This window comes from Thermobia domestica, chromosome 18 (genome assembly GCF_964235325.1).
Source record: "Thermobia domestica chromosome 18, izTheDome1.hap1.1, whole genome shotgun sequence".
Taxonomy (NCBI): Eukaryota; Metazoa; Arthropoda; class Insecta; order Zygentoma; family Lepismatidae; genus Thermobia; species Thermobia domestica.
This window is the reverse complement of record NC_137471.1, coordinates 178,797,360-178,869,070: the sequence shown is the minus strand read 5'-3', so window position 1 is coordinate 178,869,070 and position 71,711 is coordinate 178,797,360. Positions and strand designations below refer to the sequence as shown.

The following is a 71,711-nucleotide window of genomic DNA, read 5'->3' as shown; positions in this document are numbered from 1 at the left end:
ATCAGGCGTAAGAATATAGACGCTTGATGCAGAGCGCGCGAAAGTGTGCATCGTGACTTTGGTGGAATAGACAAACCAAGATATGAATTGCGTGTTAACAAAATCTAAAAAATTGTGGATCATCGTTCAGAATGTTATTAAATTGGTTATGTAAATGTGAATTATGATTGGTGCAAGGGTTTTGGCGTGAAACTTTAATGGAGTGGTTAAACGTGTGCAAGGGTAAGGAAAATTACTCAAATTAAAAGAAGTGCACGCCGCGGAAACTAGGAATCCAAGTGATATAGCAAATATATTTAATATTTGCTATCAACATCATTGACAATTATGGTGAGACAATACGAATGGTTAACAAATACAATCCCATTTGTTGTGTTATCAGTTTATGCAATACTTAGTGATTCAGTCACAAGTCTGATAATGTTCGAAGCTAAGCCGCAGTGACCAGGACGGAGCCAGAAAACGATTATGAGACAGAGAAGAGAAGATTGCAAGCCACTACTTCATTTTAATCTCATGTTGGTATTGTGATGTGAAGTGATATTAAGTAAATCAACGTGTGCTAGATGGTCATGTGCTAGCAAGCCTAAGGAGGCAAAAATCTATTATTTCCTTCTAAATTTAATCCTCGTGCTTTTTTTAATTTTTTTTTATTGAAATCTGAAATTGGCTTAAAGGTATTGAAAACGTACAAAGGTATTTATTAACAGAAATTTATTGAAAAAGGGTGTACGTAAGTAATATCATGTGTAAATTATTTTTATCAAATAAATTCTATTTCATGTATTTGTTTTGTTTTCTGTTGTTGTTTCAGCATGAATCACTACCGTATGAATTACTACCAAGATTGTGTGTATTACATCCAGATATTTGTGTTCACTCTGTAAATGTTAACGGGCGTACGAAGACGCTGGGTACGCGCAAGTGTAACCTCAATCTGAGTTCGTGTTGGTTCGTGATCCAATTGGAGGTTTACATGCCTTTTATTCTAGCCATTGCTAATAGCGGAGTGAATTGCTCGTTCGTTTTAACCACTAAACCTACTATAAGAAAGGCGTACCGGACAAGATACGAACCCAGACGGGTTACAAAGTTAGCTGGGTGAAAGGGAAGCTCGGGTGTTACCTGACACACCAGAAAAAGGGGCAAACTTATTTTAATGAAAGAAGTTGAACGAAAATTTTAAAAAATAATCTTTAAATCACTTTGGATCTGTATACTACGAGGGCAAACTTATTTTAATGAAAGAAGTTGAATGCAAATTTTGAAAAATAATCGTTAAATCACTTTGGATCTGTATAGTGCAAGGGCAAACTTATTTTACTGAAAGAAGTTGAATGGAAATTTTAAAAAAATAATCGTTAAATCACTTTGGATCTGTATAGTACAAGGGCAAGCTTATGCTAATGAAACAAGTTTAATGACTTTTTTTAAAAAAAAAAATCGTTAAATCACTCTCTGAATATTATTTTAACAAAAGAATTGTTATAAAAAATTTAAAAATAATAAAAAACTTTCCTTAGGCAGGAGATAGGGTTTGAACCCAAGACAAAAACGATTTTCTTCACTAGGATGTTGATCTAGCTCACTCAGCCACGAGGGCCAACAACAGCTAGCGTTTACTTTGTGCTATATGTATGTCATGACTCGTGATGTCGTATCTGTATCGGCCAATCAGATCAAAGGATATCTGAAACTCTTGGGATCCGCGAAAATACCTCCCGTGTATTCTCATTTTGGAGTGTGACATTCACGGTGGTGGGTTTGAAGTAAATTGTCTCTTTTCAGAAAAGAATATATTCAAGGGGAGTTGTTTTCCAGCACCCCACCTGTGTATTTACGTAAGTGAAATTTATTTTTGACGAAGTTCGTTTTGGATTCATTGCGTGCATACTTGTTTAATTGCACGATGGCGAAAGTGAGTCCAGAGTCAAGCAAGTTTGCAGACTTTGTAATAAGCACATTGGAAGAAGGTAATTTCAGTGAGTCCCATGACAATATTGAAGTTCAATCGGAAATCGATGATGAAATTAGTGCAAGTGACATGAATGACCTGGAGAGTAACATCGAAATTGACCTAGGCATAAGGAAAGCATCTATATTAAGCTTAGGAAAAAAAAAAGTCGTAGATGGAGTTATCAAACACCCGCTATTAGTTTTTAAAATGACTGGATTTGTATCAAGATGGCCCCACCACTTTCGAATGGAGAAAAATAAATAATGCTATTCGTTTGTGATACGTTAATGCTGGATAGTACCCAAATTTGAGCGTTAGTGCAGTTCAAATAACGCCGTTATAACGAAATTAATTAGAGTCATGTTGGCCCCGCTTTTCTCCCTAATTGAGATAGAATGGATTCTCTAATGCCGTACGTTAGTGCTGGTTAGTTCCCAAATTTGAGCGTTAGAGCTCTTCATATGATGCCGTTATAACGAAATTAATTAGCGTCAAGTTGGCACCGCTTTTTTCAATAATTGAGAGAGAATGGATTCTCTAATGCCACACATTTGTGCTATGTTAGTGCTGGTTAGTGCAAAAATTTCAGCGTTAGAGCTCTTCATATGACGACGTTTTAACGAAATTAATAAGCGTCAAGTTGGTCACGCTTTTTTCAATAATTGAGATAGAATGGATTTTCTAAGGCTAAACGTTTGTGCTATGTTAGTGCTGGTTAGTGCCCCAATTTTGCCGTTAGTGCTCTTTTTTCAAATAACGTCGTTATAGGCCTAATGAAATTAATTAGCGCCAAGTTGACCCCGCATTTTTCACTAATTGAAATAGAATGGATTTTCTAAAGCGAAACGTTTGTGCTACATTAGTGCTGGTTAGTGCCCAAATTTGAGCTGTTCAAATAACGCCGTTATAATAAAATTAATTAGTGTCATGTTGGCCTCATCTTTTTCCTAATTGTGGTAGAATTTTATATTTAATGCAAACAGTTTGTGCTTGATCGTTGGTGCTTGGTCGTGCTTCAATTTGCCCGTTAGTGGAGTTGAAATTGCACGTCCATGAACTTTGCGTCTCCACTTAACGCATTAACTATAAAATTAGTGTCAATCATTATTGCATCCTTGTGCTTCTTAGTGCAGCAACCTCTACCGTTAGTGCTTCGTTAGTGTACATGCTACAAGTAAAAAACCTTTAGGGTTTAAAATTGGCGCTGGGCCTCACTTTAAGGACTAACGAAATAATTAGTTCCATTCGTTAGTGCATCCTCAGTTCTACTTACTGCACTAACCACTAACGTTAGTGTTTCATTAGTGTAGGTTTTAGAGCCAAAGCAATGGTCCTCGCTCATCTCTCCATACTTTTTATTTTATTTAATATACAACACAACAGCCTTAGTGTCCAATTATAGTGTTGTGTACATACAGTAAATGTTACATACATAAAATTCTTAATTATTTCTATAGAAAGTTACTTGTTTTAAATATGAACGGAACCTGTTTTCTGATAAACTAAATACATCCACTTTATCAAACTTATTTACAATGTCATTATATAACGTACACAGCCTCCACATAGGGGATTTAAATAATATATTGCTTCTGGCTTTCGCACAATAAAATGTACCTGTATTCTCTACTATGGTTTTGCAAGTGGGAATCCGCAGTGATATTTTCGAGACCAACTCCGTACAATCAATCTTATTATTTAATAACTTGTATAAGAATAACAAGTCTAACATCCATCTTCTTTTTTCTAAAGTTTGAAAATTAAAATTGTTTACTTGATCATTGTAGGAAAAATATTTGGGATAAAACTAGTTTTTTTTTTTTTTTTTGTATGTAAGCATTTTCAAGAATTTCGCTTGAATGCTTTCTATTTCTTCAGAGTATTTTTTATTATTGGGAGTCCATATAGTAGAACAATATTCTAATTTTGATCTAGCATATGTAAAATAAAGTGTTGCTAGCGTTGTCTCACTGAAAAAGTCTTGCCCTATTCTGTACATTAAACCTAAGTTTCTATTTGCGCTGTTTGTTATCATATTTATGTGTTGATTCAAATTTAATTCAAGATCAAAAATAACACCCAAATCTTTAACAGTACTTGGCCTAGACAGTATAGTTTCTTTCAGTGTATAGTCAAAGATGATGGGATTTCATTTTCTCGTGAAAGAAAGGGATTTACACTTAGATACATTTATTAATTTGTTGTCATCGCACCATTTGTGAACTCGCTGTAGGTCTTGTTGTAGTTGTATGCAGTCTTCAGTTGAATTAATTCTAGAATATAATTTGAGATCATCAGCGAATAGGAGAATCTCAGAGTTTTCAATAAAAAGTGGAATATCATTAATAGGTAGGAGAAATAACAGAGGACCCAGATGAGATCTTTGAGGAACCCCAGACAGAGTAGCAAACTTTTCAGTGATATGGCACTTGTATAGAACAGATTGTTTCCGATTGCATAAATATGACACAATATATTCAATTGCCGACTTTGTAAAGTTCAGGCTTATTAATTTCGCCACTAAAACATCATGATCCACGACATCAAATGCCTTACTGAAGTCGGTATAAATAACGTCTACCTGGCCGCCTTTGTTTAACTCCGTTGCTATAAAATTTGTTACAACTGCTAGGTTTGTTGCAGTGCACCTATTGTGTAAAAAACCATGTTGATGTATAGATATAATTGGCTTTACGTGATTCAGAATTCGTGTATATAAAATACTCTCAAGAATTTTGGCAAAAGGAGATAATATAGCTATAGGTCTGAAGTTTTGTATTTCGCTTTTATTTCCAGACTTTGGCACTGGACACACTGAACTTTCTTTCCATAAGTCCAGAAAAGTGCTTGTTCTTATGGACATATTGAATATAGTATGGAGCGGATGCTTGAATATATCAATACAGCCTTTGACAACATACGGAGGAATACCATCCGGTCCACATGACGCTTTTGGTTTAAGTGACTTTATAGCCAATTCAATTTCTTGAAATTGTATTTCTCCAAGAAGAAAATTGTTTAACAGGCTACTGCATTCCGTCTTGCTAGAAATTAAATTATCTACGTCGTATTTTGCTGAAACATTGCTATAAACAGATTGAAAGTAATGTGCAAAGGCCTGAGTAATCTCACTGTCATGGCTTATTTCTTTTCCATTGTAAGTCAAGGATACTGATGACATATGTTTAGTTTTGCTTTTGACAAAACTCCAAAGTTGGCCCGGATCATTACGAATAGAAAGTTCAGATTCTAAAATGAATGTCTTATACACAAGTGATATGTCGGTCTTTATCTGTTTAGGTAACTCATGAAATTTTTCATGATGATATAGGCTTGCAGTTATTCCACTTTTCCATTTTTTATGATGATATGATTTGGATTTTATTTTTTTTTTTAAATTATACTATAAGTAAACCAGCTCGGATAATTTGCATTAACATATTTCTTACGGGGAATACACATGCTAATTACATCATTAATCATGTTGTAAAAGTTGGATAGAATACTATTGATATCATTTGTTTGCGAAAGACATGCGCAGTTTATTTTGTTTAGTTCAACGTATAATTTTCTGAAATCTTCTTTCCTAAAATTGAAACCAAATACTTTAGGTTCTATGCTTTCTTTCTTGGGAAAGTTTAATGGGAGAGAGATACTTATTGCTGGATGGTGTGTGTCTTACTTAGCAATAAGAAGACATTCTCTTTCAACGAGAACCCTATCAATATTTGATAATACTAAATCTAGAGTTCGATCATTGCTGTTATGAATATTATTAAATGACGCTAAATTATATAAGGAAATAAAGTTATATAATATTTTATAATTTGTTGTTGATGATAAGAAAATCACAACAAGTTATTTCAGGAATATTGAAATACCCTATGCAGAGAATGTTGCTACCTTTAGGGCAATTAGTCTCAATAAATAGATAAAATTGTTCATATATTACTACATTTGATTCGGGAGGAATGTACACTGCACAAATTTATAATTTAAAACAGTGAATTACAAGCTTAACTAGAACACATTCAAAATATAAGTCATACGAATTCACAAAATATATGTTATGGTTATAGTGTGTTGCTATTATTACACCCCCTCCCTTGCATTGATTAAACAATTCAAGATTTCTATCCTGGCGGAAGACTTTGTATCTATTATCAAAGAATTCTGTATCCAAATCATTTTCACTTAAAAACAACTTTCAGTGATTATTATAACATCATAGTTATTTGAAGGTACATTTGTATAAAAGTCTTGAGCTTTGGAACGCAAAACAAAAGTATTTTCATAAATCACCGAAAACATACGTATTTGCTGCTGAGACTCAACTTTCTGAGAAGAGGGATCACACACTTTATTTTCACATAAACCAGGCCTCGAATTACACTCACTATTTCTTGGAATTTCACCTGGTAGAGGAATGTTACTTAGGTTGCTACAGGAGTTCAATTGTTTTGTTCTACTTACGTGTTGCAGTTCCTGTAAACACAATACTCACTGATTTCTGGTCGGCTTCCGCTTCAATGAGGCAAAGAAGAATTGGGTCCTGGAATTCTGTTGTTTTTCATGTCGAATGGCAGATGCCTCGGGCGATTTATCAGTACGATCGGGTGTTTCTTCCAGAGTTGAGTTGAGTTGATTTTGAGTTTAACGTCCCTTTCAGCAGCGAGGGTATATGAGACTTGGACCTACTGATTAACGTGGACTCCTAACCACTTGAGCTCCCGCCGGGAATCGAACCCGGGTCTCCCGCGCCAGTTCTTCCAGAGCAGTAGGGGGTACGACCTCATCTGGTATTTCACGTTCCACACGTTGCCTTTCTTCTTTTTCTAACATTTCTGAAAGTATTTTCTCCCGTCAATGTATAAATAGCGATAACTTATATAGGAAAGTTTTCCTTGATTGCGAGCTTGTGACATAAAATATCGAAGACTTTTTCTTTCATCTCGCACTGCATTTGAATAATCTTGTTCTATATAGATATTTGTTCCACGCAGCTTTTTCTTATTTTGTAGAACTATTTCCTTTATATATCACTTAAGAAATTGCATACGATTGGCGACATTTGCCTGGAAGTTTAATGTTGGCACGGTGACTCTTTGAATGTCCTCATCTGATAAGTCCAGTTGGAAACGATCCCGTAATAAATTACGCACTTTGTTTTCGGTGTTGCTTCAATTTTCACTTTCTTTTTCTTCAAAGCCATAAAACACTAAATTCTGTCTTCGACTACGATTCTCCAAATCATCCGTTTTGTTTTGTAGAAATGCATTGTGCTGTCAAAGATTGTTCAGTTCACTTTTCACCTGTTCCAGTTCATTTTCCACTACACATACACGATTCACTAAAGTCGTCATGGTTTCACGTAACTGTTGCACTTCGGATACTAACAGTTCATTGGAGCCTCGTAGAGAGTTAATCATTTCTTTGATTTCTGCTACATCGTTCTTTTGAGAATTAGTTGGTCCCGGATTTTGTTCCCATTCGTTTGTGCATCGTTAGTGCTTTTAAAAGATACTAATAATTTCGTAAATGCTTTACTATTCGTGTAGATATAGCCAGTAATATGTCACGAAACTCCCCTAAGAAGTACATGGGGAATATTTCATTGCGTGAAATTCCCGGCAAATTCAAAGGCACTAATGACTTCTTCTATTGCAATCGTTAGTGCTTCTTAGTGCACCAACCCCTAACGTTTTTTCTTCATCAGTGTCGATGCAACAAGTGGAAAACATTTGTGGTCAGCGTGATCTTGATCCGTACTTTAAGCACTAACGAAGAAATTGGTGCTTTTCATCAATGCATCGTTAGTGCTTCTGGAAAACGCTGATTGTTTCGTGAATGCTTCACTATTAGTGTAGATATAGCAAGTTATAAGTTCCTAAACTCCCATATAAAATGCATGGAGAATTTTCTCATTGCGTCAAATTTCCGCCAAATTCAAAGGCACTAATGATATATTTTATTGTAATCGTTAGTGCACCGTTAGTGGTTGCTAGTGCACCAACTCCGAACATTAGAGCTTCTCATCTTGAATGTTTTGTAGGGAAGAGCTAGCGTGTAATTAGCATCCCCTAAGTTTTATTTTATAGCGTCCATACTGTTGAAGCACTAATATTGGGAGTTCTGCAAAAAGACCTATTAACGAAGTAGTAACCATTACAATACACGTGGTCGTTAGTGCCTTTAAATTTGGCCTTAGTTTTACAAAGTGAAAATTGCTTCGTCCGTAAAGTTAGCCCTGCACTGTTCTCAAATGTTACTAAAATCTTTTACATATTTAGAGCTTCTTTAGTGTACATTAGTGCACTAAACACCTACCTTAGTATCATGGTACTTTAAAAGTTATTAATGAATAACTCCGGCAGTTCTAAGTTTAGATTTTTCAACTTTCGCACAATTTTATACTAATTGTGCCACAAAAGTCGAACTAACAACAGCGGTTAGTGCATTGTTAGAGCTTTATGAAACAGTAAGCCCTAAACTCCCCAATGTATTTGTTATGGGAGTTTCGTGACATGTAATTTGCCATATCTATACTAATAGTGAGGTAGTAGCGAAACTATTAGTGTTTCCTAGAAGCACTAACGATGCAATAATGAATGGCGCTAATTTTTTCGTTACTGTTTGAAGTGGCGACCAGAGTGTAATTGCATACTATAATGTATTGGCTTTAGGGCCTCCACTAATGAATCACTAACGTTAGGAGTTTGTGCACTAAAAAGCAGAAACAACCCACTAAAGAATGAAGCTACCTTTTTGTCAGTGCTAGAAGTGGGGGCAAAAGGTTTTGGTCCCACTAATCTCTACTATTGTTTTGGCTCTAGAGTTTACACTCATAAGCACTTACGTTAGTGGTTGGTACATTAATAACCACTAACGAAGTACTACAAAACGGCAGTATTTTTTCGTTAGTGCTTGAAGTGGGCGCAGTGTCAACTTAATCCCCAAAGGGTTTTTACTTGTAGCACCTACATACACTAATGAGCACTAACGTTAGAAGTTGCTGTACAAAAAAGCACTAACGACTGCACAAAGAGATCATTAGCGCTCCTAAATTTGGCGGGAATTTGTCGCAAACAGAAATTATCCATAACTACACTACACTTACGGCAGTTATCCAATCTAATTTGTTTATAACATTTAAAAATTTAGTATGTTTATAATATCAGTAGTAGAGTCTAGTATAGAAAATCCACTTACTTATAAATTTAAACTGTTTAGCGGTGTAAAAATATGTGGGCTTACTATAACATTTTTTCCACATATTTACTTTCATAGAGCATATTGTAAGTAAATATAGATTTATGCGTATTATCTAAACATAATAAAATATTAATAAAGCAACATACTACCGTTCAGAATATACATTTTAAAGAATCCCCTGGAGACAAGTATAATAATATACTGTGATAGAAAACGAATTTAACTTCGAGATCTTAATATAGTAATAGAATGCGCGTTTCTTTGTGATTGTACATAAATTCTCGGAAAAATTCCCTTTTTGGGAACCTTCCCGGGAATATTCCCAAAAAAATATCTTCCCAGGAATTTACCCATCACTAGGGTTAAGGGAAATATAAAAAAAAACGTTTAAACACGTCTTTAATTAACATATCTCTACTTGTAAGAAATTTCGAAATATGATCATATAATTTAGCAATTACAACAACCATTCTACTTTTCCTTTTGCGCCTTTCTCTTCCCTTGTAAGGTAATCGTAGTAAAGAAACGCTTAAACGTGTCGTTAATTAATTTAAATGCAAGCGTACAAACCTGTTTTCATGTCTCTAACCTTAAAACATTTCGAGATATTGCCATGTAAATATCACAATTGTTCCCACTACAGTTTTACCCTTCCCTTTTTCCTTCCCTTCTGAAGAAAATATCAAAAATATGTTAAGCACGTTTGTAAATATTGAAAATAAGAATTCCCTATACCAAATTTAATTTGTCTATCCTTAGAGATTCCAAAATATTACATTTATCATGGTGCATTGTTATTACATAATAACAATTGAACATGATAAATGTAATATACGCGGGTATCAAAATGACCTTCTCGATTACAATGTTTAATATTCACATTGGGATATTAAACATTGTATGGAGCGGAGCTAATTATGTGAAGTTTCTATTTGAGGTAGTTCTTGACTTTAACTCATGCGGACTGCTACGAATAGTTTCTCTACTTTTTCTTTTTCTTTTTTGTCTTTTGATAAGTATTTAAATGCCACGAGAAAGTGTAACCCCTTCCAATCAAATTTGTATCCGTATTAATTTACTCCTGTTATACATTTTTAAATTTTTGTTAAAATCTTTCTTCACGTAATGAATAACTAATTACTTAAATGAAACGAATATTGGAAATTTCCTATCTTTTTTAAAAAATATCATATATATATATATATATATATATATATATATATATATATATATATATATATTGTATATATCGAGTTCCCTCCCGCCGATCATAACCATCTTGGTATCATTGAATCTCTTAGCACACGCCTTCATATCTATACTATAGCTATGTTAAAGTGGCTTTCATATTATGAGTAACTAATTATTGAATGAAAAAGAAAAGTCTACACTTACTATTTTTTCAGATTATTTTATCATATACGATTTGATTGAGATAACTTAAGAAACACACACACACACACACACACATATATATATATATATATATATATATATATATATATATATATATATATATATATATATATATATATATGGTTATCCCAATCAAATCATAATCATCTTGGTATCATTGAATATCTTTGTATCTACTCTGCAGTCAGGTTCAAGCAATTGAATCAACAAGAATAAATAAATTACGAATAAATAAAGCATAATATTGCTTGTTTTTTATTATTAATATAATAGTACATGTAATATCAGTTTATTATCATTCGCTTGTAGCATATGATCAATTGATTAGACTATTATAAAAATTCACTTTTAGTACTGGAGGATAATACAATAACTCGAAAAATACAGTTTGTATTAGCTTGAGAGTGACTAGGTATCCTGTGTGTAAAGGTTCATCTATTTTAATGTCCGCTAACCAGATTACGTCACAAGAAGACTACAAGTCAGATTGTGGGAACGAAATAATTGTTCTGAATCTGCCTGCTCACCACCACCACGTCATACTATCGATTTAATTTGTTCATTTGAAAGACTTTTGTTTATATCGGATTGTATCGTAATTTGTTACGATCATACCACCCTAGATTATGAGAAATTAATAGAACAAACTGGGGCCCCAGTTGAAGCAGGTCCTCAAATTAGGACTTCATATATCTTGTGCAAAAACAAGGATCTACAGGCGCCTATAAACTAGAGTCTGTATTTTCGCTAGTATTGAGTGCCAGATTTGCCAAAAATCAGACTTTGGTTTGTGAGTGCCTGCATATTTTTATCCATGGAGACAAAAAAACATTAAAATATGCACTATTGTACAGAATTCTCACATGAAAAGGAAAATTGCATAAAATCAGCAGTATTTTTATTCCAGGTGGGATGGACAAATTCCCCCTTGTTCCTCTTAGGAATTCATTCTTCGGCTGCACATGGAAGTTGATTGTGTAGTTAAAACATTTTGGGATGGAGGTTGTTTGTTTTGACTGGAACGCCATTGTTTTTGGGGGTTTATTTCTTTGGTATTGTTTGCAGGTAAAAGTTTGTTTGTGGAGTGATGAGAAGGATGGTAAGGGGTTGAAGAACTGTGTTGGCACCATTGATGTTGCTGTGGGTTACAGATAGTGAAGGAGAGTTTACTGAGATTAGTGGGATGGGAATGTGGGAGGGAAGTGGAGTGCATAGCAAAGGTGCACATGACGTAGAGGTGGAAGCAGTGGAATGAAAATGGGGAGGAGTTGGCGAAGAACAGTGTTGATCGGTGGTTGTGAGAGAATTGGTGGGATGGGAATGTGGGACGTAAGCGGAGTGCATAGTACAAGGTGTACATGAGATAGAGGTAGATGGGTGCGTACTTGGATTATACATGTCGGGAATGATGGAAACTGTACCAGAAGTATTATTGGTATTGTTGTTTGTAGTGGAATTCATGGTGAGGGGTAAAAAGGATGCTTGTTTACGAGTTATAGGCATATCATAACAAAAAAAAATTTGGAAACAAAAGACTTGCCTGACAAGTATATGAAATATACACAAGACAGTTTTAACAACGAGGATTCAAATTCATCGGTAGTATGGTGGTTAGTATCCCCGCCTGTCACGCGGGAGACCGGGGTTCAATTCCCCGCCGGGAAGCCATAGGAAATAATAAATAAGCATGATTGTGTGCCATAGGGCAGGTAGTATAGTGCTTGAAAAGAGACAAATAGATTCTTAAAAAAATAATACAAAACGTGGGTTTATTGCATATGCGTACATAATATATGACCGTCACCAAAATGATAAGAGAGAAATGAATAACATTTAAAGTAATTGATGGTATGGTGAAGATAGTAAATAATATTTTGATTTACACGGGGTTACATATTCTCGTTCTTATGCTAAGACTGCCATATGCATATTTCATTACGAAAGCAAACAGAGTTCATGTTTGCGTACTTACACTTGGTTGAAGTCCATGATCATGCAACAGTAGTATTTGCGTTACCTGAGGACACTCTTGATTATCCAATTTGGGGCCACCATGGATCATAGTGAATGAATCAGGGATGCTTTGGCCCGGGATTGCGTCACCTACTGAAATTTTGTTTATGCTTATTCAGGGGCCATGCACGCTGGTGCGAATGAGTCAGAGGTACCTTGGCCCTGCTATGACGTTATTGAATTGGGAGTTTTGGATCAGATGTTATGATGATTCTTTAAAATTACTAAAAATTTGGTCTTGATTATTCATTACGTTATGAAATAGTACAAGTTTACGAATGCTTTTTATTTTTCGTTCCCTTTTATGGCATAAAATTTGGAGATTGTTATAACTTTGATGAGATGGACTAACACTGGTGCAAATAAAATCTTTAGTTTTACGTCTCACGATTAGGCTAAAGGAGACGGTGACGATGAGAAATGAATGAAAGTGTGGGAGAAAATTGGAGTATTCCGAGCATAATGTTGCCCACCACAAAACTACTTTAGCGGGGGTTTGATCCAGGGACCCCATACAGCAGAGGTGAACGCTCTACCACTGAGCCACCGCACCCTTACTGGTATGAATGAATTAGAGGTATTTGGTTCGAGCTAATATGTTCGTTTGACGTCACTGAACTGGGATTTTTAGCTTGGAGCTTATGATGGCCTTTTTCGTTCCCTTTTATGGGTATAAAATTAACAAAACAAGGTCTTAGATCTCTGTCTTGATGACCTATTACATTATGAATTACTAGACTCCAGTAATAGTATAAATTAGTATTAGTATTAATATGAAACTCGAAAACTTTGGAGTTGCTTCGTGGCTAACCGGTTAGCGTATGCGTCTTTAACGTGGGAGACCAGGGTTTGATTCCCGGAAGGAGCTCATGCGGTTCGGATTTCACGTTAATCAGTAGGTTCTATTTTTGCTGCTCAAAGGGACGTTAAACTCAAAATCAACTTAACTCGAAAACTTTGGGAGGAATACTTGATTTTTGGTTGTTATCCTTTTGATGAGATGGACTAACACTGGTGCAAATGAAACCTTTAGTTTTACGTCCCACGATTATGCCGGTTAGGCTAAAGGAGACGGTGACCATGAGAAATGAATGAAAGTGTGGGAGAAAATTGGAGTATCCCGAGCATAATGTTGCTCAACACAAAACTACTTTTGCGGAGTTTGAACCAGGGACCCCATACGGCAGAGGTGAACATTCTACAACTGAGCCACAGAACTCTCTACTGGTGCGAATGAATTAGAGGTATTTGGTTCGGGCTAATGTGTTTGTATGACGTCACTGAACTGGGATTTTTAGCTTGTAGGTTATAATGGCTTGTTTCGTTCCCTTTTATGGGTATAAAATTACCAAAACAAGGTCTTAGATCTCTTTCTTGATGACCTATTACATTATGAATTACTAGACTCCAGTAATAGTATAAATTAGTATTAGTATTAATATGAAACTCGAAAACTTTGGAGTTCCTTCGTGGCTAACCGGTTAGCGTATGCGCCTTTAACGTGGGAGACCAGGATTCGATTCCCGGAAGGACCTCATGATTTCGGATTGTACGTTAATTACTAGGTTCTATTTTCGCTGCTGAACGGGACGTTAAACTCAACTCGAAAACTTTGGAATGAATACTTAATGTTTGGTTAAGGTTTAGTTTTCATTTACGGGACTTATGGTACTCGAACAACGATATTCAATAATAGACAAATTTTGACCAAAGCATATATTAACTAATAAATAATAGCGTTAAAGTTTCGGCAAATTAACTTTGCCTTCGTCGGACACATTATGAAATACAATTTCTAGGATTACAGCTTATATACTTCTTAAAGTGAGAGGAGGTATTCTATGAACATCGTGTTCATCTTTGGTCTGAGTTTTAGTTGGATTCATAGCATTTTAGCAACTTTTATTTTATTTAGATGAGTTATTATAGGCCTGAGTTTATTAGCACGATCATACGATGACGTTTTCTGTTTTCTAGCCGAGTTATTAAAAAATGTTAATGTTTCCGAATTTCTTTAAACCGATGTAGTGGCATTACCTACGCAACGTACGGAATAAGCAAATCAATAAGCAATACGGAATAAGCAACTTACTTGACCAATAGTTTCTCAATTTTGGCAGTACACGATAACTCATTAGAACGTTCATTCCAAGATAGGGTTTAAACTCAGGACTGTTTATGATAAATGCCACATCGTGTTGCTGAGCGTATGCCACATATTCTTCCGCGATAAATTTAATCAAAATATCAGTCTGGGAACACAGTTACTCTCTTCTACAACGAGAATTAGATTTTTTTTTCCAAAATCGAAATTATTATCGGAGAAATGACTAGGTTTATGGTGACGTTTCCACTTGAAATCAAGTAGAACGTAACTTTTAGCATCTGAGGTATTTGACCATTTCTGTTTCCTGCTCCGCTGGGGTAGGTAGACTTGCTGCTTTCACATCCGAGCTTCAATTTGAGTGAGCGATATCAGGATTTTCTATAATGTGTCACTCCTTCAATATATTGTGCCAGAAACAATCTATCCACTTCGAGCAGGTGAAAAATTTATTCATTGTCACTATTCTTAGCATGTAAAACTTGAATGATTTCCCATCCTTGACAACAAACTCACGTAAAGTTGAAATCCCTGAAAGCAGATAACAATGTGAGCTTGGGGCATATTTCGAACTGCAGTTCCTGGAGAAATCCCTGTTTAAAGTTGTGTTTAGGACAAGAAAAATATTGTGGAAAAAGCGATGGTTTCTTTTTCAATAAATGGTTTCAAAAGTAAAGGACCTAAAAAGCCTATAATATCACAGCGAGGTACCCTTGAAGTACATAGGGACAAGGATGTCACAACACACTTTTTGCTGTATAGTTTGTACATTTTTTCATGAATTTGATGAAATGCCATACAAATATATTAAACAATTCTTAACAACCCTAAATCCACTTACCGTAGCTAGAAGAAAATACTGGAAACCAGAAATAGATTAGAGATAAGAGGCCAGAACAACACCATGGGAAGTTACTACTTTCCATTGTATGGAAAACGTTGTAAAATTCAATGTTGGCTACACAATTCTTGCTGTTTATTAGTTTCGTCCTTGATCATTACAAAAATGTTCTTAGGAATGATCATTTAAGTATTATAAGAGACCTATAGTAAAAGTTATAAATGGGACAAATATGTCCCAATTAAATACATGGAAATTTAAATACCTTCCAGTTAAAAATTTTACCCAAAGGTCTCACACTGGTGTATTCAATCAATTAGTTTTATAGTTATCCCCGCGAGAAAATCGGTAGAGAAAGGCCTCGTAAGAAAAATGTTGCCCATTCTGTGCATCATTTAAAAATTCACTATTAACATACCACTAAAGTTTCTTCTACTCTTCTGGCAAGACAAAAGTTTGCAAAATGCATATATTAACATATACCAGTCTCACTTGTTCATATTTATTTTCGTGTATTCAAGCTATTTTCATAAGTGAACATTTTCCCACATTTCTGCGAAACATTTATACTCAATGTATTAGCATATGCCTCTTCAAATGATGCTTATGGTTGAACTGTTTTTCACATTTCTGGCAAGAAAATTTAATTCCACCTGTATGTATTAGTGTATGCTTTTTCAAGTTACTCTTATCACTGAACATTTTACCACACTCCTGGCAAGACAAAGTTTTTTCACCTGAATGTATTAACTTGTGTCTTTTTAAATGATGATTTTGATTGAACATTTTTCCGCATTCCTCACATGAGTAACGTTTCTCACCTGTATGTATTAACGTGTGCCTTTTTAAGCCAGTCTTGTCAATGAACATCTTTCCACACTCCAGGCAAGCAAACGGCTTCTCACCTGAATGTGTCAACAAGTGGGTTGTCAAGCTATTCTTGTAACTGAACATTTTGCCACACTCCTGGCAAGCGAATCGCATCTCACGTGTATGTACTAACGAATGCGTTTTCAAGTTACTTCTGTCGTTGAATTTTCTACCACATTCCAGGCAAGGGAAAGCTTTTTCACCTGTATGTGTTACCTTGTGTCTTTGCCATTGATGTTTTTCTTTGAACATTTTCCCACATTCCTCACAAGAAAAAAGTTTCTTACCTGTATATATTAGGTTATGTTTTCCCAAAGCACTCTTACTAATGAACATCTTTTCACCCTCCCGCGAAGAGAAAGATTTCTCACTGAAAGAATTTGAAAATTACGTTTAAGGAACAATTAAGGTAAACTTATTACTATAATTGTCTTCCCATTAAAAAATTAAGAATGAACTTTTATCTAAATCATGAGAGTAATATATTGTCTCGAAATAATTCGTTTAACTAATTTTCTCAGTTTCCAAATTTTAGTGCACACCGATACCAACGTCTATTCAGCTGTAGCGCTACCTTACATCTTCAGACAATAGCGTCTATTTGTAAGTATAAGAACGACGATCATTTCAGATGCTAAAAGGCCTGAGATAATATCTTTAATTTGGCTATTTATTTTTAATGAAAAAAAAATGTTTGTGGGTTTTATTATGGAAACAAGTTTCGAAATATTTGGATATAGTGCATTTTTCTCCCTGCAAATACACTCGTTGATTTGTGTATTAGTATTGATATCCGATAGTTATGATAGACTAGATTGTAGTATGCCTGTTATCACATATATAGTTGTTAGTTTACAGGGTGACGTATAGTGACACTATTTGATGACTCATAGTTATTCTTTGAATTCAATCAATTTCTTGCTATTGACATTGGTTCAGCAAAATTTTCTATATTATGTTTATACCTATTATCCACTTCAAACGCATATCATACCCATGAAGTTAACAATATCGAATTCAGGTCTATTCTTTCAGCTATTTCTGTTGGCGCGTACCTAGTATGACGTGCTATAAATATATTCTCAGATATTTAGCGTAAATTGTATCAACTCTTGTTCACTCGGATTGAACTATAGTAATTAATGCTTGAATCCATAAATTTGGTAAGGAAACGATTTATCAATCCCCTATAAGCTTGTCTTTCGCTGGCAAGGCGTTCTTGTAACGTTAAACCCGTATATTAGAAAATGGATTGCAAGCTGTAGTCTCAGTTAGTAAATGGGAACGCAAGAGCGATTTATTGCAACGTTATGAATTATACATGGTGTGTTCAGTGAACAAGGTAATAACGCCAATTTTTGGTACTTTTCGACATATTTCAGCTTCAAGATTTGTACCCGAAGTTCCCTTTAGAAAGACCTATATATCTGTGAAAGACCTATATATATATATATATATATATATATATATATATATATATATATATATACAGATCGTGATCAGAAAAATGGAAACACCTGTAGTTGGCAAAACGTCAGGTGTATGGGTTGGCAGTGGTGTCTTGGCGCCCGCAGCGCCGGACCGCTGGTGGTGGTGTGTTAGGTCGGTCTCCATACTACGTCAGGCGCAGTGGAACAGCAGTGTCCAGTGGCTGCAGCAGACGGAGGTAGTGTAAAATGGGAGACCTCTCAGATTTTCAAAGAGGACAAATTGTTGGTGCGCGGTTATGTGAAGTGAGTGCGACGGCAATGGCTACTGTGATAGGTGTGTCGCGTGGGACAGTGTCGAAGGTGATGACGGCCTACACAACACAAGGGAAAACCACATCGGGGAAGCGGAACAGTGGTCAGAAAAAAATCATGAATGACAGGTCACGCCGGGTATTAAAGCGCATTGTCACGCAGAACTGTCGTGCCACTGCGGAGCAAGTGACGGAGGAGCTCAATCAGCACCCCGCACCCTGTTTCGACAATCACAGTCCGCCGCGAATTACATGACAAACTTACGGGGTCGTGTTGCAGGGGCCAAACCGCTCATCAGGAACCATAACGTTTTTGCACGCCGCAAATGGTGTCGCGACCATGCAACTTAAACCGTTGAGGACTGGAAACGTGTGATATGGTCGGACGAGTCATCCTTCACCCTGTGATATGGTCGGATGAGTCATCCTTCACCCTATTCCCAACCACGGGCCGTGTTTATGTGTGAAGAGCGCCCAAAGAAGCTTATGATCTGCAGTGTCACCGCCCAACTGTGAAACATTAACACATGGCGGCTGCTCGGTGATGCTGTGGGCCGCCAAATCATGGTTTTCTTTGGGTCCTGTAGTCACACTTAGCGGACGAATCACTGCCAACGATTATGTAGCATTTTTAGGGAACCACTTGCATCCTATGTTCCGGATGTTGTTTCCGGACAATGACGACATCTTCCAGGATGATAATGCACCCATTCACACAGCTGGCGTTGTTGCAGCGTTGTTTGAGGAACATCGGGATGAAGTTCAACACCTCCCCTGGCCCGCTCAATCCCCAGATCTCAACATAATTGAACATCTGTGGTCCGTCTTGGAAACACGACTTCGGCGACTTTTTCCACCTCCATCCTCTCTCACAGAACTGGCCGATGCCCTGCACGAGGAAGGGTGTAAAATTTTACTTGCTACCACTCACGACCTCTATACCTCCATCCCACGTCGCATCAAGGGTGTTCTGAAGGCGAAAGGTGGTTCGACACCATATTAATCTGGTAAGTTGCAATTTCGTTCAGGTGTTTCCATTTTTCTGATCACCATATATATATATATATATATATATATATATATAATATTCTCTTAATAGTCCTTTCAATGTAAACAAACACTTAATGTTTGCATGGAATTAAAAAAAATAAAACGAAAATCTTCTTTCAAATACAAAGAGAAACATGTCTTAATTAAATATTACTATAAGCAAAGTCTATCATTGGAAGAAGTGAAATAGAATTTTTAGTTCAATGTCCCACAGATATGCCCTTTAGGCTAAAGCAGATGGTTAATTCATGAAAGTGAGTTAATTACGAAAATATCTGTTTTCCCATCCGGAATCAAATCCAGGACAAAGAGGTGTATCAAAGCACAAGGAAATGTTACTAAATCAAAGGGGAAGACTCTAAATACAGAAGCCTTCCATATAAATATATTACCTCTTTTTGTGGCTACTTAGATAATCAGCTTTTGTTCTTTTCTGATATGAACGCCCCAGACATTGTAGGCAAATTGCCTTAGAATTGGTAGAACAAATAATTAGTACTAATACACAATAACACACTGATCAAGGCTATGTGATATTATGTAAAAAAAAGAAAAAAAAGCAGTATCACGTAACAGTTTCAACACAATAACTGTGTCTTCATCAGACTTCCACTCCTTCTGGCTGTTGGGAGTTGGTCATCACTTATATATACTGTCCGGACAGTATATATAAGTGATGACCAACTCCCAACAGCCAGAAGGAGTGGAAGTCTGATGAAGACACAGTTATTGTGTTGAAACTGTTACGTGATACTGTTTTTTTTTTTTTTTTTTTTTTTTACATATTATCACATAGCCTTGATCAGTGTGTTACTGTGTATTAGTACAAAATGGAAACAAGGCCTGATAGAATAGTTATAAAATAATTAGTCTCTGTATACAACGGAAAGTAATGAAGGATCTGAGAGTTGCTAGTAAGATTCATTGGGCATGTTAATTCCAGACAAGGCTTTTAATTAAATTATTTTGAAAATGATAACACAGGTCTCCTGTTAACGAGTAGGAACAATAGTTGTTGGTGAAAACTATTTTAATAATGAAGCATAAATTCTAGTTCAGCCTGTAAGTAGAAATAACTGAGAAAATGCCAACTTGATTATGGCAAATGGAGATTTAGAAAACCAGAGCTGTATGCTACACATTAACTTCACCTACTTGCATAGGGTTTGAAGAGAGCTACCAAAACTGATGTTAGGTATAAAATACCGTTAATCTGTGACACTTGATGCTAGCTTACCAGCACAAATGGAAGCAGCGAATACATTGATAAAGACGTACGCTCATGTCCAGCATTATTGTCGCATGTCTATAAATGTGTTGTTGAACGAATATAATTGGATAACGAATTTGCCCAGTATTTCTTAAAATGCAATTAGGTGTATAATCGGCAAAGACATGTATGTGGCGAATTTCATGTCAAAAGAGCAGTAAATAAGAACAATAAAACGAAAAGAAAACTTACCTGTCCATTTAGTAATATTTTGTTTTACTCAGTCTAATTTTCGTATTTATAATCCGTTTCCTATGAAATTTACCTCAAATATACATTTCCTGCTTACACACATAGTATTAGTATTAAAAGTACCCTGCATATTCATTATTAAATTATATTCTTACAAGATAGGTTATAGATATGCGACAATCATCTTGGACATGATTGCACATATTTTCTCGCCAGTTTGTCATGAATATATTTGCTTTAGAATATAAACAGTATTTATGTATTGAGGGCAAACTTAAGAAAACGAATAACTGAAACGGCCTGGAAAATATTAAATGATTTAATTCGTAATATTGCCTTTTGCTACGGAAATAAGGTGCCGATCTTTTAGAATTCTTCCTTTCTGTCTATAAGATACAAAATTGTCACGTTAATAGCTTCAGAGTGCATTCTAATGAGTGTATTTCAAAGAAAGAAAAAAGAAGAAAGAGAGAAGAAAGTAGATCGTTGTATTTAAAACCGCTCAGACTACTAGAAATGGAAAACGATTGGTTATACTTATGGTCTGACTTACAAACTGCTCTCTGAAAACCGATAGGGTAACAAATAAATAAATAAGCAGTGCTTTTTGAGAGTTCAAGAGCATAAATGATATTTTGAAGATTATAGTAACATTTATGATATTTAAACGCTTTTTCATGGTACTGAGAATGAAGAAACGAAAGTTGTATTTTGATTGATATGAAGAGAGATATAATATTCCATCTAGTAGCCAAGACCTTTATGCGGAAGTAGAGAGGACACCTATGAAACGTATAAAATTGTACATGAAATAATGTGTAGAATAAGTTTTCATATTGTGTGAAACTTTTTCTTTCTACGGAAGAGAATATAAGGTCATAGATTGTATAAACTGAAGGTCGAGAAAGATGGTTAGATTGGTGCATTTCTCTTCGTATTACAGTGGTGGTCAAAAAAATAAACTCAAATGTTTCCTTGTCATAATAATAGTTCATGTAATTTTTGACAAAAGAAACACAGATACGTATAAAAACAGTTCTCTACAAGTGACAGAAAAGTTAATATTCTTATACGGTTAAACAATATTCCTACGCGTATGAACAATAATTCTGCACATCATTTGGAGCATTTTATGCAACCAAAGAAAAAAGCATTTTATGTGTCTTGCTTCAACATTAGATCCTCCAAGTAAATAAAATAAAATAAATAAATCGCTTTTATCATCTTTCGGTGTATCCGTTATCATAGCTGGACATCATAAATGATACACACTGAATAGAGTATTTTACGGATTATGAGAAACAACTTAATTTTTAAGCAATTGAAAAAAATATACCGTAAGATTTTTGTTATTCTTGTTATTAGATTGCAAAGCAAGACTAAATAAAATTGCTAGTTTATAAAGCCGAACTGAACTTTAAAATCCCTCAAAATCGTCAACTGTTGCTGCTAATTGAATCCAATGTTGCAATATAAAGATAGGATTCTCGCGGCATTAAATATATATCCATTTTTAACACTGGCGGGAATGTTAAACACTGGACATTTTATATTAAATTTGATTATAAAATGTACCTGAATTTTCGAAGAAATAATGCGTCTTATAGTCCATAAAATACGACAAATATGTTAAATATAACCACACAAAACAACAATTTAATACAGTACGAATATATAATGATAAAATGTTATCCCCTAAAACACTGAACCAAGTAAGGAGGAAAAAGAAATGAGGAAAAAAACACAGAAAGCTCTTGATAATTTAAGAGGATGCCACGATTATCTTTTCATTTGTACGCCTTTTTATTTTGGGTACGAAAGTTATATGGGTGGGTGAAACGAGTTTTCAGGACGGAACAGGCAGTTGTCATGAAAGCGAACTTTATATATACTCAGGAGTTACAAATTAACAAAAGTGACTTAAAATTACCTTTGTTGTTCACCACTATTTGGGCTATCAATTTCCCCTGGCATATCACTGAAGAAAGTGTCAGTTGATTGGGTAAATATTGTCTGATTCTCAAACTTTATCTCTTCATCACATACCTTTATTCGTGATTCGTCGTCCTCAAAATCGGGTTCTAACTTAATTAAATAATCACAGTTCGAAGTCGATGCATACGTTGGAGTTTCCAGCATGGTCCTATTTTCTTCTGTGAATACTGGCAATTTCGATTCTTTTTCTGTGAAATCCAGATTTTCTTCAATGCAATGATGGTTAGTTTCACTTTTGACGAAAACAGACTCCATAGGACATACTCTACTTTCTGTTAAACGTTCCTCTTCCATGATAAAACTAATTTCGAAAACCAGTAAATACTTCCAAGAAACTAGTTTCACTAATATGTCTTAATTTTTTCTTTCGTATATAGTTATTGACATTTAAGTTCGGGATCAATATATCAATGTCCCATGCTGTTTCATTGTTAATGCGAAAACATTCATCTCGAGAGAACCTAAAAAAGATGAAATATAGTAAAACGTAACTTTACCTTTAAAAAAATGTGATTTCAAGACAATATAAATATAACTGTAAATGCCTTTTGCCAATATTGCAATTACTAAATTAGAATATAACATATTAAAGATTAATAATAATTAGCTATACTTGATCCTCTATAAGTATCCAATTCATCATCTTTGTATGTAAATATGAACTCCTTGACATAAATTAATTTAAAAGGAAAAAATACGTTGTTCCTTATATTACTAAAGCTTATACCATTAAAAAATTCAGGGAATGTATTTTTCTAATAATAGTACATTTATATATTTTTCCAATTACTGACAAACACAATATTGAACGAAGTAGCAGTGTTTCCGTATCGAGGAAAGTCCCAAGGACGATACTGAAAGGAGTGCATTCACAGCGAGAAGGATCTCCGAGAGAAAAGCGGAGGGGATGTCGCCTCGACGAAGAGTATGACAAAACTTTTTTTTCTACAGAAATAATGATGAAAGAACAAAAAGACTTAAAATAGTAGAGGTGCTAAGAGGTAGAAGCTTGCAAAATAGTTGGTAATAGACTTATGCTAGTTGTGCTTATCGATGGATGAGTTGTCACGGACTCACTGTAAACTAGATAGCTAGCTTTTAGTTATAAACTAAACGATATTTGCATTTCTACGTACGGTTTACAGGTTTAGTGTTTACGTAAGTGTCTTGCTGCATTACATGTCTTCCTTTTGTAATTAACTCAGTGTATTTGCTAATTTGAACGTAAAAATACCACATAATAAGAGGACATAAAGCATTGCATAATTTCTTTTTTCATTTTATAATTCCATCATGATAACTTATCTTACAGGAATATCGCCTTAATAAATGAACTGCTTGCAAAACGGTATTTAGTTTTCATAGAACCTATATGATCATTAAACTTTGAGGTAATTACTCTCCTTGGTCTTTCTAGTTGAGACAAACGCTTACGAGAAATAGTATGCAACAATATAAAATGGATTCCTTCTGGAAAAGATTATGATTTGTGAATGTTTGTGTGCGAATTTCTATCAACTGCTTTAGAAGTATATCGCTGTTATAAATTAACTTTTCGGCAGTCGCGCTGTTGTAAAAAGTACAATAGTGTTGTTGTTTTTGTTGTAAGTCACTAACTGACTGAATTGCAACTGACTGAATTTATTGCATGTGTCGTTTGTATTTTTATTTATTTTTACTATTTTGAATGTGACAATGGGATCACAATGTGAATATAAGTCAATAACATCTTTACTGTTAAGTGTTGTAAAAAGTACAACGCGCGACTGCCTGTGTTACATAGACAGACGCGACTACCGAAAGGTTAACAACGAATGGAATATTTTTTTCTGATATAAATTGATTAGTATACAATAATGAAAGTTTTTCTATCCGAATTCCTTTATGATTACATTCTCTACAAGTAATTCAACATATTTGAAAATATTGATATGCCCAGATCACTAATCAACCCTTGTTGCAAATAGCATATCATTGGGTTATGTCATATTATTGCTATTTCTTATATTTGTTATTTCGTCGTGTCACTTTCGAGACCTGAACAAGGTGTTGTATGTAGTTGACTACTAACACTTATAATTCGACAAATATTTTAAAACACATGCTCCTGTCGGGAACCATCAAATATTTCCTTTTAAAAATCTTATGACACTAGCTTCATACTGTAGTTGTCTCAAAATATTACTACTTCAAAACTGGTCGCATGGTTTCTAGTTTTAGAAAAGTAAGTTGTCTCTCCTTTTCGTTTCAGTGTAGAAAATGAAATGAAATCTGAGTTTTAGGTAGCACGGTTATGACGCTTAGGCTAAAGCAGATGGTTATGATGAGTAATGAATGAAATGGTGGAATGAAGAAAGTGGGAGGAAACGGGAGAACCCCGACGAATATCACGCACACGGTGTTTGTCCACCACAAACTTCACTTGGCGGGAGCTGAAATCGAACCCGGGACCCCAAGAACCAGATGTGATTGTTTCTGTGTAGTACATCGGTAAACGTTGGTGCATTTGGTGATATATCACGTACACATATAAAAGAATAACAGAATGTTTCATACAATAAACGGAGCACGGCAATACGGGGATGAAAAGAATGGAATATACATTTAAATGCTGAGTCGTATGGAGAACCGAAAACATTTAGTGCACAAGCAGAGGGTGGAATATTTAACTTGAAATAATAATATATTATTTAAATCAACGATAAAAATCGATCAAATCTTATAAAATACAAAAACCAACAAGGGGCATAACAACTGTAATTTAAAGAGCTGACGATAGAATTGATCACACAATGAAATACAAACGAGAAAATGAATGGAAAAATAGCACAACGAGAGAGAGATCAAGGAATATAATTCCATTCAAAAAAAGAAACAAAGAAAAGGGAAAATGGCGTGGACGAATATTAGTTCAATCATGAAAATGACAGAGCAAGAACTAAATTTTAGCAAAAACAATTGAATATATTTCGGTACATGATCCAATCAAGTCATTGGTAAAGCTGAAGATAATCAAAGACAACAAACAGAACTGCAGACACACAAGCAATGACACATGTAGTCTGGAGCATACATCATGTTAGCCTTGCCTCACGATCCAATTAGTATCCACTCATTATTTATCTTTACGTCTTCAACCATATCACCTCTGTATAAAAACAACGATTCCTTAGAAACTGACGATTTCGATTTCATGTAGGAGGAAACAAGATCGCTAATACGACAAACACGAATGTGTTGTCTTATCAAGGTTACACATGACGAGTGAAGATCAAAGGGCGCTAAATTTAAAGCTCAGCTGAGAAAAACGGCAGATATGATTTGAACGTACTAGTCAACCAACGGGTGTTCTACCTTCTTACACACAATAAACATTTTATTCCTGAAAAGTCAGATGTTTAGGTTTGTATGAGTCCTCAAGGCATTTGTGATGGTAACGAGCTAAAACCAAGTAGCAATTTACTTTCCTGTTGCGACTTATTCTTCTCATTCAATTTGAAATTTCATTAATTAGTAACCAATGGATAATAAAATTCATTTCTTTTTCGAGATAAATAACATGATGGTGTTTTATGTTTTCGATAAATGTAAATGTAACATTTATCTAAAGATAAAAGTAGTGAATGCAGTTTGAGCGAACGAAAACAGGCATTAACTCTTGTTATGAAGTCATGTAAGATCTCCACTGTAACTGCATAATAATATTAAAATGTAGTTAAGAAAGCAGCAATAATCAATACACTCATAATTAATCAGAAAAATCTTTGATTTTAAATTCCCGTTCAGCAGCGAGGCTATATGAGACATGAACCTACTGATTAATGTGGAATACGAAACATTACCTTCCGCCGGGAATCGCACCCGGGTCTCCCACATCAAATGCGAGTACGCTAACCGCTTAGCCAACAAGGAGCTCAGGAATGTCTTTAAATCTTCCGAGAAACGCGTAATGTAAAAGACTGAACAACTATGTAAAGACTCGACCAAAATATACAAAATTATCTACTGTGAGGTGACTGCAATGAAAACCATAGATATTCTTCGGTGAAGTCTTATATAAGCAGCTTTCATCGTACAATTTGGTGGTAGAAAACTTCAATTTCTAAATATACGTGGCGATTGGAACTAGCTAAAGGAACTTATCTCCTTGATCTACAGTATCTCTTAAGTTGTTCCATATTATTTTCATGAATATTGCAATGTCTGTTACAGCAACAGCGATTGACAAAAGTTTACAGCAACAGATTCCATTTTATAGCATGATTCACTATTATTACAGTGTTGTGTTTGGAATAGTTAGTTTAATTTTGAGCGATTTTTTGTGATCACTTGGCGTTATCGCCGACACGCAACCCCGAAATAATATTACCTATTAGCGAATTTAGACTGACTGCAATGTCAATGTCAGTAATAACTGACCAAGGGATATCTTTAGTGTAATAGTCTGAATGTGAATGAAGTTCGAAGAAAATATTGACCTTTGAACATTTTTGAAAAGTGAGAAGTATTGTTGATTGTGGATGAAACGTGCGAATTGTTTCCACGAAACCGAATAGTTAACCAATAAAAGCTTTAAGGAAAGATTTTTCTCTGGGAAGTGTTCAGTGAAATTATAATTATTTACCTATTGGTTTAAAGTAAGACATAATATTTTATTTCTGTGAATGGTGAACCGTAAAGTAGCAAGAATTTAAATTCAAATAGATTTCCGAGTGGAAGAATTCCAATCGAGCGAAACTCACTAGTTTGAATTGCTTGAAGGTCGTGTTTGACCTAATGCGAATTTTGTTAGGGGCATGCTGTTGTAAATAACATAGTTCTAACTCTTTTTAATAATATGTTCATTTGATTAAGCGAAGATATTGCTCATTAATTTTACTTAGTTGGCATGATTAGTTGTAGAAGATGAAATAGAGTTACTACACTTATACATCTCAATTTTTCCGGTAGTACTTTAAATTGCCAATACATAAGATTACTTTCTTGGTGCTGCAAAAGTATCTTCCAGTCAAAAAACGAAGTAGGCCATCTATTGTAGACTAAAAAAAATTGTAAGGAAACAAATCAACTGATGATTTATACGCTAATTAGAATAACACTGAAGATACTGTATTGAAACACAAATAATTTTCTCAACCCTACTTTCAAACTCCGTTTAATGAAATTTAGCAGATTGTCCTATGTGTTATTTTGAAATTCTCCAATTATTGAAAATTTTGTACTTGAAACATTTGGATTCAAAGTTGTTATATTTCTAAATTGAATTGAAAATAAAAGAAAATTCATTAATCTGAAAAAATGATATAACTTGACTATGTGCATTGATTTTCTTTCCTGAAAGTAGAAGAATGAAGATTTTAAACTTCGAAGAGTAACATACAATTCAGGTAGATTACATAAAAAGTAAACCAAGTGATATCATTTATAATTTAAACAAAAAATTATTCTGACTTTTCTGTACGTGTATGGTAGAGACTAAAGGAAGCAGAAGCGTGACATTTCTTTCTTTCTCAAGGTAATCGTTTTCTTAAAAAAAAAAAAAATCTTTGAGTTTTATGTCCCACGGTTATGCCGGTTAGGCTAAAGGAGACGGCGATGATGAGTAATGAATGAAATGGTAGAATGAAGAAAGTGGTAGGAAACGGGAGAACCCCGAGAAAACCCACGCACATGGTGTTTGTCCACCACAAGGTTCACTTGGCGGGAGCTGGGATCGAACCCGTGACCCCAATCACCAGAGGTGAACGCTCTACCACTGAGCCACTGCGGCCCCCGCTTTCTAAAGACTCTGCTCTTGAAGCAGCTATATTCACCTGGAATACAAGATGTACTCAGAGCGAAAGTTACGCTCACCGCAGTGAATAGTGGAACGGTCGCAAGGTTTCTTTGAAGTAAGTTGTAATGGATGCAGTAGTTGTCAAGTGGTTCTGGCCACATTGACAGTGTGAATCACGATATAGTCTCTGACAGTACAGCAGATGTCATGTGATGTAATGTGTGTTCGCTGTAAAGTGAATTAGAAACTAATAATAAATACGTTCTAGTGTAATACACTTAAGTGTATTAATTAATTAATTATCATAACAAACGATACATGGCGCAGTCGGTTATCTTTTAACAGTGAGACTGTCATCTAGCAAAACAAAAATGCAGTCAGCTAAAGTCCCGAAGAAACTGTGCCTTACCGGTAATTTGTGTGAGAATTGGCGAAAATTCAAACAAAATTTTGATATTTATATGACTGCAAGCGGTCAAGATTTAAAGCCCAGTGCCACCAAAGTTGCCATATTACTGAATGTAGTTGGTGAAGAAGCTGTAGAAATTTACAACATTTTTGAGATAAGTGATGAAGACAAAAAGAAGTACGAGGTAGTTGTTCAAACTTTTAAAACTTACTTCAATCCCCAGAAAAACGTGGTCGTAGAACGTTATGTTTTTAACTCCCGTGTGCAAGATGAAGGAGAATCGTTTGACTCATTCGTTACCGATTTAAAGAAACTGGTTAAGACGTGTGAATTTGGTGACCAAACAGACAGTGTAATAAGAGATCGTATTGTGTTAGGAATACGTGATAAGGTATTACAGGAAAGAATGTTACGTGCTGGAGAACTGTCACTAGATAAGGCTATTGAAATGGGACGTGCAGCGGAATTGAGCAGACAACAAGCAGATACTATACAGAACAAACAAGTTAGTGAAGTGCGAAGAAAAAGTGCAAGTGAGAAAAAGTTATCAGCTCCGCCAGGTAAAGCATGGACAACAGGAGAGGACAAAAATAAATGTAAAGAACAAAGTGCAAGGAACCAGCGTTTTCACAATAATGAGTACAAGTGTAAGAAATGCAACACAGTACATAAGAAAGCGCAGTGCCCAGCGTTCGGTAAACAGTGCAGAAAGTGTCAACAGTTTAATCATTTTGCAGTGGGGTGCAAGGCTAAACAAGTCCAGTGCATACAGGAAGAAGTAGCGGAAACGACGGACACAAGTGATGTACTGTATTTATCAGAAGTGTCAATATCACACATTAATGCTGTAATGTCAGCAAGGCAAGAATGGGAAGAAACCATTCAGGTGGAAGATAAAAAGATCACATTTAAGTTGGACACAGGTGCAGAAGTCAACGTGCTTCCAATAAGAGAATTTAAACGTGTAAATCAACAATTTAAGGTTAGGCCTACCAAAATGTTGTTAGAAGTCTATGGTGGTCATAAAATTAAACCTGTAGGTATTGTAAACTTACATTGTGTGTCAAAAAACGCGGATGAATACTTAGATTTTGTAATAGTTGAAGGTTAAGTAACGCAGCTAAGCCGTTATTAGGCCTAAGTGCATGCACAAAGTTACATTTAATACAAAGAGTACCTGTTGATATTGTAACAACAATGGCCAAGAGTAGTTTTATATCTCAAAATAAGGATGTATTTGAAGGTATTGGTAAGTACAAGGGGAAACTACACGTAGAAGTTGACAAAAACGCAAAACCTGTTGCAAAGCCACCAAGAAGGGTGCCGCTAAGTATACAGCCTAAACTTAAGCAAGCAATTGAAAAACTAGAAAAAGATGGAATTATTTGTAAAGAAGAAAATCCAACGGGTTGGGTAAGCAATCTAGTTATAGTTGAAAAACCTAATGGGTCCCTGAGATTGTGTTTGGATCCTAAAGATTTGAATAAAGCTCTTAAACGAAATTATGCAATAATCCCTACTGTGGAAGAGGTTAGTGCAAGGTTAAATAAAAAATCTGTGTACAGTGTTTTAGATTGGAAAGATGGCTTCTATCACATTGAGCTTGATGAAGAGTCAAGTAGATTGTGTACGTTTAGCTCACCGTATGGGTGTTGGAGGTTTTTAAGGCTACCTTTTGGTCTAAGAATAGCTCCAGAAGTGTTTCAGAAATTAAATGAAAAGTGTTTTGGAGATATTCCTGGTGTAGTCGTCTATTTTGATGATCTTTTAATAGGGGCAGAATCTGAAAAAGAACACAATCAAATCATGAATGTAGTGCTAGAGAGAGCAAGAAATTTGAACATTAAGTTCAATCCTGAAAAACTACAATATAAGGTACACGAAGTTAAATACCTAGGGCATGTGTACAGTAGAGAGGGAATTAGACCTAATAGGGACATGGTAAAAGCTGTACTTGAGTTAAAAGAACCCAAAAATAAAAAGGAATTACAAAGAGTAATTGGCATGGTACATTACGTAAATAGGTTCATTCCAAATTACTCTACAATCACTGCACCGTTAAGGGAATTGTTAAAATCAAATATTGAATGGCAGTGGTTACCGAAACATAGGGAGGCTTTTGAAACGTTAAAACAAAAACTTTCTAGTGCTCCTGTGTTAGCTAATTTTGATGTAAATAAGAAAATTACATTACAATGTGATTCTTCAAGTGAAGGGCTGGGTTGCTGTCTCAAACAAGATGGGCATCCTGTAGCTTACAGTTCTCGTAGCCTTACAGAAACTGAGAAATCATATGCACAGGTCGAAAAGGAGTTACTTAGTATTGTATATGCGGTGAAAAAATTTCATTTGTACATCTATGGTAGGGAAGTAGAGGTAGAAACAGATCACAAGCCTCTAGTTTCTATAATGAATAAATATGTAGCAGATGTGCCTTCTAGTAGATTACAAAGAATGAAGCTCAAATTACTGAATTATAATCTTAAACTTGTTTATGTGCAAGGCAAAAATATGCACATTGCAGATCTGTTGTCAAGGTCATATCTTAATGAGGTTGAGGAAGACGATAAGTCACTTACTGAAGTAATCCATAGTCTAACTTCTCACTTACAAGTTAGTGATGCACGTAAAGAGCAGTTCATTGAAGCAACTAAATTAGACCCTGTGTTAAGTAGAGTTTTGGATCTGTATTACAAGGGTTGGCCCGATGATAAGAAGGAATTAGATGATAGTGTAAAATTTTATCATAAATTGAGACAGGATATTACTGTAGAAAATGGCCTAGTGTTTTTAGGTAAAAAAGTAATTGTACCGGTTAGTTTAAGGAAACAAGTGTTAAACCAGTTGCATGAAAGTCATTTTGGAGTGCAAAAAACTAAAGCAAGAGCAAGACAGATAGTGTATTGGCCAGGGTTAGCAACGGATATAGAAAATATGGTCCTTAAATGTACGACGTGTGAGAAGTACAGAATATCAAATACCAAAGAACCGTTAATTTCCCATGACATACCAAATTTACCATTCGAAAAAATAGGCGTTGATATCTTAGAATTTGGGGGTAAGTCACTTCTAGTCATAATGGATTATTACTCGAAATGGCTTGAACTTTTACCACTGAAGTCAAAAACTTCTGTAGAAGTAAATGACAAACTTAAAAATGTATTTACAACACATGGTATACCTAAAATTGTGGTGGCTGACAATGTACCATTTAGCTCAAGGGAATGCAGGGATTTTGCTAGAGAGTGGGATTTCACTATTATAACTAGTAGTCCAAGGTATCCAAGGTCGAATGGATTGGCAGAGAAAGCGGTAGGAATTTCAAAAAGAATCTTAAAGAAAAGCCAAGAAGAAGGGAGAGACTACAGGTTAGGGTTACTTGAATATCGCAATTCTCCTGTGTTAGGATCAGATATGTCACCATCTCAAATGTTAATGAGTAGGAGGGTAAGAACCAAATTGCCAGTACATGTAGAGCTGCTAAAACCAAAAGTTCAAGAAAATGTACACAAAATGTTACTAAAGAAGCAGGAGAAAAATAAAATGCTTTATGACAAAACAGCTAAAATAAGGCCTGAATTTAAACCAGGGGAAAATTGTTTGTTGCAAAAGGATAAGATATGGGTACCAGGTCAAGTAATTAATGTTGAAAACACTCCAAGATCATATTTAGTAAAATACACAAACAATCAGGTGTATCGCAGGAATAAAATACATTTAAGAAAGTCTCTAAACAAATTTGAATTTCAAAACTTGTGTGAGTATGATGATGTAACTAATAATAATGTACAGGGTGTGCAAGAAAATCAAGAACCCATAGAACAAGACAATGTAACGAGAAATCAAAATGTGACAGAAACTAGTTGTGGTGTCAATCTAAGGGGAGTAGTTGGTGATAAGCCACGTAGGTCCGAAAGAAAAGTAAAGAAACCTTACTGGTTCAAAGATTATGTGTAAAAGGGGGAGATGTAATGGATGCAGTAGTTGTCAAGTGGTTCTGGCCACATTGACAGTGTGAATCACGATATAGTCTGTGACAGTACAGCAGATGTCATGTGATGTAATGTGTGTTCGCTGTAAAGTGAATTAGAAACTAATAATAAATACGTTCTAGTGTAATACACTTAAGTGTATTAATTAATTAATTATCATAACAAACGATACATAAGTAAGCTAATTACTTTTACCATCAACACAATAGGGCTTGATGTCTACAAAAAGCTAAATACCATAATGCCCTTGATCAATGTGAACAGAACTAACGGTAGTTGCACTACGCGACGTACTAATACTGGGAAAATACTAACATTTTAAATAGCGAAAAGGAGCGGGAACGCAGGGACGTGTTTTCATCAATAATATCGAAGCCTTCGCGAATCACAACAGAATTCGCTAATTGAAAGTAAGATTGATTGACTGAGTAAAAAATTCTCTCAAATTTTACTTTTTATAAGAGCTATGTTTATCATATGTTGATCACCTTTCTCTAATTTGGTAGTTGTAAATACTATTTACATTATGGCAACGCATAATCATTTCCCGACTAATGTTAAGTACACCGAAACGTTCGACAGTCCATTACAATGCTATTCACTGTTGCCATTAACAAAGTGCAATTTTATTATTTTTAATCCCTTCTTATTGTCCGTGAGTGTACGTAATACCCACGCGGGTTACTAAAGAGGCAGTTTCTTAATGCTTTTTCGACTGTATGATTCAACATTTGCACTATCAGTATTCTTTTCTTCAATTACGAAATATCAGAGTACAGAAACTGCGAGTATTTCTTCAGCAAATTCTGTACAAGAGGGTAGATTCAGTCATACTCAAATTAAACCTGGCCGTTTATCAAAGAGTCTGGTTGACCGTCCGGCATCTGGCAAAATTTGACATGTACGATATCAGTAAAATTGAGGAAAAAATTACAGCAGTCCTTCCAGTTGAGATTTTATTGCGGTATTTGTGGTCGTGACGAAATTAAAATTGACAACTGTGTTGATTCAATTTTTGTGTCTGGCTCTATTATATCAACTCATGGTTCGAGGATAAAATTATTCTATTAACAAATTTGACTCAGTTTCGCTTCGACTAAATAGGTCTCACGACATTTCAAGTTCGTGTTACATTTGCTGATTAAACAACTTCCGAGAGAACTTTGAGAAAGCACTAAGCATCTTCAAATTTTAGTTGGACTGAAACGCACAGAAACTTAAAAGATATCAGTCACCCTAACTATAATTCCACATTCAGAGTGCATTTAGTCGCTAACTTGGAAGTTTTCATTTTCTTAAAAGAAAAAAAATAATAATAGCAGGACGAAGATCATTTTGGACTGATTGGCGGCTCTCTTGAATTCAGCTGTACAAGAAAGAAAAAGAAAAAAAAAACGTTCTCTCATATCCCTCCCCGAAAGATATTTTTCAGGTTTGAATTTTTGGAATTCGAAACTAGAAATGAAATCTTTTAGTATATCTTCCCACGTTTATGCTCTTTAGACTAAAAGAGACAGATCATTAAGGGATGTGGGTGATGACGGAAGAATCGGTGGATGCAAATTTGAAAGAAAACGGAAAAAAAAAATCCACGCAAATGATGTAGTCCAAAGCAAACTCACTTATCGCAAGATGGATCATCAACCTAAGGCACCAGACGTAAGTGGTGTACAACTGAACCACCGCATTCTCATTTTTGGCTTTAACACAAATTTCACTGACAATTGTTTGTTCATTTTCAATCTATTCCACGAAAGCACTAATCAGCACATTATCGATCCTATATCTTCACTTATCAGAGTGGCATTTTTCATTGGAAGAAAACATCACTGACATTCTTACAAGACGTTTCGGGTACAGGACCTCCATGCCTGCTTCCTTCCATTCCTGAGGGTAAGTGATGACCACTCTGTTTAGCAATGGCAGCTCCCGTTTCTAAATCTTTGCCCACACTGGAAGAAATCTAAACTAACAACACAAACTTTACAGTTACAAATAGTTTAGTCGTGTGTTCTTAAGAGTAAAGTTATCTGTACATTAATAATAATAATAATAAAGAGAACTTGAGATCACAATACCTAGGGTGGTATGGTGTACACTCACCTCTATTAGAAGAAGTTGTCCACTGTCCATTCTTTGTCAAGTCCTCGATTATCGCATTCAAATCTGGCAGTACTATAAGCAACTGAGAGAGAAGTTAAAGAATATGCAGATGAAGGGTGATAAAAGATTAGAGAAATTACTCTCAAACCTACGCCCTACACAACGATGAAAACCTGTTGCAGGAAATCGGACAATATCTCGAAATTTCACATGAAATTTATTTAAGGCGAAAATGATTATCCTCTCCCAACAGGAACCTACACCAAACAATGGACAGTCGCATCGAAAATACAGTATAAAGCTTCTTTTTTTTTTTTTTTTTAAAGCAGAAGTGTTTGAAGAAGAATAATTCTTTTTTTCTTTCTTGCTTTCTATTTTCCCCGTAAAATATTTGTAATTTAGATTATTTAATTCATTTCCATTAATTAGTATTCCTTCATCAAGAAGCAAAAACAGTATATTTGAACTATTGACTGTTTCTACCTCATATCTCGTAAAATATAACATAACTAATATTCAGATGAATAACCAATATATTACCTTATTTTTATACATCTTTAATACAGACAATTTCTCTAAGTACACATTTGTGTTCCCTGAGTCTCATATAAAGTAACATAGAAAGAATGCTGACGAATAAACACTGCAAACCACAGTTATTAAAGCTTTCCTGGTTATGGTGTCTACCTCATTTCCTTTCATTACTTAGAACTATAGAGAGCTAACAAGACAAGATCTCTGACAACTCGCAGCAGCTTTATCATTACCCGAGTGCCAAAACTTTTCGGTGCAGTTACAATGACACTTCCCTTAATGCTGGAAAACAGACTGACCTTTTGGCAAAACTAGTACTAAAGTATAGGCTGCATTTTCTCTCCGCACGAGTTGAGAAACTTCAGGGACATGCTTCTGATGGCAGAACGTATAAACTCTGACGAGTTACTGCGTATTGTATCCTGCTTCCTACTGTTAATGTTCTAAAGTATGGAGAAAGGTTCAAAGAAAAGAAAAAAAAAAAAAAAGCTCCACAATGCTACTATATCTAGCAGTAACAAAAGCGTTTCAACGCTAACGACCTAACGGTCCTCCATTAAAGTCCTAAAACCTACCAACAAAAAATCGATAAAATACGAATATTAAGCTTATAATAAATCAATCTTACGTACGGTTTATTTATCTGAGTTTGACTTTGTGAAGTGATGTTCAGCTTTTATACAAGTTTCTCTTTGGAAAAAAAAAAATAGTTCACACGAGGCACACACACCGGCGAGAAATCACACGGAAGTCCCAGGCATTAAAAATTAGGTATGTACATTTTTGTCGGTAAGCATCGTGTAGAAATATGCTTATGTCCCCGAAACGAGATATTCTGCACAATGTCTGTGGACATATTCTGGACATTTTAAGCTACAACCACATGATGACTTTTGGAGGTCGAAAAATTGTCCCGTGCTGGCACATTTAATTTAAGTCCAAATTCCATCCCATGGATATTTTAATAACTCAAAAGTTTTGGATTGTACGTCAAAATGACACAGGACAGCAGGGAACCTCTAAGACAAGAATTGCATCATGTGGTTAAGCTTCCTGAAAATAAAATGTTACATTAAGCTACCGGAACACGAGATTTGAAGTCAATAGCGTTAGATTATTAAAAAAAAAAAAAAAAAAAAAATACTAATTTTCGTCATTCGTACTTCAAAAAGCAAATCGGTAGAATGTGTATTTGCTTTGCATAAAACTTTTGTTTAGTGTGCTGTAGTTTTAAATTTCTGTTTAGTTGTATCTGCAATACACTCTCATACTTTCCAGCTAGTTTGCAGCACTAAAAAATCGTGCTGTATTACCACTTCACTCCTTACTACACGTCTTTACGTAGTCAAATACTAATGTTTATTATTATCATTATTTCGTTAAAACTCACTATGAATTACCAACTAGCTTACCTTGTGTATTTGCGTTATTTTTACATTTCGTATAATTGCGTTATTTATCCGTGGATTTTGTGTATTTCTTCTGACATCAGTTGTGCTTAACACATTTAGTACTGGCGCACTTATACTTAGTGTGCACCAAATAAACATGGTGAAGGGCAAACAGTACCGACTTAAAGTTTTCCTAAACTAAATCAGTATCGAATAATACAATGGCACTTATAAAATACTGTTTTCTATACCGACAATTTTATCGGAAAGCTTGTATTTGTGTAACGATTGTCATTTCGTACAGCAATTAATCTGCACCTAGTACCGGGGATGCCAACCAAATATTTTAGATACACTATGGCATTTTCACGACAGGTAACATCAAATATTCCGTTTGCCTAAAGTGTGTAAAGATATCCAAGAAATTTGTATAAATAAGGAACAAACATTAGGTTTGATAGTCTATATGAGATAGCACTTGTATACATAATTTATAATTAGTTGTACACTATTACATGATAAAATTATACCTCTTAAAATTAGTACTCGAAAAAGGTTTCGACGCAAAAAAGGTTCTTTCTTTTTAAAAGCGCCAGAAGAGCTGGGCACTATACCATATGATGGGAACATTTCTCAATATTCTTCTTGGCCTATCTTTAGCAGAAGGGGTCCAGCTCTTTTCTCTAAAAAATATTACAATTTTGGTAATTTCTGTTCACATTCTGTTAGTTTAGGGTAGGGTTGGTTAGTTTAAGTTAGATTAGGCTAGTTTAGGTTACGTTAGGTTAGTATAGTTTATGTTATATTAGTGTAGGAGTTCCGCATAATTTTCCAAAAAATGACAGAATTTCGCTTATTTCTACTAATATTACGTTAGTTTAGGTTAGTTCAGGTTAGCTTACGTTAGTTCATGTTAGGTTAGGTTAGATTTGGTTACGTTATGTTGCGTCTAAGTACTTACATCACTCATTTCTCCTGTAAATTTTGTGTTTTTACGTGCTTCTGGACCCCTTGTACTAAACATATCCCTTCTTCTTCACTAATGTAATGTCCCAGATAAGAAATACAGTTTAGAAGTTAGGATATAGTATATGTAAAGCCGCGTCAGTTCCCGAAGGAGCTGGACGCTCATACTTTCAGGGATTGTTCATTGAGTATCTACGAACTTACCAAGGGGTAACAAAGCGACTTTGATTTACTTATCGACTGATACGAAAATAAAACAAAACGTACCTGTACTTCATATCTGCATGTGTAGTGCCCTTGTACTTTATCTATGACTATGTGTGTGTAAGGGGAGGGGAAATTTAACGCATATCGCATGTCTTGTGCACATGGATACTTCTTACTATTGCACTACGTAGAAAATTTATGGTATTTCATGTAAAAGTGGTAATAGAACACAGAAGAAACGCAGATCACGACGTTCTCATGTATACTATTACCAGAAGTTATTTACTATGTTTAGTGTATAATAAATTAATTATTATTATTATTATTATTATTATTTTTTTTTTTTTTTTTTTACATAAAGTATTCAAAGTATAGGATTACAGCTATTATACCTTTAAGCTGTGTTAAATATTTTGGCAGTGTTCTTCTTCTCTTAAATATAGAGAATATTTATTCGTGAGTGATTCGATCCACAGGATCGCATTATTAATTGAACAAAATGAATGAATCTCAAAAAGGAACTGATTCATTTGGCTGAATCGATTCGGAGTTGAAAGTATTGAGCTCGGTAAGGAATGAAAAGATCGTGTTTTCGTAAGAAATAGAATGGAATGAGAGCAACAGAAATTTTCGCGCATGCGTATAAGCCGGAAGAAAGCATAGCAAATTGTACTCACTTCCTGTGTTTTTCCTCCGGTAAACCTTTTTCCAGTGTCCTCTTGCAAACTCCGTCCGGACATTTTTGTAGCTCATGGAGGTATCGAGGCTCCGGGATGGCGAATAGCGCGAAATATCACTACATTAAAGCATCATTTCCGATGAATGAAACATTCCGCATTGTTCTGTTTTTAATACCTTTTGTTTCCTTCAGATTTTTGAAAAAATACCTACATGAAACATCCGTAAAGTGTTAAACGCCGATTTCAATGAAATTTTGCAGATATATAATAGACAGAAAATAAAGTAGGATCAGCATGTAACAGAAGCCAAAAATCAAAGAACATCAAAACAAACAGCACTGCCAGTTCTAAACCCAGAAATGTTAACTGGGAGGGGTCCAAAGTTTTTGAGGAAGGTCCAATACGTCTACATAATATGGAACCTGTCTTATACTGCACCCGAAAAGACGATAAGTAATTCTTACTTACTGTGACCTATATTTTTTAAAAAAATGATAGAATGATTATTTTTATAAGAAAAGAAAAAGTACATGATGAGGTGTAAAATAAAATATTTAGCCTGCATCAATCATTTCTCTGTTAAACAAGTATAGTTCGTTAAGAAAGTCTACAAATGTTAGTCGGGTTTCGAAATGTTTGGGAGGTCCGAACCCGGTGGACCCCCATCGTGGCTACGGCCCTGAGCATTGCTAACTAGTCCCAAATTCAATCTGGCGTTTCCCATCAAACAATTTTATGTGGAAAGTTATCAAGATTATAAAATACATTTATTTTATAAAAGAAATATGTTTATACTAATATACTATCTCCAGGGGGGCGATTCTACATACTGACTTATTAATATTTGATTCACAAATTACTGTAGAAGAAGCCTTCATTATCAATATAAGCTATGAATTAACTTGTAAATGCGAGTCTACTTTCATTTATTTTCTCCTCTACTAGGTATTTTCTTTCTTATTTTGTGATTCGGCAATCACTTTCTTTTTAATTGTCATTATATTGATTTGCTTCAGTATGGTCCCTTAATTTAAAAATATGAATGCATAAAAACAAATTCCATTTGTTAACTGCTAGTGAAAGAAAATTCAGAAACCTTATTTAGCGTGAACAACCTTCTCGTTCATTGGAAACCGTGCTGTGTTGCAGAAGCACTGCAACGACCAGTCCCTTTAACTTCCGAGATAGGGAAAAGGACACTTAACATTTGCTCCAATTGCCGCGTTGAAGGAATCTGGTCGTTGTGTGCTCGTTGCAACACAATATAAATTAGAGACTCTGTGACGGATTATTTTTCGCTTTTTAAAACGGATTAACGGAACGGACAGTTACAGAAGTAAAAAATATGTTATTTAAAGTGTATATATGCGAGTATTAAAAAGTATTTTTCTGTTCTTTACTACTATTGATAATAATATTTTTTTCTTGAAATACTTTGGTCGTTGCGCAACGCTGCAACACTAACATTAGCCGCTACTGCTAGATATACAAGTAAAGATACGTATTTGTTTTCTCCTGTAGAAAAACTGTTACAAGGGAAGCCACATCCCCACCAAACTAATCCAAATAGTCTAGTTTAGAAAGGCCACAATCCACAAATGATCACAAACAATTTGGATGAAAGCATAAATGCATATGTTAGACGTGCAATGAAGAAATACATATTGCAAATACTATCCACTACTTTATAAAACAGTCCAACAATTTCTTAAGCACAATATCTTTCGCAACAAATGTGTCACATTAATTATATTCGACAAACAAATGATGTAAACAAAGTGATCTCTTTCACCAACCACAACGAATCACAGCAACCTGTCCACAAATGTCACATGTCGGGATATGATTCGTGGCAAAGGAGAACTCTGTTGGGGCATGAAATTATGTCGGCTTGTCTGTTGTACAGCCAATGTGATTCCACGCGCATCTTTGTATCTTCGAAAGGAAAATTGATTATGTGTCAGAGATTGCAATTTGATTATGTTATCCCGTAGATGCAAATTAATGTCAGATTGTTGTAAAATAAGTGTCCGAAAAGCAGCGCACAAATGTCTTCCACAAGCAAAAAAGTACACATCTAGTGGTTGCAGCTTCCAAGTTAAATCTTGAGGTATTGTAAGTAGCGCAGTATTTTTCTCTTCTAGTTCAATGGCGCGTAGGGAATTTTCACAATGTTTACTCCAAGCGTCTAATAGAAGAACTGTTTGACGCTGTGTTGTAGGAAAATACACGTGCTCTAGCCAACAACGGTAAAGTTCCCTTGTGAAAAAATGAAATGAAATCTTTGAGTTTTACGTCCCACGATTATGCCGGTTAGGCTAAAGAGACGATGATGATGAGTAATAAATGAAGTAGTGGAATGAAGAAAGTGGGAGAAAACGGGAGAATCCCGAGGAAACCCATGCACAAGGTGTTTGTCCACCAAAAAAGTTCACTTGACAGGGCTGGAATCAAACCCGGGACCCCAAGCACCAGAGGTGAACGTTCTACTACTGAGCCATTGCGGCCCCTAAGTTTTTGTTTGATAATGGGATAAAGCACATACGCTGTTCTCCGTATTTTCCAGGAAGGGAACACAATCGAAAAATATGTGAAATGATTAAAACGAGCCTTCAGACATATCTGGATGGTAAACAGGAGAAATGGGTGCGTTTACTGAATGGGATCCAATTTTGTCTTAATGCTGCGGAATATGCGGAGCTTAAGTTTAGTCCATTTCGTCTGTTTTTGAGAGAGAACCGGTAGATACGTTGATAGTGAAGTCGAGTATTGCTCCTGAGGATTTGGAGGGGCCTAATAACACTAGTTAACAAATTTAAACATTTTGTTTGTTACATGAGAAAATATCACCTGATCTTAAAGGAACTTTTTGCGCTGAATTCGAATATGCACTCGGTTTCTCTCCATCACGTACAGTTTTTCCGTAACAGAGGGATTTTCGGGAAATTCCCTCAAAAATTTCCCTTTTTCAGATATTTTATTCCCCTAGCTCCTGTCCCCTTACATATACTAACATAGAAATTATACCTAAGTATATCCTGATTTATATTTAATAAACCCTAAAAGTTTCGTAAAAATCGCTTTGTTCTTTCTAGAGAAATAAATATATTTGTATGTATACCGTATGCACTGTTTATTGCACCTGATAGTAATACTTTCAGATCTCCTGAGTTGGGGTAAAAACGATTTGCTTTATTACTACAAACACAGACATAAAAATGAATATTTACAATAGTCAACAACACACTTGTATTGCTCTCTGTAAATTAGAAACGTGTATAAAAATAGAATGTATTTCCAACGTATATTTTTTTAAAACGTACAGTATACGTATATCTTAATACATATATATACAATTCTCCAAGTTTTTTTCGTTTTGTTCATGAAATGGTTATCAATATTTGTTATCAAATGTAACAGAATGCAAAAGAAAGAAAGAATGGAATACAGACTCATTGTTGACAACAATGAACTAACGCAGTCTGAATTTTCCACTACGGTATCGTTTCCCCCCTCCCCCGCGCATTTCTTTCTTTCTTGTGTTATTCACACCTGGTGAGGGAGTTTTGTACATTTTTATATTGACGTGTGGTTTAACACTACTTCACTTTCAAAGTTGTCTTTGCTGCTAAGAGTGCTTTCATGTTTGATCTTAACGGCATTATACCCAACTAAGACAAGAAGTTTAGTTTGTGATCAGTACAATGGCGTCAAGAGGACGGCGTTCGTGTGTTAACTCGCCAAATAGTTTTTGTTATGTGTGTGGCCAGTTTGTAGTTAAAGGACAGTGTAGATCCATTACGTCATCGGTGAAACTAGCATATTATATATATTTCGGATGTCGTGTGGGAGATCAGGACAAAACTTGGGCACCCAACATAATTTGTGCGTCGTGCTACGTCACTTTACTTGCATGGGCCAAAGGGAAACGGAGGTTCATGAAATTTGCTGTACCAATGGTGAGGAGAGAACCCACCAACCATCTGGATGATTATTATTTTTGTCTCACAGTAATTAAGGGACATTCTAAAAAAAGCAAATACACAATAAGTTATCCCAACGTTAAATCCGCAATTAGACCTATTCCGCACGGGGATGAACTTCCACTTCCCGTGCCCCCTACCAACTGGGAAGAGATATTTCCAAAAGACTCTGATGATGATCATGACCTTGATGAACCATCGACATCAACATGTACATCCAAGGTTCCAACGTTCATCCCTGACTGTGTTCGCGACCCACATTTCATCCGGAAATGTGAACTTAATGACCTAGTCCGTGATTTGCACCTGACAAAACAAGAGGCGGAACTTCTGGGATCAAGGCTCCAGCAGTGGAACTTATTGGATGCAGAAACGAACATATCAGTGTACAGGAAAAGGCATGTTCAATTTTCAAGCTATTTCTCAATGCAAGATAATGTGTGCGTATGTACGGATATAAATGGGTTGATGGCGGAGCTAGGAATTCCTTACGTTCCAGAAGAATGGAGGTTATTTATCGACGCGTCAAAGGTCAGCCTTAAAGCTGTCCTTTTACATAATGGAAATAAAAAACCTTCTATACCACTTGCGCACTCAGTGAAGATTAAGGAATCCTACGACACCATGTCAACTTTGCTAAATCTTATAAATTACAAGGACCATTGTTGGCAAATATGTTGTGATCTCAAGGTAGTTGGTATTTTATTAGGACTGCAGTGCGGTTACACGAAGTACCAATGTTTTTTTATGTTTATGGGATAGCCGAGCTGATGACAAACTTTATGAAGTGAAGGAATGGGAACCTAGAGTGAATTACGTACCTGGAGAATGCAACGTCAAATACGCTCCTTTGGTAGATCCTAATAAGATATTACTACCGCCACTTCATATCAAGTTAGGACTTATGAAAAACTTTGTCAAAGCCATGGACACATCTGGTGAATGTTTCAAGTATTTGCGAGATAAGTTCCCTAACCTGAGTGATGCTAAGATTTCAGCGGGAGTGTTTATTGGTCCCCAAATTAGGAAATTAATGCTTGATGATAGCTTTGACAGCAAGTTAAACAGTGCTGAGCTAGCTGCCTGGACAGCATTTAAGTGTATTGTGCGCAACTTTCTGGGCAATAACAAAGCTGAGAGTTACACAGAAATCGTACAGGATATGATACAGAAATACAAAGAGTTGGGTTGTAGGATATCTTTTAAAAATCCACTTTTTGCACTCCCACCTCAGCTTCTTTCCTGCTAACCTAGGTGCTCTCAGCGACGAACAGGGGGAAAGATTCCACCAAGATATAATGGCAATGGAGAAAAGGTACCAGGGACGATGGGATCCTTCAATGATGGGGGACTATTGTTGGGGTCTTGTTAGAGAATGCAACATTTCTTACAAAAGAAGGAAGTAGTGTACGTTTTTGTAACCCAATGGAAGTTTCATATATTGTGATAGTTTTGATTTTCTTTTCATGACCTTTTGGTACATTTGTATTATTGTTTATTGTAAATTGTCACACTTGTAAATTATATTGTATTATATTTTATATATGTGTTTGTGGTAGTAAAGCAAAACGTTTTACCTCAACTTAAGAGATCTGAAAGCATTACTATAAGGTGCAATAAACAGTACACACAGTATACATACAAACATATTTATTTCTCTAGAAAGAATAAAGCGATTATTACGAAACTTGGAGGGTTTGTTAAATATGAATCAAAGTATACTTAGGTATAATTTCTATGTTAGTATATGCAAGGGGACAAGATCTTGGGGTGGGAAATTTTTGAGGGATTTTCCCGAAAATCACTCTGTTACGGGAAAATCGTACGTGATGGAGAAAAACCGAGTGCATATTCGAATTCAGCGCAAAAAGTTCCTTGAAGAACAGGTATTTCCTTTTACGTAAGAAAACCTTTGTTAACTAGTGTAATGCCCAAATATGGGAGGAAGCTTTTGTTAATGTGGACAAAGCATGAGAAGCAAGTTGCCGGTTGTATAATAAGCGGATGCTTTCAATCACGTTTGCTGTCAGAGACAGGGTGTTGGTTAAGCCTCAGTTAAAATCTTCTCTGAAAGATAACGTAACAAAGTCCTTGATGCCACAGTGGTGGAGGCCAATGGCAGTCGTATCAAAGCCAACTGGCAGTACACTTCAATGTAAGACTGAAGATCGTAAAATGATTGTTACCCATACAAGTTTGGAATACAAGTTTGTTACCCATACAAGATTAAGAGTGTTTCCTTTCAAGGTTATAGCCTATATTAGATTTAATCTACATCTTATAGTTGGGTCTAAACAACTCTAATATGTTCTCTACCATCGGGAATCAAACCAGGGACTCTTTTTCGCAGCAGACACGTGCACCAGCAGAAGAGCCGGTATACAAGTTGGAGTTCTATATTTTAAAAATGATAAGGTGCTATCTATTTGCATACCTCTTACCAATGACTTTAATGATGTCAAGTTTTACCCATGTTATTGTTAATATCTGCATGCTGTCATAAGATACAACAGAACAGTAAATGCTGCTCAACTATGAAATAGTTAAGAGGAAATTGCGAACTCTATCCCGAATTTTCGTTTTCTCAGTTTAATGTAATGGTAGGAGCTAACAAAATAAATATGAATGTTATATACTATAGTGGGAGTGACATATACTGCTCTGCTCTCAAATTCTGGCATAGTTCTGATTCGATCTTTAATAATATGTCTTGTTCTTAAAACTTGCTTTATTCGGATGGAAGTCATAAATGGAATTCCAATTTGAGATCGACTCAATAGACTGTCTAAAATTTGAGATAGATTTAGTTGTCAATTCACTCCCAAAAATTGATTCAATACAACCATACGAACCCTAAGTATGAGTGAGTATTTAGTAAGTACTAGGTTGGGTCAGGAACATAGCATCTTAATTCTGGGGATGACGGATGGGCTTAAAAATATGATCACTAAAACACATATTTGCTTCTCCCTTTCCCGCACCAAGATATCTTCTAAGCCATTCCATGCAAAATTTATTGTCATAAAGTGTTAGTGTAATGCACGTTTGTACATTTGTAAAAAAATGGGGAACGTGACCACCCCCACGTCCGTGGTTGGATGAGTTGAATATACGTCTGTGGGATTTTCCTCACCCCACTAAGTTAATACCGAAATGGTCCCCCAAATATTTGTTGGGGTTGCCTGGTTTCATATTTTCTATTGCTTCATAAAATTAAACAATCACATGAAACGGCATTTACTATATGGTGTAATTATTATGGTAAGGAAGAAAAGAAATATCAGCTAGGACTAATACATGTACCTTCGCTTTTATTGTTGTGAATGTGTTTTCGATTAGACTAGTAGTTAGCGTTCTTGCTTTGTAATCAGGAGGTCCTGGATTCCAATCTGGTGGCCGGCTATCCTGAATGATACTTTCTAGGGTTTTCCTCAGTTTCATCAAGCAAATGTCGGGATGGTACCTAACCTACAGGCATGGTCGTCTTCTTTCTGCTTCCTATCTCAATGTCGTTATCCTTCCTGATCGCTCCAGTGTAAAGTGGTCTAAGGCTGTAACTGGTAGCTTAGTAATAAATAAGTAAAAATAAATAAATAAATAAACCAATCCTGATAAAGACAAAATTTGTACCATTATCAGTTTTCAACTAATGAAATTTGTGATAACTGAAAAAAATATGTTTCTTTTCTTTAAAAAAAGGAAGAGAGGTTCAAGTTTACATTGCATTTTTTACTCTTGTGTACTACGCGGAAAAGAAAATTCCTTTTTGCCATTATTTCCCGTTCCGCTGGCTCACCTGATTATCGCTTCCTCTACCTTCTTGGTTATATTTAGCGTACATGCGGGTGTGTCGAAAGTTAACTTCGCGTCATAACTTTCTCCGCAATCTATTGTTCGGACAGAATCCGCAGCACAAAATAAAGTATTACAAAATCCTAAATTTAGAATAAAATATCCTATAACAAAAGTGCAGGTGAAGGCAGAAACTTTACCACAAGGAATTATGGATAGTACACTTCCAGATTTGTTTTCAGGCATAGTGCCTAAACGTATTATTATTGGGTTTGTTACTAATACTGCTTTCAATGGTACTTATCAAACAAATCCATTCAATTTTCAACATTTTAGTATGTCGTTTTTACACTGTATGTTGATGGAATGCCTGTACCATCCAAACCATTCCAACCTGATTTTGATAATAAGCTATATATACAAGCATATTCCACGTTATTTACAGGTTCAGGTATTTATTATTCTAATCAAGGTAATGATATTTCACTTGCCGAATATTCTAATGGTTATACTCTACTGGTGTTTGATTTAACTCCCGATTCTAGCGCAAGTGCTGCATTTCATACTAGTCCACCACGGCAAGGAAGTGTACGTTTAGAGGTTCATTTTAAAGAAGCACTGCCATCTACTGTAACAGCAATTATTTATGGTGAATTCTCTTCAGAATTAGAAATTGATTTCCAGAGAAAAATATATATTAATTAATTAATAATAAATGTTGAATACAATTGAACTTTATGAGGCGCTACAACAAAATTTACCTAAAGATCATTTTATTGGTGTGTATGCTGCAGATAAGCTACCGCTCTTTATTCATACATTTCCATCCGCCATAATTATAAACACTGATTCTAGTGATAAGCCTGGTGAACATTGGGTTGCTGTTTATATATCTAATATGTGTGTGGGAGAGTATTTCGATAGCTATGGTATGCCTCCCTATACACAACATCATATAAGGTTTTTAAAACGAAACTGTCTGTATTATATATGGAATAATAGACGTATTAAAGGTGATTTATCTAAATTTTTTGAACATTACTGTTTCCTGTATCTAACATGTCGTGCATCTGGTTATTCACTACGTGATTTCTTAAACAAATTCTCACTTACCACTATTGATGCTAATATTATGCTTTATTCATTTATGAGAGTACGATGATGATGATGATGTTATTTTTTTAAACTCCGCCATTGCCGGTCCCAAGCCCTGGATGAGAAAGAGGAGGGTTGGGGGTTGCTAACCCCGTAAAAGAAAATAATATCTGTTATGTTCAAATAGGGTTGAAAAAGAGCCAAAGGGGTGGATTATGTGGAACGAATACATCCCTGCTATGTTACGTAGTCTTATGTATTATCTGCTCTGCTATGTGTTCGTAGTCTTCACTGCTATGGTAAAATAAGGTGTGGTGGTAAGTTCGAAAACCCCCATATCCCGAGTTTGACATAGGTGCGCAGTAGGTCCCTATGCTATGTTTCTTAGTCTTCTGTATTATCGGCTATGTTCATATGTTAAAATATGGGTTGAGAAAAGTGCTCATAAAAGGGAACGAGTACACCCCTTAAAGATTATCTGCTCTGCTATGTGTTCGTAGTCTCCACTGCAATGTTGATAATAAGCCATGGTCTTTTATTAGCTCTGCTAGGCGGTTGGAGAATGTGTTATTGATCTCCTATGTTACATGTTAAAATATGGGTTGAGAAAAGTGCTCATAAAAGGGAACGAGTCCACCCCTTAAAATGTACTCGTAAAAGAGAACGATTACACCCCTACTATGTTGTATAGTCTTATGTAATATGTGCTATGTTAAACGAGCGGTTGGAGAATGTGTTATAGATCTGCTATGTTCATAGTCTCTGTGTAATTTCTGCTATGTTAAAAGTGCTCATAAAAGGGAACAAATACACTCCTAAAATGGAGGTCGTAAAAGCCCGTGGGTGGACGGTTCAAGATGTTCGATTTCCCACACGTGGGTGGGGCCAAGTGGGCGTGGCCGTGGGCGGGACCGGGGGTGGGGTCACGTGTCCAGCGCCAGCCAATCAGCGTGAAGGGGGCGTTGCATGTTTGCGCATTCGCAATAGGAAAAAACAGCCACAAGAGACCCCATCCTACTTATGTTCTGCTACATGGAACTGTAAATGAGCTAAGCAATACTTAACAGTAATACATTTAAATATTCGAAGTTTATTAACATACTTGGAATGGTTCATAAGCAGCTATAGCAGATATATCGCTCTATCTATCTATCTATCTATCTATATCTTTTCATTTTATGTATCCTCCATTCTGTACAAACTTGGAAATAATTTTCCGATAGTACATGGGATTCGCCATGGTTAATTGATGCAGTACATATATTACACACATTTGTTAAACATAATTCATACTTTTATACATTACAGTAATTTGAAATATCATTATACTAATACTACAGCATACCTTATACATAAATGAACCTATCTTGTTACTTTGCTACTACTATTTACATTGTGACTATTTAATTGATTATATTCATCTATTGTATAGAAGCAATGTGACAGTAGGTATTCTTTTAATTTTCTTTTGAATGTAACATTATACTTGATTACCATTAATTTGTTTGGTAACTTATTGTATAGCAAAATACCAGCATATTTTACTCCCTTTTCGTACATTGCTGTTCTAGGGTTTGGTGGATGAAAATTAGTATTTTTTCTTGTGTTGTATCCATGCACGTCGCCGTTTGTTGCGTACTCATTTGTATTAGACCTTACAAATTCTATTAACCAATATATATACAAACATGGTAAAGGTAGTATAGCTAGTTTTTTAAAATATTTCCTACAGGACTCTCGGGATCCTAAACAAGCTAGGATTCGTACAACTCTTTTTTTGAAGAAAAAAAATATCTCTACTTTTTACAGTATTTCCACAAAACATTAATCCATATCTTAATATAGATTCGAATGAGCAGTAATGTAATATTTTATCTGTATTTCGGTTTATAGTATTTTTGATGGTTTGTACGGCAAAACACATTTTTCTTAACCTATTCGCAATTTTTTCTATATGATAATCCCATTTTAAATTTGCTGATATATGTACACCTAGAAATTTTACAGAACTAACTTGTTTTATTTCGTTTCCTCCTATTTTTATACTTCCTTTATCTAAATTGTTGTTTGTTAATTTAAAGCTTATTGACAAGGTTTTTTTCTGAATTTACTATTAACTTATTATGATCAAACCAGTTCGTTAGCTGTTCTACGGTGTTTTCTATGTTAGTATTTAATCGTTGATGGTTTTCGCCTGTTATTGCTACACTTGTGTCATCCGCGAATAATGTGGCTTTTGCAAGGTTTAAATTATCTGGGAGATGGTTTATATATATATATCAAAAACAGTAATGGCCCAAGAATTGATCCTTGAGGTACGCCGCATTTTATTTTATTCATTGTAGATGTGAAAGTAGTTAATTTTGAATTTCTCCCATCTACTCTAGTTATTTCCACCACCTGCATTCTATCTGTCAAATATGAACGAAACCAGTTTCTTATTACTCCTTTTATTCCACATTTCTCTATTTTATATACAAGTTCTCTATGAGACACTAAGTCAAACGCTTTTGTAAGGTCTAAAAACAATCCTATGCACTTATTTCTTTTATCTAGTAGTTCGCTTACGTAATTCAGATATTGATAAATAGCGGTTTCGTAGATTTTCCTTGAATAAATCCATGTTGATCTTTTGAAATTGTTCCAGTACTCTGTAAATACAGTGTAACCTGTTTGTTCATTGCTAATTCTAATATTTTTGCAAATGTTGTAATAAGAGAAATCGGTCTATAGATACTGATATCCATTTTATCTCCCTTTTTATAAATTAGTTTGACTTTGGTAAGTTTTAATTTATCAGGAAATATTCCTGTTTGGAAAGAAAGGTTTATTAAATAGCATAAAGATTTTTTTCAGATCTCTGCGTTAAAACAGGGGTCCAGGGAAGCTAAAAGTTGAAAAAAGGATATTTAGACCCAAAAATCCCATTTTTCTTCATTTTCCCGCCTTAGATACATGATGGAGACACGTGAGTCATACCGCCTAAAATGCAGTTCTATTCTAAACAGAATGATGGGCGAAACATGACCCTAGGTTAATTAGGGATGTCTCAGAAAATTTTTTACGTGAGATAATGGTGTTTTAACGTAATTTGGGGCATGGTGGAAATTCCTGATAAAATTTCTCTCGCCCTTGGTATTCAAGATAGAAACTTGAAATTTGGCACACACATTTAGTATACCAAGTACTATTTATCAGATGGCTACGATTTTTTTAGATGGCTACGTTCACACAGGGTCGCTCCAGGGGAGCCAAAAGTGCGAGAAAAAAATGCCTCCGAAATTTTCCGTTTGACATAATTTTTCCCGCTCCTGGTATATGGTATGAGCATGTGAGTGGTATCATTTGAAAGCCAGCTCCATTATGAAGAGAATGAGGTATGAACCATGATCCTAGGATAAATAGTGACGATGCAGTAGCTGCTTGACAGAAAGTCAAAAAAATAGCCCCAAAACCCCGGATCTCTTAAGGGTTAATCCAAACTTTCATGGGATTTTTTGGCTAGCTAAGATTCTATAAGGTACATTCTGTTGTAAATAAGTAATTTTCGTAAATGGTTTCATCACATCACGTGTGTTTAGAAACAAAAGACAAGTAGCCATGATGATGTTATCATGAATACTAACTCGAACGATGATGCAAAACTGCTGACGTTGCATTATCATAATCTGACGTGTATTATTGCACCATTATAAACAATGTTGCCAGAGGCTTTTGTTCTAAGCAGTTCCGGTTCTTTACTAATAAGTCAAAACTTTTAAAAATGTCAAACCAAACTTTGAAACAAAAATTTCAAAAAAAAAATCAAACAAAAACATGGAAACAAAAATTTTCAAACAAAATGATTCAAACGAAAAAATTTCAAACCAAATTTTCTTCTAAACAGTTCCGGTTCTTTATTAATGAGTGCACAAACTTAAAAATTTGAAACCAAAATTTTCCAAACAAAAATTTCGAACCAAAAATGTTCAAACAAAAAATTTTGTACAGAAAAAATTTGAACAACTTTCTTAAAACTAAAATTTCAAAGAAACATTTTTTTATTTTTGTAACGAAAAAAATAAAACAAAAAATTTAAAACGAAAAAATTTCAAAAAAAATTTGGAAACGAAAATTAAAAAAAATACAAACAAAAAATTTCAAACAAACGTTTTTCAAACAAAAATTTTTCAAGCAAAAAAATTGAAAGAAATTCAAAAAAATTCAAATAAAAATTTTCAAACTAAAAATTCCAAACGAAAAAATTTCAAACCAAAGTTTTAAAAAAATTTTGAATCAAATATTTCAAAAAAAATAAAAAATTAAAAATATTTCAAACTAAAAATATCACGAAAAAATTTCAAATCAAAGTTTCAAAAAAAAAATTTCAAACAATAATTTCAAAAACTTTTTAAATGTAAAAGGAAACAAACTGAATGCAGCAAAGATTTGAAAATCACCAACCAATCAGATAGCACTAAAGATAGTGATCAGCCAGTCAGATTGCACGAAAGATAGTGATCAACCAATCAAATTGCATCAACAATAACTTTGCAAGTGTCAGATTACATCACCTTGTGACTAAATTTCAGTGTGGTAGCATGTATTCCCTAAAGACTATGAGTGATAAGATTCAATAAGTTAAGCTATCAGATTTCTAAAGCTCAAGGTCAAATCAATCACCACAAATAATCTTAGACTGTGAGCTGTGACTAATATCATTATATATTCAATAAGGTCCGTCAATTGTTTACCTGAGTAGAACCAACTATTTTCTACAAGTGTGTACTCAAACTTAAAAAGTACCACAACAAAGGAAATGACTCCCTGTACACTACCTCTTCAAGGTCAATCACGAGGTACATCGTATTGCTTACGTTTATATTTCGTCCATAGGCTGGAATAATCAAAACCAATGACGCAATTTCATTTGACAATTCTCAAATTACCCTACAAAGTTTAAATGCACCAATGTCCTGGTCTCTTAATCCCATTATAGGTCAATAACTGATCACGTGATCATACTAATATTTGACAATGATTTACCCAATGAATGAAATACTATCCAATTTTAAGAACAATTACCAATCATTGATATGACAATAAGAAATGTACCCCTCCCAAAATTTAACAATGATACACAAATACACCTGTGTCTTATGAAAAAGTAATAAACCCTGTAGGTAATCAATAATAAAGCAGTATCAAAAAAGGTCAATAACCTTTAAATTTTGAATATTTGGCCATAATAGCAACACCAACATCTACAATGGGTCCTAGGAAACGCTTACCAAATTTTGTTATTTGATAGTTCCCAAATTTAAAAGGGAACATAAATATATAAAAGTAATAAACCTCTGTGCATAGCCATATAACGTGTTAAATCCTTATCAAACGGGGTCAATAACCTCCGAAATTTAATTTCTCTTTAGTTCTTTACCCATGAAAGGGAACGATGTGGACTATCCAAATTTATAGTGGTACATATTGAAGACCTGTACTATGATACCAAATGCTTATATTAAACAATTTCTAAAACTGAGTGGATGAGCCAAGATACCTGCTCCCAATTTTTCAAGAGTGCATCAATGTACCCACGTCTTATGATAGGAAATGAACCTATATATATGACCATATAACCATATACGGTAATAAGACAGCGTCAAAGGGAATAAATTGGGCCAATAACCAAACACGTGGTACAACATATTGCTTATGTTTATATTTTGGCAATTTTTTACCCATGAGAGGGAACAAGGTGGGCCACCCAAGTTTATCATGATACATGTTGAGGTCATGTACTATGATAGCGAATGCTTAAATTGGAATTTTTTTAAAATTTAAGGGTTTGGCCATGGTATCCCTCCCAGACCATATAACCTAATAAGGTAATAGGACCTCATCCAATGGGATAAATTGGGCCAAAACCAAACACGTGGTTGTACTAAAATCTGGTAATTTTGTACCCATGAAGGAAACGAAGTGGCCCACTCAAATTTATAGTGATCTATATTAGGGTTCTCTACTATAATACCAAAAGTTTAAATTGGGCAATTTCCAAAATTTAAGGGTTGTTTGCCAAACTACCCCTCCAGGGTGCATCAATATACCCATGTTTTATAATACGAAATGGACCAAAATACATGACCATATAACCATATAAGGTAATAGGATCTCATTTAATGGGATAAATTGGGCGAAAACCAAACACGTGGTTGTACTAAAATCTGGTAATTTTGTACCCATGAAGGAAATGAAGTGGCCCACTCAAATTTATAGTGATCTATATTAGGGTTCTATACTATAATACCAAAAGTTTAAATTGGGCAATTTCCAAAATTTAAGGGTTGTTTGCCAAACTACCCCTCCAGGGTGCATCAATATACCCATGTTTTATAATAGGAAATGGACCAAAATACATGACCATATAACCATATAAGGTAATAGGATCTCATTTAATGGGATAAATTGGACCAAAACCAAACACGTTGTTGTACTAAAATCTAGAAATTTTGTACTCATGAAGGGAAACGAGGTGGACCACCCAAGTTTATAGTAATCTATATTAGGGTCCTATATTATTATACCAAATATATAAAATGGGCAATTTCCAAAATTAAAGGGTCGGGCCAAGTAACCCCTTCCAAAAAATTAAAGGGGTGCACGATATAACTATGTCTTATGATAGGAAATTTAGGAGTATACATGGCCATATAACCATATAAGGTAATAGGACCTCATTCAAGGGAATAAATTAGGCCAAAACGAAACTCGTGGTTGTACTAAAATTTGGCATTTTCGTACCCATGAAAGGGAACGAAATGAACCACCCAAATTTATAGTAATATATATATGGGTCCTATTCTATTATACCAAATGTGTAAAATGGGCAATTTTTAAAATTTAAGGGGTGGGCCAAGGTACACCTCCCAAATTTTTAAAGGGGTGCACAAATGTACCTATGTCTTATGATAGGGAATAGGCCCCTATACATAACCATATAACCATATAAGGTAATAGGACCTCATCCAAGAGGATAAATTGGGCCAAAAACCAAACACGTGGTACAACGTACTGCTTACGTTAATATTTTGGCAATTTTGTTCCCCTAAAACTGAACGAGGTTGACCACCCAAATTTATCATAATACATGTTAGGGGTCTGTAGTATAATACCAAATGTTTAAATTGGGTAATTTCCAAAATTTAAAGGGTGGGCCAAGGTTCCCATCCCAAATTTTTAAAGGGGTGCACAAATATACCTATATCGTATGAAAGGGAATGAACCCCTGTATACGTCCACATAACTATATAAGGTAATAACACCTCATCAAAGGGGATAAATTTGGTCCAAAAACATCCGAAATTTGAATTTTTGGCAATTTTTTACCCATGAAAGGGAACGAGATAGACCCCCAATACTGATAGATGTACATACAATGTACTGATAGATGTACTGATAGATGTACCATATCGAATTTTTAGATTTGGCAATTTTTAAAATTTAAGGGGAGTGGTTCTAGATACCCCTGCCAAAATTTAGGGGGTGTGCCAAGGTACACCTGCCAAATTTAGAATGGGTTGTCATATGTACCTTTAGGTCATTGACACCGGGCCAAGGTCATTGACCTTTGACCTATGACGTCACAAATGTCGCGGTCAAAGTCAAAAACGTGATCAAGTCAGGGCCATACTACTCATACGTTAACTGTAATATTTAACTACAGACCGGAACAAACAAAACACGATATAAAGTTAAGAGGATTACAGAAAAAAATATTTAATCATAGTAGTAATTGCCCCACTTGGCCTAACTTTGGGCTTTGACCCCGACATTTGTGACGTCATAGGTCAAAGGTCAATGACCTTGGCTCGGAGTTAATGACCTAAGGATACTTAGAACCACTTCCTCTAAATTCTGGCAGGAGTGCCTTAGCCCACCCTCTAAATTTTGGCAGGGGTACATAGGACCAACCCCCTTAAATTTTGGAAATTGCAAAATCTAAAAATTTGGTATGGTATCCTAGGACCACAGTATGTACCCCTATCAGTATTGGGTGTCTATGTCGTTCCCTTTCATCAGTAAAAAATTGCCAAAAAGTCAAATTTCGGGGGTTTTTGACCTAATTTATCCCCTTTGATGAGGTGTTATTACCTTATATAGTTATATGGGCGTATACAGGAGTTCATTCTCTTTCATAACACATGAGTATATTAATGCACCCCTTGAAAAATTTGGGAGGAGTACCTTGGCCCATCCCTTAAATTTTGGAAATTGACCAATTTAAACATTGCGTATTATAGTATAGAACCCTAATATAGATCACTATAAATTTGGGTGGTCCACCTCATTCCCTTTTAGGGGTACAAAATTCCCAAAAATATAAACGTAAGCAATACGTTGTACCACGTGTTTGGTTTTCGACCTAGTTTATCTCCTTGGATGAGGTCCTATTACATTATATGGTTATATGTTCATGTATAGGGGTCCATTACCTATCATAAGACATAGGTACATTTGTGCACCCCTTTAAATTTTTGGGAGGGGTACCTTGGCCCACCTCTTTAATTTTGGAAATTGCTCAATTTAAACATTTGGTATTATAGTATAGGACCCTAATATAGATCACTATAAATTTGGGTGGTTCACCTCGTTCCCTTTTAGGGGTACAAAATTGCCAAATTTTAGTACAACCACGTGTTTGGTTTTTGGCCCAATTTATCCCCCTTTGATGAGGTCCTAATACCTTATATAGTTATATGGTCATGTATAGGGGTCCATTATCTATCATAAGACATGGGTACATTGGTGCATCCCTTTAAAATTTTGAGAGGGGTACCTTGGCTCACCCCTTAAATTTGGAAAAGGTCAAATTTAAACATTTGGTATCATAGTATAGGACCTCAATATGTATCATGATAAATTTGGGTGGACCATCTCGTTCCCTTTTAGGGGTACAAAATTGCCAAAATATAAACGTAAGAAATACGTTGTACCACGTTTTTGGTTTTTGGTCCATTTTATCCCCTTTGATGAGATCCTATGATTACAGGGGTTCATTTCCTATCATAAGATATGGGTATATTGTTGCAACCTTCTTGAAATTTGGCAAGTAGTCCACTGAAATTGTCCAATTTAAGCATAGTACAGGACCTCAATATGTTTTGGCAGTCCTATTGCCAATTTTTTTCAGTACAACCACATGTTCGGTTATTGACTCAATTTATCCTATTTGATAAAGTTATAAGGTATGGACGGGTATCCCCTTTCAATTTGGTTGGACCCTTCGGGTGTAGTACGGTCACGTGATCGATGACTTGGTTTTGATGTGCGACGAGGTCCCTGGTCAATGTTCTCTAGGAATTAGGTGGAAACTTTGAAAGGAAAAATTCATAACATTTAACTTTTTTCAACTTTCAAACTAAAAAAATCAAAACAAAGTTTTCAAAAACAAAAATTGAAACGAAAACATTTAAACGAAAATCTTGAAACTAAAATATTTTCAAAAGAAATTTGAAACGAAAAATTTTTTAAAAAAGTTTTGAAAATAAATTTACAAACAAAAATTTCAAACAAAAAAATCAAACAAAAATTTTGAAACGAAAAAAATTTTCAAAAAATTTTGAAAACAAAAAAGTTTGATGCAATATTTTATGAAACGAAAAAAATTTCAAACTAAAAATTTGAAACAAAATTTTTGAAACAAAAATTTCAAAACAAATTTCAAACGAAAAATGTTCAAATAGAATTTAAATCAGTGATCAGCTTTCACGGTTAACCGTTAAACTTTATCCGGTTTTTAACTATTCGATTAACAAGTAAACGGTTTTCAACTATTCGATTAACAAATAAACGGTTTTTCAACTATTCGATAAACAGATGAATGGATTTTTCGTTTCTTGCCAACATTTACCAGTGAGTGCAAGAATTTACAAACTAAAACAAAAAAAAATGTACTCGCTTTAAATACGCATCATTTTTGAAAGAAGGTGTTAGTGTTCATCATGGATACACAGTGGAAACATCCATTTGCCTGTATTCTCGCAGGACCTAGTGGGTGTGGACAAATGTATTTTGTGAAGCGATTACTGTCACATCTCCCAACCATGATCAATGCAAAATTTCGTAAGATATACTGGTATTATGCAGAATGGCTAGACGTGTATGCAACAATGCCGGTTGCAGTAGAATTTCACGAAGGGCTTCCACGAATGAAAGATTTTCAGCCTCAAGATGGACCACATTTGATTATTATTGATGACCATATGCGAGAAGTGAATAGTGATATTGTTGATATGTTCACGAAAGGATCGCATTATCGAAATATTAATGTGATTTTTATAACACAAAATGTATTTCATCAAAGTAAAGCAAATAGAACTATGAGTTTAAATTGTTCATATTTGGTGTTGTTTAAAAATCCACGTCACAAGTCACAAATCAAGCATATGAGCCATCAAATCATGCCTTAGCATCCACTGTTTCTACAAGAAAGTTATGCAGACGCTACAAGAAATCCACACGGCTATTTACTGATGGATCTTAAACAAGATACAGCCGATGAAATGCGATTTCGTACAAATATTTTTCCCGACGATTTGCATCATTATGTTTACGTACCAAGAAAACATGTTCAAATTATTGTGCATGTGAAAAGAATGACTTGGTCTGTCACGATGTCTCCTACAGTGAAACACGCTGATCTGCTACGTGCTCTGCACAAAACTAAACCAAGATTGCGTAAAGCTTTTATTGCCAATGCAGACGCTTCATTAATTCATAGTATTTATGCATGTTGTTGTAATGTCTTAAAAGGCAATGTTCCACTGATAAGTGTGCAGAAGTCAAGATTAAAGCGTTACAAGAACATGCTCCGCTATCTCGTAGACAATACAAAATCATTGGATAAAAAGAAGAAACATTTAGCCGTACAACAAGGCGGATTCTCACCTGCATTACTTGCACCTATTGTAGGAAGTGTGTTATCCAGTATTTTGTTTAAACAATAAACATCATGGAACATAGCAAGAAGATGGTTTTAGTGCCACCAGAAATGCTTCAACGAATGCATGCATCATCATCCAGTGCGAGTGAAAATCGAGAATCTAATCTCGATCTTGAAATGCAATCTTAATTGAATACATCGTATCCAAGTGATGAAGAAAAATGGAATCAGTACAATAGAATATTACAGAAATATCTTTATGTGATACGTAAACAAGAAGAACCAATACCACTTACAATTACATCAATGAAACCTGATGGTGACGTCCCGAATGTTGACAATAGCACGAAACAAGAAATTTTAGCCGCAATACCACAAATGTATCGTAAGAAAACCGAACTACTATTCCGTCGTTTAAAACAAGATGACGCAATTACGTGGGATCATAAAGGAACAGTGTACATCAACGATAATAAACTACATGGATCCAATATTGTAGATTTAATGTGCGATGTGACTCGACCGGGGAAACATTCTAATCCTCAAGGCTGGGAATTGTTTTGCAACTACCTTGCATCGTCAAACACACCTCAAGAATTGATTGGTAATCCACGAAGATTAAGTTATATTGTCAAGCATAATAGTACAACAGCATCTGAAGGATCTGCACCACCAAAACCGGCACCTGAATTATTTTCTTCTGGAGAAGAAGAAGAAGATGATGATGATGTTTTAGACGTCCGACCAAAAAGAAAATGTATCATTCCACAATGGTCAACGTACAAACCATGAACAAAAAGTTGAAATCCATTTATTACAATCCAGCACATCCTGCATCATTTTCTACTGCAAAGAAATTATGGCAAGCCTCAGGAAAATCTATACTTCTAGCCAAAATAAAACTTTGGTTAAACAAACAACCTACCTACACGTTACATCGTCCTGTACGTCGTCGTTTCCTAGAGATTTTTATATTGTCAACAATATTGATGATCAATGGGAATGTGATTTAAATGATTTCCAATCACTTCAAAACTATAATGACAATTACCGCTATATTCTTACAGTCATTGATGTGTTTAGTCGGTACGGATGGGCTGTACCACTAAAATCAAAAAGTGCCGAGGATATAGTGATGCATTTGAAATGATTTTCCAGGACAGAAAACCAATTGTGCTACGTAGTGATCAAGGAACTGAATTTACCAACAAGACAGTACAAAAGTTTCTCAGGAAACACAATGTGCAACATGTTACAACAAAGGATCCAGTTATTAAAGGCAGCATCGCAGAAAGATTTAATCAGACTTTGAAACATCGTATGTGGAAATACTTTACCAAATATCAAACATACAATTACATCAAAGTATTGCCTTTACTTGTAAAAGCATACAATGAAAGTCGGCATTCCAGTATTAAAATGGCACCTGCAAACGTTTCTCAAGATAATTTACTGGAGGTGTGGCATAACTTATACGACAAAAAGCTACAACGTTCAAAACGAGATACGGATTTATCTTTTGGTGATACTGTTCGTATAAGTAAAACAAAACGTATCTTCGACAAGGGTTACCTCGAGAACTGGACTTGGGAAATATTTAGAGTAAAAGCCATTGTACCAAGAAACCCACCAGTGTATCGACTAGAGGATTTAAATCATCAACTCATCGATGGTGTTTTCTACAGAGAAGAATTACAACCAGTACCGCTCCCTTCGACGTTCCTCATCGATAAAATATTACGTACAAGAACAAAAGGTCGCAGAAAGGAGTATCTCGTCCAGTGGAAAGGATATCCTTCCTCATTCAATTCGTGGATCCCTGCAACTTCATTGAAGAAGAATAAGAAGAATGGAACCTGAACAAGATTTTTACGTTACACTTCCCAGTAATAGTTCCATGGATTATTTTCCAGAAAATACATTGACTTCATATATTACGAAATTACAACGACGTGTAGAGTTTCGCCAGAAATGGGATGTGGCAATTGTAGAGATTCATTATCCACATTCTTTGCTGAACATTAACAGTAAAAACAATAAAATATATTACAAATCATCAAGTAGTAGTGATCAAGAACCTTGGAAGTTTGTACGATCCCTGTACGCTATTATAACAATATACGGGATCTTATTCATGCAATTTATATACATCATAGAGAAACCAATTTATTTATATCGCATGACGCAACTAATAATATATGCCTCATAAGACATCCCAATAAGGAAATCCATACTTCTGTACAAATCTCACCAAGTGTTGGTTTAATACTTGGATTTGAACCGAAAAGTGATTTAAAAGATATGGAAAAGGGACAATATACACCGGTAGTACGATTAGGCTTACCATCACAAATGTACGTCTATTGTGACATTATTGAATTTGTCATTGTTGGAGATACAATGGTACCTTTGCTACGAATTGTCAACATGGATCCTGTGAATCATACTTTTGGAAGTCATGCAGTACAAATCTTTAATCCTGCACATTATGTTCCGGTGGAAAAAATGAATTTTGAGCAAATACAAATCGATATAAGGGATAGCACAGGTCATCCTATGCCATTCACCTTTGGAACGGTGTGTACAAAACTACATTTTCGCCGTCGTCGTCATGACTGATCCGTATTTGCAATACTACCAAAAACAAGCGTTGTCCGGTATCGACAACGTCTATGTGGGAAGTCCCTATCAAGCACGACATGGCATTGGAAGTTTCCTTGGTGGCGTATTTCGTTCAGTGTTACCACTTGTGAAGCAAGGAGCTAAAACTGTGGGAAAAGAATTATTAAAATCAGGTGCCAATATGATTAATGATGTTGTGATCTCGAATCAATCGCTGGAAGAATCCTTTCATCAACGTATGCAAGAGGCAAAATCAAATTTACAAGAAAAAGCTAAAAATAAGTTTAAAACTATGCTGGGAAGTGGATATCATAAACGAAAATGGGATGACTGCTCTCAGTTTGAGGTTGACCTTCCAACGATCAACAACACCATCGATTCTACGAAGAGACGTAAATTATCACATAAGAAGAAGAAGAGATCATTGGCATCGTCACCAGATATTTTTGATTAATTCAACGATGGCTTTCTTACATCATCAATCCTGTGAATGTGTAAAAAGTGAATTGGACATTTTTTCAACGTTACCCACGCAAACCAGTGTTCTGGACAATCGTATTATTGGCTACAAACCAATTAGTTCAATAGCTGAAAATTCACCAATAGAATTTGTAGTGAGTGGTAGCAGTGATGAATATATTGATTTGCCACAAACTTTATTGTATGATCTGTCAGGAAAATAAATGTACACCTATTTTTCGAGTCTGGCATTCCTGCGCTCCATCCGTGAAGAGTATGAGAATTAAATCAATCAAATATTTACTGAGAGGCAAAAAGAAAAGTTTAATCTGAATAAGACATTGCAGAGGAGCACAAGCTGTGAATACGAATAGTGCATAGTGTAAATAAAGGACGACACCGAAAGAGAAAGCCAGATACAACTGTTAAACTTAGAAAAAAGAGTAAAAATTGTCGAAGTGGGAACAAAAAAACACAAATACAAAAATACGCCGACAACTAAACGTTCACCATGCCATGAGCTTGGTGCAGTTGTTAAGGTGCTGGCTTACAAATGCAAAGGACGCAAGTTCGAATCCTCGGCAAGGACATTTTTAAAAATTTTTGTTAATAATACATACAACTCATGAGAGATGGTAAAAGAGGTCGTATTTAGTTTTTCGTAGCAATTGTTATTGGTAATGTTTAGTACTGATAATACTTTTTGTCTTTGCGTATTGCTTTTGTTCGTCTTCATTTCGAAAGAGAAGAATATCCGAACAAATGCCACCAAAATTCCTCATATTTTGAATGTAATCGCCATTTGCAATTAGTGAAGAATAAAAATTGAACGTTCCGATGTAGCTGCAAAAAGTAAAAAGAAAAAGATGGAAGTCGACCATACTCATGGTTACTAAAAATACAATTTCTACATGCCTTACACCTCCCGACCACGTTTCTACGTTAGCAAGTAAGAGGTTTGTGTTTAGGTTAGGCTCGTCAATACGTTTTGCAAAGGGGCCCGGTTTAGCTCTGACGCACCACAGGTGCGAGAAGGGAGAAAAACACTTTTTCTCTCTCCCTCTGTGTGTCTATTTATCTATCTGTATATATATAACGCTATTTGTGAATGCCATAACCACCCTAATTTTCAGCGGATTGAGACGAAACTTGGGACAAACATAAATTGTTGAAATATCTCGATGAGTTTGTTAACCAGAATAATCAGATGAAAATGTTCAAAATGGTGGCCCTTCAAACTCTTAAAAAGTTCCAAGGGAACCAAATTTCGCCCATAAATAAGTATTCAAAAAGTTTGAATAAATTTTCCTCTTTTACTGAAATATTTGTGTGCAGGGACTTATTGAAATATTGGACCCGATTAATCGCCTAAAGAAGGTTCACGCCCTTTCGCTACGATCATTTTTTTTTTTTTTTTTTTTTTTGCAGGAGGGGGTTATTTTCCTATCGGAACAAGATGATTGTTAGTGATGATATGAAATTACACATTGAAAGTGAAGTAACTTGTGTAACGTGTTATTTGAAAGAATAATATAATAAATGTGCTTTCCTCTAACACAGAGAACTGTAAATCATGTATTTCGAGTTCGGGAGCCTGAATGGCGAGAAGTGTTATTTGATTTGCTTTTTAGTATCACATTGCATTGCAAATAAAGGTAGGCAACATTAGTGGTAAGTAAAACAATAATAATAATAATAATAATAATAATAATAATAATAATAATAATAATAATAATAATAGGTGTTGTTTGTGGCAAGGCAATATCTTCCTCAGTTCTTCTTCAAACGTAATGATTGTAACGCCATATCTCCCTTACAAACAAAATATTAGCAATTTATATCGAGAGAACGGGAAACTGTAGAGCGATGGGACCAACGTGTGACAGTATGCACTCATAGTACTCAGAAAAGTAAGCGATTTCAATGCAAAATGAACGAAGAGTCATTGTCATGGGTAGTCATGGAGCCACGGCAGAGCCCTCTTTAGACAAAATGTCGATAGCTTATACCGAGAAAACAGGAGGTGATAGTGGGATGGGACCAACGTTAGACACCGTGGACCCATACGGCGCATCGAAAAAATTAGGGAGGCTGGCGTCAGCCAGCCTTACTTATTTCCACATAATAATATAAAATTATATTGTCGAAATACACATATGAGTTAGCTACTAATATTTCATATTATTATTATTATTATTATTATTATTATTATTATTATTATTTTTATTATTATTGTGTTATTATTATTATTATTATTATTATTATTATTATTATTATTATTATCTACAGCGTCTTTTCATTACGTGAGCAAGTTTGACATGAAACCAAAGAGAAAATCCATCCTGTAGCCAAAAGAAACAATACTTTCTCTCAAATGGATAAAAAATCAAGCCGAGATTGATTCGAACTCGCATGGACGGCGCGAAAAGCCAGTACTTTGTCCACTATTTTTATAACTGACTCACCGAACGCGTTTCAGTAACTTACTTATTGCTAATTTTACTTGCTTCACTCGTTTACTTTGCTTTTTCTAATAACTTATAACGACAGGGACACGAACACAGAAACATCGAGAACAGTTAAAAATGATAGATGCTCTCCCGCCGAGAATCGAACCCGGGACTCCATACACCCAAGGCTCACGTGCTAGCCTTTAGACGAGCGGGGATGGCAACGCTCACTCCCTGTGTCGTTAGGGATTACGACCACTGTATTGCCAGCTATCACTTCTGTGGGTTGTATACTATGATCACATGTTTCTTCTTTGCTGGAAGAGTAAAACCTACATTATATGTAATACATGAGGTATTTAGACCTACATGCTCTTCATATAATGTAATAAAAGGGTCATGCTGTCGGATTTTAATACGGAAACTGCTGTCGGATTTTAATACATGACGTATTGCAAGATACAACATGCTTTGCATTACTTGTTTGTTTGTAGACAGCTACTAGCTTAGTGTTCTGAAAGGTTGTGTATAAACTAGGGATAGCCCGTTCCGGAATTATTACTTTTCGGACTCCCGAAAGTGAAGACGGAAAAATTCCGGAATTCGGAAAATTCCAATTTTGTAATAATTTCGGAATTCGGAAAATCCGGATTTTTTCGAAAGTCGGGGTTTTTCTCAATTCCGGAATTTTCTAAATTCCGGATTCTTTCCGAGTTCCGAAATTCTTCTGAATTCCGGAATTTAACTGAATTCCATAATTTTGCGAAATCCGGAAAGTGAAAGTTCCGCTTCCGAAAAATGAATTTATTTTGGTTAATATGAATCGTGGCGGAAATAAGTCTTTGACCAGGTAATGGCGACTGCTTTGAAAGAAATGGGGAGTATGAGAATTCAATCTGTCATATTTGTAGTTTCGTGTGGAGAAAGAACGAACTTTTGAACCAGTGATTTAACAAAAACTGAAGTTATCAATGTAAACTTTGCCGACTTCATAAAAGAAATATGAAAGACATTTTGAATCGAAAAATATAACATACAAGTTTGCAAGCGGAGACAAAGAAACCTAACGTAACCAGACTAAAGACGAATCGTCTACCGCGTAGCGATCGCGGTTCAATGGTCAAGGTGCTTCTGCGAATGCACGTTGCAATTTTTTTTTTTTACTTTAGAATTTTTGATGGCGATTGTCAGCGATAACATACGTTTTATTATATTCAGATATTTGAATACTCGGATGTTTCAATACTTGAACTATCAAATCTTCAGGAATAATAATAGTAATAATAATAATTATTATCATCTCGTAGAAGATTAAAAGCTAGAAGCTAAATTATCGCTCAGGTCATACCATTACAAGCAGAAACGTGACATTTGGAAAGAATATTTCGGTTTGGTTTAATGTTGCTCACGAGAAGAGGAGTTTCTCATTTCGTTTCTTAAACAAATAAAATAACATGAGAATTAACATTTTGCATTCGAGACGGGTCAGGGCTAAATCAAAATTTTCGTCTCTCTTTGGAGATGAGAATCGAGACGAGACGAAAAGTACCGTAAACATTTCCCGTCTTGTCTCGATTCGCGAAATAGTGTATGTCCATTCTTTAAGTAACAATTGCTCTGTAGACTGAATCTCATAGGCTATTTCGTTACATTGTATTTCAGAGCTCATTGAATTATGCTCTGTGTAGGTATTTTTGTAGCAAAGCTTTTATATTTACCTCTGCATATTCTAAAAATTAGTTTATTATATGCCTTACTGTCGCGTGATATTCAGTTATATTTATTACAGTTATTTTCCTCAAAACATATTTTCCACATGAAACTTCAATGAAAGGTTCTAGTTCAAAATGTTGGTAGTTGCAGAGGTGTGTCTTGAAGGTACGGAACCCTTTCCCCGAAATCTCTACTTTTAAGTAAGTTTTGCCAAATTTCAGGGCTAGTTTAAAACTTTTATTATTATTATTATTATTATTATTATTATTATTATTATTATTATTATTATTATTATTATTATTATATCAACACCATGTATAATCTTTAAAAGATATCGTCGGCGGCAATTCAAAACCTGCTATGTGCATTTTGCAGGAGAAGCGAAAAACAGTATCCTAGTTAGATTTTTCGCTTTATAAAAGTGATGTTATAAGTAATATTTGATGCTGCACGTAACTGGTACCTTCTCAAGTTACTTGAAAAGCTATCAAGTTACGTGCAGCATCAAATATTACTTATAACATCACTTTTATAAAGCCAAAAAGCTAACCAGGATACTGTTTTTCGCTTCTCCTGCAAAATGCACATAGCAGGTTTTGAATTGACGCCGACGATATACGGTTTGTATCTGAATAGTAAAAGCTAATTGACTGTCGATCTCGGTCGTCTGGAAGTCTTCAGGAGGCAAGGACATCGGTCACGTTCTGGGTTTGAGTTCCGAAGGGGCAAGTATTCGGGCTCGAGCAAAAAATTGTTAAAAGTTATAGGCTTCAGCCAAACATATTCAAAACAGCTGGGACCGGGTTTGGGCTTCTCAACGGCTCGAGCGGCTCGGCTTACAGCTCATTCAATATCGAACCGAATCGAGAAGTGAGCCGAGCCAACAGCTCACCCAACCGAACCGATTTGAGCCATCGGCTTAGTTGAGCTGAGTCGAAACGTGCTGATCAACTAGTTTCAACTTAGCTGGCTCGAACCGGTTCACATGAGCCGAGTAGGTGATCCATCCCAACCGAGAAAGCTCGAGCCATCGGCTCAATTGAGCTGAGTCGATGGCTTGTTCCAACTAAGCCGGCTCGGGTCATCGGCTCATCCCAAACGAGCCGACTCGAGCTGTTCGCTCAGTTGATATGAGCCTAGCCGGTTGATATCACTACCCGAGTTGGTATTCTGCTTGGGCTCAAGAATTCGACTGTGCAGATCTCAGCCTTGATTTTAAGAACTACAGTATATACTTATATTGGTGATTACGACATTTGAGGCTGTCTCGTAATAATAATAAAAAAACTCTTGTCTTCTCGTTATCTAGACGAGACGAGATACACTAAAATTGCCCCACGAGATGCACTAAAATTACGAGATGAGACGCACCTCTGTCGTGAGCAACACTAAAAGTATTCCACATTACTGCTTACATTTCTCATGGCTTTTGCTTTCCAATCTGATCAGGCCAATATTTCAAAACGAGTTAAAACGAGCTGAACGAGTGAGCGAGCCATTATAAAACTCGACTCAACTCGAAACTCGACCTCGAAAACAGCGCCTTGGCTTGGAACTCAACTCAAGAAAAATACCTTTGACTCGACTCGGATTGAACTCGAGTCGAGTCGAATTTTGGCTCGACTCCTGCTCATCCCTATTCGTATTTGTATTTTGTTTTCACTTCAACAATTTCTACTCTTTTTTTTCTTCGTTTACCTATTGTTTCTGGATTTCTCTGTCGGTGTCGTCCTTTATTAACACCATACACTATTCTTATTCCCAGCTTGTGACCCGCTTCAATGTCTTATTCAGTTTAGGCTTTTCTCCTTACATTGACTTCACATGTGATTGATTTAATTCTCACTTTCCGCGCACGACCGATGAAAATGTTTTATTATTATTATTATTATTATTATTATTATTATTATTATTATTATTATTATTATTATTATTATTATTATTATTATTATACTATTGAACTTGCAGGGCGAAATTACTGTATAATACGATATCATTTCTGTAACTTTACTCCATTGTATGTTATTTAGTTTATTAATGGGCACTAAATTGTCTCCAGATCAACGAATAAATTAACTACGGCATGCACTTTGGTGGAAATATCATTACAATAAGATTATTGGTTCGTTCCAAACATGTTCATGTAATGATATTTCCACCAAAGTGCATGCCGTAGTTAATTTTTTCGTTGATCTGGAGACAATTTAGTGCCCATTAATAAATTAAATAACATACAATGGAATAAAATTACTGAAATGATATCGTATTATACAGTAATTTCGCCGTGCAAGTTCAATAGTATAATAATAATAATAATAATAATAATAATAATAATAAAACATTTTCATCGGTCGTGCGCGGAAAGTGAGAATTAAATCAATCACATGTGAAGTCAATGTAAGGAGAAAAGCCTAAACTGAATAAGACATTGAAGCGGGTCACAAGCTGGGAATAAGAATAGTGTATGGTGTTAATAAAGGACGACACCGACAGAGAAATCCAGAAACAATAGGTAAACGAAGAAAAAAAAGAGTAGAAATTGTTGAAGTGAAAACAAAATACAAATACGAATAGGGTTGAGCAGGAGTCGAGCCAAAATTCGACTCGACTCGAGTTCAATCCGAGTCGAGTCAAAGGTATTTTTCTTGAGTTGAGTTCCAAGCCAAGGCGCTGTTTTCGAGGTCGAGTTTCGAGTTGAGTCGAGTTTTATAATGGCTCTCTCGCTCGTTCAGCTCGTTTTAACTCGTTTTGAAATAATGGCCTGATTAGACTGGAGACCGAAAGCCATGAGAAATGTAGGCAGTAATGTGGAATACTTTTAGTGTTGCTCACGGCAAGGTTGCGTCTCCTCTCGTAATTTTGGTGCATCTCGTGGGGCAATTTTAGTGTATCTCGCCTCGTCTAGATAACGAGAAGACAAGAGTTTTTTTATTATTATTACGAGACAGCCTTAAATGTCGTAATCACCAATATAAGTGTATACTGTAGTTCTTAAAATCAAGGCTGAGACCTGCACGGTCGAATTCTTGAGCCCAAGCAGAAGACCAACTCGGGTAGTGATATCAACCGGCTCGGCTCGTATCAACTGAGCGAAGTTGTTGTATTACTATACATCTGCTTTCGCCCCTGTCAAATCTGGTCGATCTCGTTGACGCGATATATTTGCTTTTTAATACCCCTTTCTTCGTTTACTGAACAAAACAGAAACTATTCTGAAATATACTACTGCGCATGCCTCGTAGATAAATATTTCTGATGCCAATAGTTTCCGTTTTGTCCAAGGAATGTTCTTTTTCTTCTTCCCAGCATGACCCTTTTATTACATTATATGAAGAGCATGTAGGTCTAAATACCTCATGTCTTACATATAATGTAGGTTTTACTCTTCCAGCAAAGAAGAAAGCATGAAGAAGCATGCGATCATAGTATACAACCCACAGAAGTGATAGCTGGCAATACAGTGGTCGTAATCCCTAATGACACAGGGAGAGAGCGGTGCCCTTCCCGCTATTCTAGTCGCTAGCACGTGCGCCTTTGGTGTATGGAGTCCCGGGTTCGATTCCCGGCGGGAGAGCATCTTTCATTTTTAACTGTTCTCGATGTTTCTGTGTTCGTGTCCCTGTCGTTATAAGTTATTAGGAAAAGCAAGTTAAACGAGTGAAGCAAGTAAAATTAGCAATAAGTAAGTTACTGAAACACGTTCGGTGAGTCAGTTAAAAAAAAAAAGTGGACAAAGCACTGGCTTTTCGCGCCGTCCATGCGAGTTCGAATCAATCTCGGCTTGGTTTTTTATCCATTTGAGAGAAAATATTGCTTCTTTACGCTACAGGTAGTCCACTCTTCGTATTTTTCGCTGTCGTTCACAGTTAAAGTAACTGACTATTATTCTTTCTACGAATGATGGATCTTCTCTTTGGCTTCATGTCAAACACGCACACGTAATTAAAAGATGCTGTCGATAACAATAATAATAATAATATGAAATATTATTAGCTAACTCGTGTGTGTGTTTCGACAATATAATTTTATATTATTATGTGGAAATAAGTAAGGCTGGCTGGCGCCCCCCCCCTATTTTTTTCGATGCGCTTTATGTGTCCACGGTGTCCAAAGTTGGTCCCATCCCAGTATCACCTCTCGATATAAGTTATTGACATTTTGCCTAAAGAGGGCTCTGCCGTGGCCCCATGATAACCCATGACAATGACTCTTCGTTCCTTTTGCATTGAAATCGCTTACTTTTCTGAGTACTATGAGTGCATACTGTCCAACGTTGCTCCCATCGCTCTACAGTTTCTCGTTCTCTCGATATAAATTGCTAATATTTTGTTTGTAAGGGAGATATGGCGTTACAATCGTTACGTTTGAAGAAGAATTGATTGAGATATTACCTTGCCACAAACAACACCTATTATTATTATTATTATTATTATTATTATTATTATTATTGTTATTATTATTATTATTTATTATTTTACTGACCACTAATGTTGCCTACCTTTATTTGCAATGCAATGTGATACTAAAAAGCAAATCAAATAACACTCCTCGCCATTCAGGCTCCCGAACTCGAAATACATGATTTACAGTTCTCTGTGTTAGAGGAAAGCACATTTATTATATTATTCTTTCAAATAACACGTTTCACAAGTTACTTCACTTTCAATGTGTAATTTCATATCATCACTAACAATCATATTGTTCCGATAGGAAAATAACCCCTCCTGCAAAAAAAAAAAAAAAAAAACTGATCGTAGCGAAAGGGCGTGAACCTTCTTTAGGCGATTAATTGGGTCCAATATTTCAATAAGTCCCTGCACACAAATATTTCAGTAAAAGAGGAAAATTTATTCAATCTTTTTGAATACTTATTTATGGGCGAAATTTGGTTCCTTTGGAACTTTTTAAGAGTTTGAAGGGCCACCATTTTGAACATTTTCATCTGATTATTCTGGTTAACAAACTCATCGAGATATTTCAACAATTAATGTTTGTGCCAAGTTTCGTCTCAATCCGCTGAAAATTAGGGTGGTTATGGCATTCACAAATAGCGTTATATATATACAGATAGATAAATAGACACACAGAGGGAGAGAGAAAAAGTGTTTTTCTCCCTTCTCGCACCTGTGGTGCGTCAGAGCTAAACCGGGCCCCTTTGCAAAACGTATTGACGAGCCTAACCTAAACACAAACCTCTTACTTGCTAACGTAGAAACGTGGTCGGGAGGTGTAAGGCATGTAGAAATTGTATTTTTAGTAACCATGAGTATGGTCGACTTCCATCTTTTTCTTTTTACTTTTTGCAGCTACGTCGGAACGTTCAATTTTTATTCTTCACTAATTGCAAATAGCGTTTACGTTCAAAATATGAGGAATTTTGGTGGCATTTGTTCGGATATTCTTCTCTTTCGAAATGAAGACAAGAACAAAAGCAATACGCAAAGACAAAAAGTATTATCAGTACTAAACATTACCAATAACAATTGCTACGAAAAACTAAATACGACCTCTTTTACCATCTCTCATGAGTTGTATGTATTATTAACAAAAATTTTTAAAAATGTCCTTGCCGAGGATTCGAACTTGCGTCCTTTGCATTTGTAAGCCAGCACCTTAACAACTGCACCAAGCTCATGGCATGGTGAACGTTTAGTTGTCGGCGTATTTTTGTATTTGTGTTTTTTTTGTTCCCACTTCAACAATTTTTACTCTTTTTTCTAAGCTTATCAGCTGTTTCTGGCTTTCTCTTTCGGTGTCGTCCTTTATTTACACTATGCACTATTCCTATTCACAGCTTGTGCCCCTCTGCAATGTCTTATTCAGATTAAACTTTTCTTTTTGCCCCTCAGTAAACATTTGATTGATTTAATTCTCATACTCTCCACGGATGGAGCGCAGGAATGCCAGACTCGAAAAATAGGTGTACATTTACTTTCCTGACAGATCATACATCC

General features: G+C 35.4%; 2 protein-coding genes across 9 annotated transcripts; one reads left to right on the top strand and one right to left on the bottom strand.

The window, feature by feature from the left end:
• Nucleotides 1-14,332: 14,332 nt before the first annotated feature.
• LOC145675874 (uncharacterized) lies at nt 14,333-38,878 on the bottom strand. Of its 8 annotated transcripts, none has more exons than XM_081746653.1 (4): nt 38,100-38,345; nt 34,942-35,023; nt 22,597-23,122; nt 14,348-16,783 (listed from the first exon to the last, which is right to left on the bottom strand). In XM_081746653.1, the coding sequence occupies exons 3-4, from the start codon at nt 22,953-22,955 to the stop codon at nt 16,114-16,116; spliced, it is 1,029 nt and encodes a 342-aa protein (XP_081602779.1). In that variant the 5' UTR covers nt 22,956-23,122; nt 34,942-35,023; nt 38,100-38,345; the 3' UTR covers nt 14,348-16,113. The 8 variants fall into 8 exon arrangements, with proteins under 8 accessions (XP_081602786.1, XP_081602779.1, XP_081602780.1 ...); XM_081746654.1 differs by lacking the exon at nt 38,100-38,345 and adding an exon at nt 37,397-37,415; XM_081746660.1 differs by lacking the exon at nt 38,100-38,345 and having other exon boundaries at nt 14,333-16,783; nt 22,713-23,122; nt 34,942-35,219.
• LOC145675410 (uncharacterized) lies at nt 28,809-29,957 on the top strand. The gene has a single exon (XM_081745817.1). It carries the CDS (start codon nt 28,809-28,811, stop codon nt 29,955-29,957), a length of 1,149 nt encoding a protein of 382 aa, XP_081601943.1.
• Nucleotides 38,879-71,711: the final 32,833 nt, after the last annotated feature.

Bases quoted from the DNA above. Each gene is read 5' to 3' on its own strand.
- LOC145675874 (XM_081746657.1), bottom strand. From the start codon at position 22,955: ATGGAAGAGGAACGTTTAACAGAAAGTAGAGTATGTCCTATGGAGTCT. The intron at 16,784-22,596 runs GTAATTTTAAGT...AAATTCTTTCAG, and splicing joins AATAGTGGTGAACAACAAAG to TGAGAAATCTTTCTCTTCGC.
- LOC145675410 (XM_081745817.1), top strand. From the start codon at position 28,809: ATGCAGTCAGCTAAAGTCCCGAAGAAACTGTGCCTTACCGGTAATTTG.